Raw genomic sequence first — 65,367 nt, forward strand, 5'->3', positions numbered from 1 at the left:
CAGAATCATAAACTTCTTCATATGAATTACACCTCAACATTTCACAGGGATGCGCTTTTTTTTTATTAGGAAAAAAAAAAAAAAAAAATTGCTTATGAGTAAGCTTTTGGTGTACATATCAGAAATTTCCATTTCAGCCACATCATTTGAAGTGTTTATTCAGTACTGTTGAAGTCATGCCTAAAAATAAGACAGAAGACATTGCTTACCACTTTTCCAAGGCACCAGAGCATGTAAGAGAGTCCTATGTAAGACATCTGAAAAGTCTTCCGTTTTTTAGGGTCAGGGAGCACTGATACAGAGGGATCTTGCTCACTCTGAAATTCACTATATTGAAATCCTCGTGACCATGGTTCATTTTGGAAAACCCTGCTTTTCTGATTTTTTAACATTATTTTGCCAATCTGCAGCACAGACATTCCATTAAAATGAGTTCCTTCCTACTGTCGCTGTTCTGTGCAAATTTGCAGCTGTTTGTGATTAAGAAGGACTTGTCTAAGAAAGATGGACTTATGTGTCCTTTTTTCCTTAAAAAAAAATGACTATTTTGTCATTAAAAAAAAAAAAAAAAGTTTCCTCAATAACTTGCAGAACTTGAGCTTCTTCATTTCACCATAAAAGCACATCTGAAGGACTAGTATGCCACAAGCACAGACAAAAGTTATCACTTCCTACCAGCTCTATCAAAGCTTTTCACTCTGGAATATCACCACCCCTGCAAGTCCACTCCCACACTTCTCCTGAGCAGAGACAACTATTTGATGCATCAGTAATTCCTAAATCTTTTTTCCCCGTGTTGTTCTGACTTCCATGATCAATGTACTCCCTGGTGCATGATGCTTCTCTGCCAAGTTCTTTCTAGTTGTGGCAGATTGCCTTTAGGATGGCAGAACTGCAACGGAGAGATTGAATATGCAGCAAAAGAAATATGCTTCTCCCCACGGGATCTCCAAAGGTGAAAGCCTGACATTTTCACAGATCTTTCAAGGATTGTCTTGCTGCTCTTTGTGGAATGGCTTTAGGCCAGCTTGTGCTACCAACTCACTTAGTTTGTAAGCTGCCAGCTGCTTACATAGCAGCTTGTTGCCTGCTCCCAGCCTTCCTACCAGTTTTGCACTCTTCTCCCTACACATAGAACAGCACCCCCAAATGGTTCTAAAACCTTTTTTTTTTCCTCCCATTTTTTCTCTCTCTGAATGATCATCTCTAATACTGAGACCACAAGGAGATTTACACAGAGATCAGTCCAATGCAGATAAAATGCAGCTATGTATTTAGAATTCAGCATTGAGAAAAAAGCTACAATTAACATTTTGCCCTGAAATTGTTAATCCCATCAGCATGGCCAAAACTAAGTGGATATGAACTCAGGGCTACTTTTGTGGTCTACCAAGGTCGGATCCATGGGCAGATACCATCATGATGAAGCCCGTAATACTACTGCAAGTCTATGGCAAATCTCCTGTGGAATAAATGGGAATTTTCTGTCTCTAAGGTTGTCTTTCCAGAGGCTCTTATTGCCATGACGATTCTTTAAAACTATCGAAATTTAGAGGAAAGGTGTGGGAGGGGAGGGGGGGAGGAAAGTTGGGTCTAAGTCATTTAACCACAGCTCCAAGAATAGGCAATTTTGTTGTGCAGACGTGACAGATGAATGTTTAGTTTCTAGAAAAAAAAAAAAAAAAAAAAAAAAAGAATGCTTGAAACAGGGCAACACAATCCAGACCTTCAAAAAGTTTTAGAAATAGAGCTTTGAATTATCGTTTAAATACTGAAGAACAAAAATATGTAAAGTCATATTTACGCAGGGAAATTAATTTTTCTTTCCAACACAGTGTAAAAGGATGATTATTTTACTTGCATTTTGTACACAATGAACTCATGGATTTCAATAAAAGCTGTTTCAACATAATGCAAAATGTAGAGCATTAACTCATCATCATGTTAAATAAAGTTAAATCTGTTTAAGCATCTGTATACTAGGAGTTTGCACCAGCATGCTTGATTGATTTTGTTTCCACTGGGATAAATTTTTTAGCTTGGCAGTAAGGCTGTGGCACAGTTATTTGACCACAGTGCTAGCTTCAGCACTTCTTTCGTTTTCCCTTTCAACTTTCTTTGGGCTGCTTACTCCCCACCAGAGCTATTTGTGGGCATAGTGGGGAACTGGAGCAGGATCCAGACTAGAAATAAACATTTTTTGCCCCAGAAGAATCAGTTCCCCATCCACATCACCGTGTGTTGTAAATGCTGTCAGTGTAACAGAGCAGGCAGCCTTTGGAAGAGGAGCCAGGGCCAGTTCTGGGAGAGAGCAGGCGCCACTGAAACAAACCTGAAACCATATCTTGCGGCTACCTAGGAAACATTAGGTGATGTTTTCAGACACACACCTTGTCATTTGAGTGCTGTATTTAAAACCTGTCTTAAGGCAGGGAAAAAAAAAAAAAAAAAAAAAAAAAGTTTTTACATGCAGAAATAGGAGATAAACTCATGCACATGATCTGTGTGAATGATCAAAATAGACTACTTAGCTTTTAAAATGGCAATCTACTATGGAGAACTATAGGTTGAAGCAGATGCATCATGTACATTTATTGCCTTTGTCTTTGGTACACTGCAAGGTTAAGTCAGTGACATTTGACTTAACTTTACATGTTAAAAAGTTTCCTTCCATATGCTTGTTAAGAAAAGTCAAGGCTACAGTTCAGTGGTAGGGCTGTTAGTTTTTATATGATAATATAATGAGAAGGTTTTTATTCTGCCGGATAATCTACAAAAGTCTTTATCAGTTACAACACAATTCATAAAACTTACATGATATTAGACACTTACAAAAATACAAAGAGCTTGAAAAAGTTATATATGTGTGTATGTGTTTGGTTTTTTTTATAGTGCAAATAGAAATTTTGGAGGAAGGAAGTTTTCTATTTCAGAGGGAAAAAAAAAAATCAAATTAAAAAAAAAAAAAAACAAGCTGAAAAGAAAATGTTTGGGTTTTGTTTGTTTGTTTATTTTTGTTACCAAAAATACTGGAATATAACTGTAAATCAAAACTTTATAACACCAGATTTTCTTTCCAAGAATAAGAAAAAAGTACATATTTATCAGCTATGATGAGTTTATTTCATATTTTGAGATGGGAACACCATTCTCCTCTGTAAAATCTTTGAATGATTACTTGTTTGACTTCTCCATTGATTAACTATTGTCTAAAGTCCACCACTGACTGTCTATTGTGCCACAAAAAAAAATAACAAAAGTATTATTTTAAATTTTAACAAAAGTATTTATTAATCAAATAATCAATAAAATTGTCTCTAAAACATTACTCTATTTCTTATGAGTTCTACAGAAGATTTCAAAATTTCAAGTATAGAGCATCAGAATTTTTGTGTCCTTATTTTTTTACTAGTTTCTCCTGTTCTCTTTTATTTTATTTTTATTCTATTCATCAATAGATGAATGTAATAAACACTCATTTCCAAATCTAGTTGTTATCTGGAATCAATAATAGAATCTTTGAAATTTTTCAGTTGAGGATATTCAATTTAATTTTTAAAAGAAAAGTTGTCTCAGATGAACAGAATGTTCATTATGTTCATTTTTAACAAAAAAAAAAAAAAATCCAGACAGAGAGAAACATTAGTATTATATTGTCCAAAATTACTCTCTCTTTTGGTTCTCATTTAATCAATTGTTCATGGAGAACCTGCAAGATCTAAAAATGGTCCTTGCTTGATTCATCGCCCATTATTATTACAGAGAAAGAAAGTAATCCGTTTTCTAAATGAGTATTTTGGGGGTGTAATTTAACAGAAAACTGCAAAATGCAATACTGGGCTGTAGAAAATCAGGTACACAAACACAACGGATGAAGTTGTTTAAAGAGCAGCTCTACAGGAAAGCATCTGAGGGTCAAGGTGGATAAAAGGGTAAGTAAATGATGTCATTGATGCTATGGGACAGAAAGGCAAAATTATTGGGTGTATAAATAAGGGTATCAATTACTACATGTATAAAACAATGCTTCATACTGGTGGGCAGTCAAATGGCTAGAACAAGAGGACTGGTCAATGTTTAGGGCTGTTTCTGAAGTGCCATTCAAGAAAGACTTTGATGTGCTGGAAAGAATCTAGAGCAAAGCAAAGTGTTCAAGGAGAGGCCAGGAAACAGCAGCATAACTGCAATATGGTTTTGCCAAAAGAAGAGAAGATGAAGGGGACACATGAAAAGTTTTGCATTATAAAAAGACCTTTTGAAATGCAACAGGAATAATTTTGCCCATGTCAAACAGGACAAAAAGAAAACGGCTAAAGCTACCATAGGAAAGCTGTGGATGGGATGTCTGCAAAAAATATTTCTTACAGTAAAATCAGTAAAGCCTTTGATAAACCACAGGAAGCAAATGTAGACTCTCCATCTTTTAAGGTCTTTAGAAAAGTGTCCAAAAAACACCCATGGGAGTGATGACTGAGACTGCCTTGGAGCTGGAAAGTGGATTGGTTAATGTCTTGAAATCTCTTCAAGCCATGTTGCCCTATGCTTTGAAGGACTTCCAGCAGTCAAAGGCGATTGATCCTCAAAGTGCAGTACCAACAAAGATCTCTTCAGGGGTGGGCAGAGTAAATAGCCTTTGAAACAAATAAGAATTACAGGGGATTTGAGGTATATACATTTATAAGTTTATACATGTGCAATATTTCCTGTTCCCTAACAGTAATACTTTTCCTGTTCAAAATGGCCAAGAAAATTGATTTAATTTTTCCTCCTTCTTTTTTAAGAAAGATTTTGTTTTGTTTTGTTTTAGAAGTTAATGGGAGAAAGTATCATTTTTTTCCCCTTTAGAAAACAAATAAAAATCTGGCACCACTTACCAAGCCATTGAGATGAATTTCAGTATGAACTCTATTGTGCAAATGTTGCAAATCTTATAAAATCACAAAATGTCTTCACTGAAGTGACAAGATTAAGGTATAAAACTTAACATTACTCTATGGATTTAATGGAACAGTTCCTACCAAATAAATACTAGCTGGGGTGAACAGGAGTGTCAGTCACACTTAGTAAGGAGCAAACCTCTGTGTGCTTGATACACAATACTCTGAAGAGCAGTATCCTGTCCTTAGCTGATCCCTCTCCCAGAGTTGCTCTCCTCTCATAAGAAGTCATCTAATCTCACTGGTGTAGAGAATGTGTGTAAGGGAACCATGGCTAGAAATGTTTGGTGGACCATGTTGCTGATGGAGACAGAAGATGGTGCTGTACTTGGGAGAATTTTGCTTATTGCCATGATAGCATGAGTTTTCTGCATTTTAAGAAATCTTGTGGAAGCTAAAGTCTATGTATTTGTTAGCTGAACACCATGGACATTGTTTGCTACCTGTGCCTCTGTTTCCTCTTTTCATAGTGAGAACAGTGATCATGAAAATTGTAGAGTAGATACAGTGTCACATTATCACAAATAAATTTCTGTGTTAATGTAATTGATTATTTATGTACATTATCAATAGAAAATGTGGAAAACAACATAATAAAACAATTTCCCATAGAAAGACAGATTTAGGGAAAATGTTATGACAGTAGGCATTTTGGACTAGTGTTAATACCAAAGAATGGCAGAAGAGCATGTAGTAAAGGATGTGTTAGTTTCTGAATGCTGAAGTCTAATTAAGAATAGGACAGTTATTAGTACAGCCACATACAGTACAGGGAATCATTTATAGCAGCAGGATGTTAATAATAAACTAAAAAGCTCCACAGAAACAGATATTTGTTGGTTTTATATTTTCATTGAACAGACCAGTAGTGAAGTATGATTTTTCTTACTATATTCTAATAAACACCTGTTTTCCTGACCAGACACTGAGTAAAAATCACAGATGAAAGAGCATTTACTTTTAATTAAGAGCAGGTGCATAGTTACTTCATTACCAGCTGCTAATCACCAATAAAGATTGCTATTCTTCTTGCCAAGGAAGAAATTTTGGCAATTAAATCTACACTGAAAAGTATAAACTAAAGGCTTTTTTGTTTGTTTGTTTGTTTTTGTTTTACAAAATAATATTTATTTCTTTTGAGCCACTACAGAGTCTATATTTACCTTGAGAATTAAGAGTACAAAAAAGGATTTAAGAACTCATGGTCCTGCTGTATTGCTCTCTGTGCTGCCCATTGCCAAACCTTATTCTCTTTGCTGCAAACACATAAATTTCTCCTATCTCGTGATCTTGATTTACCAGTTGTGTGATTTGGCTCCTGCCTATTAGAGATGGATGAACCTCTTTCTTTTGGCAGTGACTCTTTTTTTTTTTTTTTTTTTCTTTCTTTCTTCCTAATGGAAAATTGCCTCCTTACATATTGAAAAGATCTCCATGGACTTTAATGTGAGTTCTGACATCTGGGACAGGATTCAGTTACCTGAACATATGTGGCTATTGATATCTTCAATGTTCTGGTTCATCCTATTTAGCTTCCATCTGGTCAGGAGCAGTACAGATGCTCCCTCGATCCACCAGTGTGGGTGTCTTCAGTAACCTGAAGTTTCTCAAATATCAATAGATGCCATATTAGGACAAGTAAACTGAGCACCTGGGCCAGAATTTTCATCTCCTGCGTACCTATATTTAGATGCAGAAAATAAGGTGTCCAAATAACAGTGTGGCTCTTGTCCCTAACCTAAAAGCCTAATTATGACGTTCTTTTTCTAGATTAAAGTGAATCATCTCCAGAAGGAACATCAAACAAAGCTTGGGTGAGTTTCTTTATATTTTCCTCTTGTTCTTCCATCTTAAATCTTGGGACTTAGAAATTAGTAATCAGATGTATACAGTCCCTAGCAGAATGGGAGCTCAAACTGGAAGAGAAGTACATAAGTTACAGCAATACCCAAGAGGTGGTCATGATGTTGACTATGCACTGTTAACACCAGCGCAAGATGAGTTAAGTCAAGTGTTCGCCCATGGTGGTCCTGGGACCACAGATAAGCCTGAGTTTGTGGTTATTCTGCAGATGGCTTAAAACTGTAAAGAGTAGGGGTTCTGTTTGCATTGGTTACAGTAGTAATGAGAAGAGCAAGAAACATATTATTATTTTGATTACACAGTAGTAACTGAGGAATTACACAATGTGGTAATTCAGGAATGCTTAAAGAGAAAAGGGAACCATAATTAACTAGTCTATCTTGCAACACAGTCCCTTATTTGAGGAAATGACATAATAACATGGGAATAATCTCTCCTTACAAACCTAAGTAACATAGAAATAGTTCTCAGCTCAGACAATTTTGTTCACCTTAGGAAAATACTGGCACAATGCTTTTTGAAGGAAAAAATAAATGAATAATAAATAAAAGTATTAATGAGTGTGGAGATGGGTTAAACTATGATGGTTATTATATATTTTCAAGTTTTGGGGGAGAATACATTCTAACTATGACTGTTTTCCAACTGGGCATCAGATTCAATGTCTTTTCATGTACAGGTTGAAAACTCCTTTCAGTGTTTTACTTTAATTTTGAAGACTATATAATTAGAATCATGAATCTACCTTCAGGATTCAGGAGAAAGACCAAAGATGAAATTAGCCCAATAAACAAAAACTCTGTTTTTGCCATCCCAGCCTCTATTTATTTATGTTATTTATTTATTTATTTTAATGTCTTAGTTTCAGCTGGGATAGAGTTAATTTTCTTCACAGTGGCTGGTATGGTGCCATATGCTGGATTTAGGAGGAGAATAATGTTCATATACCAATGTTTTAGTTTGTAAGGGGTGGATTAGACACCAAGTCTGTTATTTTGTAATCCAGAAGTTGGATTAGCTGCATATCTGTTATTTTGTAATGAGATCCAGAGACCTTCTCTGATAGTGCTGCAAAGTGTTGAACAGGGCTCGGTAAGCATGTGCCAGGCCCCAGCATGCTGCAGTGATTTGTATCGCCCTGGAACTGCCAGGATGACAGCATACTTTTTTTCCAAACATTTTACTAGTTTTTCAGGATTCTGCACTTGTTCACTCTATCCCAGACAAAACCTGGACAACTTATTAATTTATATTTTAAGACTGCATCATAATGTCACAGAGTACAGGATATCTATGATCTAATTGTTATGCCATCTGACCCATGCAGAGACTTAACTCCATCATTTAATGAGGACTCTACATATTTTCAGGGGTTTTCTCCATAAGAACTTTATTTTTATTTTTATTTTTATTTTTTTTCCTACAAATTCTCTATTTTCCCACTCTTCAGGACTATATATAAAAATTAGACTTTGTCAACATTGTTCTCTGCTTACTCCACAAAGCTTCTAGTACCTCCCAGAAGTATACATGTTCCTTGACTAAAGCCCTAAGAAAAATAACATTAAAAAAATAACTTGCTGTGGAAAAAAGGTAAGAGACATCTATCAAAATAATGATACTCAAGTTCATCCATGGACAAGTTCTGAGCCTTGAGTCTATCCCATAAAATTGAAATGTCACATCTAATTGAAGATCCTCCAAAAGAAGTTGTTCCACAACTGATGAAGCTCTTTGAAATATATCAACACATTTCTATATTGTCCTTGCAGATCCTCATCCACCTACACATTATATTTGCCATATTTTGATGTCTTTCAGTGACAGATAAATAGCAGAAAAAAAAACAGTAAGTACCAGTTGTTTTATTATTACAGTCCCCCATAGACACAGGGAATAACAAACCAACCAAACAAACAAAACAGGTTTCTCTTGGATTACTCATAAATACAAATACTAGTTTTGCAAGCCTCCATCTATCTACAATAATTAAAGCAACTATTTTAACCCCTCTTCTAACACTATGACAATGCTGATTTAATTCTTGTATGACAGATGTCTGCCTTATTTCATAGATCTGCACTGATAGTGATTCACATCCTCCCTTGGCAGCTAATTGTACAGCCTAATCCTTCTAGTTATGAAGTTTTTCCTAATATTTTATCTAATGCCTCCCTGCTGTCTTGTAAACCCTTAATGATGAGAGGGAATAACTGATACTTGTCTCTTTTGTAACATCTCTTTTAACCATTCCCAGTTAATCACCTCTCCTTTTCTCTCTGGAATCACATGCCCAATTCTTTAAAGCTTCTCTCTGAGGTCTTATTTGCCCAGCTTCTTCATTCTAACTCCTTTCTTTGAGCTCCCTCTGGTCCCTCTGTCTTATTTAATAGCAGTTGCAGTGTTTACAAGCATATGGTAACAGAAGGAAAATATAAGAGAACCTTAAAAAAGTAATAAAAGTAATCCTGGGATATTTCCCCCTCCTCCCCCCCGCCTTTTTTTTTTTTTTTTTTTTTTTTTTTTTTCCCTAGATCAGGGCCAGGAAAAAGCAGCTCTGCAGAGACACTTAATTTTGGAGATTTCTTTTGAATGCCATGTTAAAGGCTGCTCTTCTATTAACACCTAAATGTGATCAAAAGGGCCACGACACTTCACCTGATGATGGCATAAAGGGAGCAACAAACAACTTGGAACATTTTACATATTATTGCAGCTACAGCTCTGCCCAACAGACCTAGAGGAGTTCATGCAAGGACTCAAGCTGTGCTGCACATCAGTGCCTTCATTCTTGCAGACTAATTGAACTTGAATCTGCAGTTGCTGAGGTGTTTCAAAAACTGACAGAGAAACATATGCTCAAAAAGAGGAAGTAAAGTGAAATATATTTTTTATTTTATTTTAGTGTCGTGTGCACCATAGCAGCTGTGCCAGCAGGGACTCAGGAAGAAGTTTAACTCCTCCAGGCAAGGCCATGATGAAGAGACCATGTTTGGGAAGAGCTGATACCTTCCATCTTCCACCTACAAGACTTTCTCTCACTCTTTCCCTAACATGTTTGAAGTGTTACCTGGCCATACCTGTAGCATCCTGACCTCCAGCTGACTTGTGCCTGCTGCTTCTCTGCAGCTCCCTGTCCCCTCCTACTCACTGAAATCACCAGTTTTGTAGCTTTTGGTTTTCCAGATCAGTGAACTGTATAGAAATACTTAACTTTTTTGTCCAAAAGAAAATGACTCTACCATTATTATCTCCTATCTGATCAAAAGCCTGCAGGAAGTTGGGCTGAGGGCATTCTCTCAATGTTGTGGTTTTCCGATCTTTGTTCCTCATGAAGACAAAGGGAGAGGGTAGAAAATGACTGAACCATACTATCGGGAATGGATAGTATGACCAGCTGACGTCTGAAATAGCAAAAGTCATAAAACTTCTTATTTGTTCTCTGATCAGAAAGGGGGAAATGTAGTAATTTCCCTCTCCAATTCCCCTCTCCCTGTGTCAGGACACCCACGTATTAGCAAAACACCAGATCCATACCAGGGTGGGGGCAGAGACTTGTGCAGGAAGAAATAAACTGCAAACAAAGCAGACTGGTAACCTTATCAAGAAAGCCGTGTCAGAGGCAGGAAGCTATTTACAAATCTAGTCCACTGCTGGGAAGTTGATGTTGTCAGATATAAGTGTGTCAGAACTTGTGGCAGCGATGATTCTCTTCTGGTACGTTTTTGGTGGATGAGCAAGGAGGTTCAAAAACTGCATTATTTGTCACGCACAAATGTATGACACGTTGCAATGATGTGCAATAATCAGCATCAACAGGCGGTAATTGAAGATTCAGCATTCATTGTGTAACAGCAATAAACAGCATTTCACATGGCTGGTAGTTGCAGTGAGCTGTGTTGCTTTGCACTGAGGAGTGCAAAAAAATACACATTTCCCCCTTATGTGAACGGCAAGGAAGATGCAAAAATCTGCCTTCCAGTCTGATTCACCATTTCTGTTAGTAAAACGGTGAGTATCTCATTTCCTGGGAATTTGCAAATAGTGAAATGATTCTTGATGCGTAGATTCTACACACGAACCAGTAATGACTAATCTGGAGTTTGGATGGGGGTAAGAGGGCAAAGTTTCAGGAATGGCTTGATTTGTGGGACACAAGACGTTTGCACTCTCAACTGCAAAGGGCGTCTCTAGACCTCCAGGCTTTGGTATTGACATCATGCATCTCACCATGGTTATTAGATCAATGTTTGCTTCTGATCACACATTGACACAGTGTTACTGAAACTCTTGAATATCAGTACAGAAAGAGATTGGTTCCAGGTGTTATAATGTGCAAAGTAAATTTTGAAAACATTCCAGAAGAAGGTTCTGGCTTTTGGTTTTTGTGTTTGGTTTGTAGCTTTTTTGTTGTTGTTGTTTTGTTTTATTTTTGTTTTCAACACACGTATAACCAGTTTTGTCTTTGTCATTTATATTTTATTTTTATTTTTTGTTAGGAAATATTTTTTACCTAGATGTTACCGTAGTATGCACATTCTTTTAGAAGCCTTTTTCCACAGACCATGTGAACAATATCTTCATTTTTTTAAGTCTGTTTTCCACTTACTATAGAATAAACAGCATTTATGATGGTCTGTTTGGAATTTCATTTGCCTAAAAAATAAGAAAATATTTGACCTTTCATCTGCTGCATAAACTACACAAGTTACAGGAACCTGGTTTCCTTTTGTTTTCACATTACCTTATTGATAGAAATAGGTGAAAAATGAGTCTTGGGCCATATCACTGACCTACCATTCTATTACAAGACATTTCCTGCTCTTTAAGTGAATAGTTTCAAGTAGAAGCAGTGGGCAACCCTAGTACCTCGTTGTGCCTCATAAGCTCGGCTCCTTAGGTTCAAATAATTAATTCAAGGTATACTAATTAATTTTGCAAAGTAGATTTACTCTACAAGCTATACTGAAAAACTCTGTCTTCCCAGAATATGCCAGCTTTTTGTGAACTCTCACCGATGATTTACAAGCTGAAATGGTCCTCAAACTTCACTTCATCATACCAAGCTCTGGCCCACTGGGTAAAAGGTGCCTGTTCTCATAGACTTGTGTGCAAGCTGTGTTTTCACCAGCTCTGAGTGTGAATTAACTCATCCCTTGATAGGTTCATCTGAGTCACACTGACAGGACATATATGGGCAATTACCAGATGTCAGGTGATAAATTTGCAACCCTGACAGTTTCCCAAGAATGTGTCAGTTTGTGCGTTAGGTCCTCCACTACTAGATCTGTCTCCCACGTTTGAAAAGGTCAGAAGTTCATTCCACTTGACTCAGGCAAAAAGAAAATCTTGCAACCAAAGATGAGAGATTGAGCAATAATTTTCAAAAGGGTGAAGAGCAACAGCTGTGAAAGAAGGGAGAGCACTGTTTATACAAAGTGGTTTATTGTAAACCTTCAGTGAGATCAGAGCAGTGCCAGCCCAGTGGTTAAAGGACACGAGTGGATTGGAAACTGTATTTAAAAAGAACAAAACAATATAAGCAGTATCTTCATCTGCTCAGAGCACTTATAACATTATGAAAGAGAGTAAAAATAAAATTCAAAAGGCACAAAGTACTTGATCATAGTGCTATGAAGAGAAAGTCAGGCATCTTACATACTCAAATATTTGATGCTTAATGGGTTTTATGTCCTTGTGATTGTTCTAGCCTAGACAAGGAAAATAGAGTAGCTTAGCTACATACTTCTTCAAAGCAACATTTTTTTGTTTCTACCTTTTGCTTCCTTGATACTGGTTTTCAAGAGAAGAGTGGATACAGAGTTTAACAGGTAATCTGTTGGGGCCTTTCAAACTCAGCCATTTCAGAGAAAAATAAATAAATAAATAAATAAAAGCTAGGAGATTGCAAATACTACAACAACAACAAAAGTTGTCTGCACAAAAATTGTGGTGAGGGAAGAAGAAACTTCGTATCAAGTCTGATACCAGAGTATCCTTTTAAAGAGGTATGTATTATGTTGTGTCATGTACAATGCAGAGAGACATTCCCCTGCTCGCTACCATCTTTTTATAAGAAGTATAGGTCAATGAGGATCATGTTTAAACCCTCAACACCAGAGTGTTGTGGTTTAGCCCTGCCAGGTAGATAAGTACCATACAGCTCATTCTCCCCCCACATGAGATGGGAGACAGAATCAAAAGTGCAAGAACTCTTGGGTTGAGATAAAGACAGTTTACTAGGTAAAGCAAAAGCTGCACACACAAGCAAAGCCAAACCGGGAATTCATTCACTACTTCCCATCAGCAGGCAGATGTTCAGCCACTCCCAGGGGAGCAGGGCTCATCATGTATAACAGTTTATTGGGAAGACAAACACCATTGTTCCAAATGATCTCCTCCTGTACCTCCGCTTTTGTTGCTGAGAATTACCCCATATGGTATGGAATGTCCCTTGGTCAGACCGGGTCACCTCTCCTGGTCATTTCCCCTCCCAGCCCCTTGTGCACCCCCAGCTATCTCATGGGCAGGGCTGCATAAGAAGCTGAAAAGCCCTTGGCTCTGTAAGAACTGCTCTGCAGCAACTAACAGCATTGATGTGTTATCACCACTGTTTTAATCAAAAATCCAAACACAGCATCATATGAGCCTCTACAAAGAAAATTAACTCTATCTCAGCCAAAACCATGACACAGACTGATAAAAATCCATAAATACTGTCTCTGACTTCATCCTGTCAATCAAATAATAACAATAAGCATGATCTGAAAACTATAGCTCAGAGTATTTACGAGTCAGGAAGTAATTAAACTTCACAGAACCTTTCAGAGATAATATAAAGTTATTTTTGCAGTTTTAATAATAAAATTATCAGGCAGAGCTTGTTGGTAGTGTTCTAATTACTGCATAAATAATGGTAATTAATGTCCATAAACATTTTGCTCCTTTGGCATAGGCATTCTCTCCAAGTCAAAGAGAGGGAAACAGAGGCAGTAACTTATTACAGGCAAGGTTTTCAGAATTATCTGAGTGAATCAGGAGCAGAAGTCACTGGAAAATAATATCCAGATTTGGGTTCCTAATCCAGTCCAGTGTCTTTGAAAATCCCACCATAGGGGAAATAAATGAAATTTGGGTGCTAATCTTGTAAATTCATATTTAGGTGCATATTGTGGTTTGACATTAGAGTGCTCTGAAGTTCTGCAAACGTTCTCGGATTTTATTTACCCGCTCTTACTTGGACATCACATTTTTCTTCCCTAGGATAGCAAATATTGCCTAATGTGGTCTGCCTAAGACCAGAAATGGAATTGGTGACTGGGCCAGAAGCAAAATCCAGGGCCCTTCCTCTGCTCCCATTTTCTAGACATTAGCTCATGTTCTTTGTAAACTGCATGCTTCAAGTTCACTGCTATCACAGCCTGCATTAAAGTTTAATATGGGATGACTTGGCTTCTGTTGTGATTGAATTGAACTCTTATCATAACCCAAATACAAGTTCTCGCCATGTGTTTTCCCAGAACACAACAATATTGGCTTGATACCAAGCTGGCACTTGGCAGTCTTGACCTTGGCTAGGAAATGATATTTACAGATATGTACACATGCGAACACTCCTATATACACATGCACACACACCCTCACACAGGCACATCCGCACACTATTTCAAGCACTGAGATAAGACAGTGACACTGGGGACCAGGAAATCTCCAGAAGATGCATGGAAGCTGCACGTTTATTTGAGATGTCAAAAAATGCCTTGATCCAGTTTGAAACACCCAAACACTTGTCCCCACTCATGGTGGTTGAGAGGCAGCCAAAGCCGTTCAGAGACTGGCATTGAGTCCATATAAGAGACCTGCTACAAATATTTAAATACATTTTTAAAAATATTAATTTTACCTTTTCTTTGTCTACAACCCTGGTGGTATCCAAGACTGTCCTCCTGCCCCTACTCCCTTCTTTGCTGTGTATGTTCATTAAAAGCAGGCAGCCCTGCCTTCCAACATTTTGGGAGGAAAGGTGGAGAATCCGCACTGAACATCCCATCTATTTGAACACACTGGAAAGTCACTTGGGGCTCACTCTCTCCTTATTATTCTCATTTGCAGTACCTAGGTTTTTAAAGAATGGAGCCCTTCAGACTGATTAGTAATGGGCTGTGTGTCCAGATGCCAAAGGGACAACACAGAGACACTTTGTACAGACACGGGTTGGCTGCCTTTTCTACACAGAGGGAGAAGGGCCTAACCCAGAAAGGCACTTGGATGGCACTGAAAGCAGTCTGTCAAGCTGTTTAGGGGTCTCTGCACCTTGTTGGAGCCAGTTTTGGGAGAGGGAGGAAGGAAATCTCCATCCCAAGACTGTCTCTGTCACACTGGGAGATACACAAATTAACCTTTGATTTTGGTAAAAGTTGGGAAGGGGAAGGGCAATTGCTGGGAGAAACCTCACAGTGTTCAATGCACTTAGGCCATCATCCTGGCAATTTACCCTTAGCTTGGCAAACCCTACTTATTCTCCCTGAGATCTTCAGGCTGCTTTTTGATGGCCTTCAAAGGGCACTTCTCCTCAGCTGAGTCACAGTGTGCTTTGTTCAGCCATTTCCCAGACAGTAAAAAGGATGCTTTGCAAGAAGCACCCAAAGGAGCTAAATGTAATAAACAACCTCAGTGCAGGAGAGCAATTGTCTCATAGGACTCTGACACACAACAGCTGTGAAGGCTGAATACAAAATGCACTTTCCACTACAGTGAGCCTTCGCTTGGCAAAGCTTTTACATGAAATGACTTATCTGTGTGGGCAGCAATGCTTCCCTCTCGGTCTCATTCTTCCAGCCTCCCTCTCCCAGATCAACCATTGTCAACATTTCAGTCACAACTGCAACATAGTCTACTAGTCGTCATTTCTTGGCCTCATTTCAGACCGTGTTTTTAAGTTATCTGACAAATCTCTGTCAGGTTCACAAGACCCTGAAATGACTTAATCTAAGGAGAAAATGGTTACAGGTTGATAGTGGAGTAAACACTGGTTTTAGATTTCCTGTCCGTCTCATAGCTCAGATGAGGAAGTGTGTTCCCCTGTGCCATAATGCCAGCCAGCAACAGACTGAATAATGTATCCACCCTATGGTGTGATTTTCTGCTGCACACAAATTTGCACTGGTAATGATCTGCAAGAGGCTCACAAGCTTTGGGTTCTGCCCTGACAGGCTGGGGCTGTGGTTTTCTCTTCGTTTTTGCACAACAAAAATGTTCCTTAGATGTCTAGCAGCAAGGGATCGCTTATACAGGCTTAATCACTCCAACTTCATTGAATGTTTGTCATTAGCTGGATGTGGGCTTCACCATCAGGTAGTTATGTTTGTGCTATGTTCCCTTTTATTTATCAGACCAAGTTCTGTAGGCACTTTGTTTTCTAATGAGGTGGTTGGGTAAAAGAATAAAATGAAGCAGAATATCCAGGTATTTTCAGCCAGCAGTTAGGCAGTTATTAACTGCTTAGTGTGCTATAGAAATGCCCCATATGAAAAATAAGGAAAACCAAGTATATAAAATACATCAGGACACATTTTTCAACATGATATATTTGGGGAAGTTTGCTTTCTTCTGTGACGAAAGAAAATATAAAGAAATTCAAGCATAACAGAAACAAACAAAAGGCTCTGTCATGTATGGTCCTGGTCAAAGCTGTACTTCTGGGAGCTCTAGCAAAATAATGAGGAGGGAAAACACAAGGAGAGGTTGATCAAGTGTAAGTAAATGCATAGTACCATCAAAAAATGGCTACAGCACTCAGACAGCAGGTACACATATCTGCGTGTGTCGTGTGTTTCTGGAACACATTAAGAACCAACAGATGAACTTCATAAATTAAAATGTTGGGTTTCTTGTCTCCTGTCTCCAAAGAGAGTTGTATATCCACCCTCCTCCCATTCAATCATCTCTTAACCACCCTTTCCCTTACATTTTGTACCTGAAGTAATTAGACAAAACTTGTAGGCCTATATATACATGTATACACATATGTTTCAGGAGGAAAGCAGTAGGGGGAAATTTCTTACTGAGATATCCATGTTATAGCACATGGGACCTCAGGCACCAGGGTCCCAAGACATCAGCAAGGGAAAGGACAAGGTGAATGCATGTTCCATTTTAATGGTAAGAGCTAGTGTTCCTCAAAGGACTTAAAGGAAAGCATACATTATTTGTATCAGCTCAGTGGGGCCAGACTGGATTCAAGACAGCTATTTGCACTGCCTTCCACACTGATCAGTCCCAGATTCTGCAATTCCACACATCAACAGAATCCAAACTTAGCCTTTGCCTTTTCCATCTGCTCATTGTCCAACATTTCACTCCCCAGTGACTCCTCAGGCCATGGTATTATTTCCTGCAACACTTGTGGAGGTGATTAGTGAAAATTTGGAGTCAGGAACTTGGAGGTACATTGTATCTGGCAAATGAAGAAACATTAGAAGTAAGAGTTTTGAAAAAAAAAAATGGGAAAAAGGTATATATAAGTGAAAGTCAGGTAGTCTACAAAGTGCCTAGAAATTGCCTTAACCAGGCTGTTCCATGGAGGCTGTCTGTATTTCAGCCCAAGTCTCTTCAAGTGCTAATCATCTTTATCCTTCCTTTCAGCTTCTATCCCAATGTTTGACTAGTAAATTTTCCCTACTCCCAAATGTCTCCTCTCAGCAGTCTGGGCTTTAATCCAGCTCTGTGCTCAAGTCCTTTGCCAAGTAGGGGTATGCTGGAATTATTGGACTCAGTGATGATCTGAGAAAAAACGGGGATTAAAAAAGAAAAAAAAAAGAAAAAAAAAAAAAAAGTAGAAAGAGAGACTAGAGTTCAGGTTCAGAAATGTGTTTGATGCAGGACAGAGTAAATCCAGAGCATAGTGGATGTTCCAGGAATATAGTATGTCCTGAAATACAGAAGGTGCCAGAAGCCCTTTTGAAAGGATGGGATCTAAGCAGCGCAGTTCCTGTTTGTGAGGTGTGCTGATGGATGAGGAACATCTGCTCTGAAAGGCAAAGAGGAAAGATGTTGCAGACCAAATGTCAGCTGAGAGAACAAATTCATGTTAAGGTAGTGACAAAGATGTGAAATCCACTACTATTGGGGCCAGGTACTTAGCAAAACGTACTGATCCAATTATATGTTCAGGAATAAAGCAGAAGAAAGGAAAATTATATTGGGATAAATAAACAAACAAACAAAAAAAGACCTGCAATCAAAGAGGATGGAAAAGTTACAGGGTGCAGAGGAAAGCAGAGATGCAAAAGGGATAGTGTTTTGACCCAGGATGTTCCTCTTGTTCTTCTGCAGCAAACTCAGTCACATCTCCAGTCTGCTGAGCCAAAGGGAACAAAGCAGAGCAACCTTTCTTACAGTGTCTGAAAAAAAAATAATCAAAGAACAGTTCCCGCTGTGGCTCATTTTTCAGCCTCCAGTTCAAACACACCACGGCATATTTGTTCCCACAGTGCAAGGCTGACCTTAAAATCTTCCACGAGCTTTTGCTAACTGCAGCCCAGCTGGCTGCAACGTTCCAGCCATCTGCTTCTATTTTTAACACCCCAGGTTGCAGACAGTTTTCTTTAGCCACTACTCTTCTGGGGATTGCCTTAAACAGAGCTGTACAAAGCAGCAAGGCCCCCTGTTAACATCCCTGGAATCCTGAGGGATTGAAGTAGAGCAAAGAAGGCAGGACTGATCTTGTGCAAATGAGGATGTTTAATGGAAGATCCATTCTCAGAAAATCTCAGCTCTGGAGGGACAGGGAGGATTCATGCTTCAACATACTCCCACCAGGCAGCAGTTAAGCCAACCCAGTGAAGTACCAGCTGAATTTGGGAAAAGAAAATGTGTAGCCTAGCAGCTCATAGGCTGCCCTTCCTACTTACATATCTGTTAGGATCCAAGCACTCCAAGTTTAGATCGGATATCTTGTCCCCTGTCTCATGAAAGACCAAGATCTTGAAAATATTAACAGAACAGTCAAACTATTTCCACCAGCCAAAGGGACAAATTAATCAGATGACAGTGTAGTGACATGTTAGTGTGCTCCTGGTTTTCTGTTGTAGTGTAGTCATAAAATCATAGAATCATCTAGATTGGAAATGACCTTCAAGATTATCAGCTTCATCTACCATCAAGCTGACTTACTGAGTCTCATCATTAAACCATGTTCCTTGGTGCCACACGATTTCTGTCTAAAATTAGATATAATTAGAAGGCTGTTGACACATTTGAATAGAAAGTCCTTTCTCAGACTGGCTTTCTTGACAAGACTACACTGAATATCTTGTCTGGTATTTTAAATTCATCATGGCAAGGAAGAACATTTTATCTTTGGTAATTTATGTTTTGCCTTTAAGATGTTAAACTGAAATACAAGTCTTCAAAACTAGAGTGTAACAATCAAGGTTAAGTATTGTAAATGCTCTTATTTTTGTTATTTTTAATGATTTTTAACACTACAGGTCCTGTATTGGTATTCTTTTTCCATGTATACATATAAGAATATGCAAGTGAGACAGGTAACTGAGAACCTTTTAGTTAATCGAGGCCTCATCAATACTGTCAGTGAAATCTTCGGTTAATTCAGCTAACCTTAATTTTTGTCATTGGAATAGTTCTTCATGCTTTGCTAAATGAAATCAGTAAGCCTCCGTTGACTTTAGTGGGAGCTTAGAAAATCACATGTGGACTCCTGTTTTGGAAATGCCTAGATTTAGTTGACCTGGCTTGTGAGTCAAAACACATCTCTGGAATAATGGAATTCCATTCCATTTCAAACATTAAAAATGAAAAATTTACAGAATATAGTATGAAAAGATCATGTTTCTCTCTTCCATAAAACCACAAGAAATCAATCAAACAATCAATCGATCAAAAAACAACAACAACAACAAATTAAAACAGATCTGTCTGAATCATTCCTGTGAATATAGAATCAACTGCAATCTGAGTCTCTATCAAAACTCACTTTAAAAACTGTGTTAAATTTTGCTGGGGTAACAGGACATAGAAAAGTGTGTTCAACACAGATTCATTAGTAATTTTAAATAACTCTGGCCCACATACATGGTTTTCCATATGTATGTCCACATGCATTAAAGTTTATACACCTACACATACACACTTTTTACTGAGTCACATGAAAGTCACACACTAGCCTGAGAATCTAGTTTGGCACAGCGTGCCTACCACAACAGTGTATGATCCCACTGTGTTTTCCATATCTCAGCTATCACTCATCTTTGGCAATTAATTAAATTTGTGGACTTTGCAGCTCTTTCATTACCATTCCATTTTCTTGATGCATACAAAACATTCAACTGAATTTACTAAGCTATGCCCATAGGATTGGGCACCATTTAAATCAATTGCCCTGATTTATATTTGGAAAAGTGCACTGGTGAAACTCCTTAGTTTTTCTAAGGCCATTATTAAAAATTAACAATGATTTCAATGTTTGAATGGGCTCAGGAAACAGCTATTATTTATTGAGAAGCTAAAGTCAAGGCTTCTTAACAATATTGGACAAAACTGACTAACTGGACAAACAATCCCTTAAGGAAAGAAAGAAGTTATTGTTCATACAGTGAAAACCCTAACATAATAATTAACCACTCTGAATGTTTTGACAGATAGTCAGTAGCAATAGAATTCCAAAATGCTTGAAAAGTCATGTGGAAAGTTCTCATGTGACAAGGCAATGTACTTGAAAGTGGACATAACAGAAATCCAACACGTAAGTCTGAAGTGCCTAAATCACTTAAAAGTTTACGCAAAGTACAGATTGCCTTTCAGGTCCCTCAAAGCCAGAAGTTCAAGTTCCGACAGATCTGCAGCTTCACTCCTGCCAAGTCTCAGTCAGGAGCAAGAGATCAGTTATAAATCCTTTGAAAACAGATATTCCCAGATTGCATTTGATCCATATCAAGAGGATCAAGACTTACCAAGCTGTCATTTACTTTGCTTGATTTTAGTTTTCTGAAAGCTTATTTCCATATACACACTGGACAGAAAGAAGTGACAACTGAGAGCAAGTCACTCTTTACTAAAATGTCACAGAGACATTCTCAGTTAATTCAGGATATGCTTGTAATAGTAAATAACATTGGCCAGTGCCTGTCTGATGGGCAAAGTGGAAGTAGTGCAATATGATTTGCAGCTATACAGCTAAACTCTCCTCCTCCCAGTCCAAGGAGGCTTCTTTCAAACTGCACATTTAGAGCAACTTAGGCACATGCACTGTATGAAATGTACGTGTAAGTGTATGACCTGCACTGTATGAAACAGAGCCAACTTACACCTGATAGTAATTAAAAGTGTCTGGACAGAACCAGAACAATGATAGAAGCTCTGGTCTTAGTTTTATATTGTAAATGCAATCTAAAAAACATCTGTAGACCTCTAGGAGAAAGAGAGGGTTTGGGGCAGTCCTGAAGGAGCTGGGTTTGGTTAGGCTGGACCCAAATTAGGCTAAAGTAGCACCTCATCACAGTCTTCCACAACTTATGGGGGGGGGAGAGAGGGGGGAAGGAGAAAAATGTTCCTCAAAGGTGCATTGCAAGATAATAATAATAATACAAAGACAAGAGACAGCAGACATAGCAAAGACATTCTTATGAGACATAAGTAAAAAAAAAAAATGGTCTGAGGCAGAATGGAGAAGGAATAGGAGTGGTTTCCCTTTTCCAACAGGAACAGTAAGCATGTTTTGAAATCTTTACCACTGGAGATTGTCAACATTTAATTTGAAAAGACCCTCAGACATCTATTCTAATAGTGAAGCTAGATCTGCTTAGAGCATGAGATTTAACTAGATACTTCCAGATATCCCTTACTACCTAAATTATTCTATAATTGTATGAGTTGTACCCTTATCTGCATTTGTTATATTCTAGCAACTTTTTAGTAACTAAAAAGCAAAAGCAACTAAAAAGTTGCTAGAATATAACAACTTTTATATATAAAACTAGTACTAGTTCAGATGTAATGATACTCACAGCAGATGTCTTCATCTGGTTAGATGGAACTTCTAGGTATGTAGAAATCTTTATTGACTTTAATCTTGAGATTTCTACTCCTATGAAAAGGGGTTATATAGCTCCTAGATATGATTTGAGTAAACACATATGTTTATACATATATATTCTAAATATCTATTCTAATTTTCCTAATCTGGACTGTCTTTGTTTCAATCAATTATTCAAAATTTTTAACTTAACAGAAAATTTACACAATGTCAAGTTAGATTTTTAAACACTGAAGAAAACACTAAGTTGAGGGATTTGCAAGCTGAAACCAGCAGATATTAATTCCTTAAGAAAAGTGTTCTGTATCTGAAGAAAAATGTTGGGTCTTGGCTGATTGGACTTGAACTATTTTTTTAATAACTTTCTAGAGTGTCATTGCATCTGAATGTATTGCTTCTCAACCCTTCACAATCATTACTGCTGACATCAGACTCTTGTGAAGTAGGTTAATATATGACTTTATGAGGAGGGAGGCAAAGGCCAAGGAAGAGAAATTAATATACAATGTTTTCAGCAAAGCAGAAAATGTGACCAAGTTCTTCTAAGCAGACAGTCTCGACTTTTGCAGAAAACCATAGCTGATTCATGGGCACGACCACTGGGATTTATGCTATGCTGGGATTTTTTTTTTCTTTCTTTTTTAAAGGAACATCTTATATAAAAATATTTTCTTTCAAGTACAATACACTATATTCATCTTTGGCTAACATCCTAAATAGCATATGGCAATAATTTTATTGACAATCACAAGAGAGGTGAGCTTTCTTGATTATTTATTCATTTATTTATTTATTTTGAAGTGGTGAATTGCAAGTTTCACATTCCTTCCAGTCTTTTACTTATGAGCCATGTAAATGGAAAAGTGAACCCAGATTCATAAACCATTCCCCCTAGATTAGACAAAGGCCAATGCAAAAAGAGGTAAATCTTCCAGCCTCAGCAATGACAAGAATGAAAGAAAAATTTACTCTAGAGCCAAAATACCGACCTGTAGAAAATAAATCTCAGTCTGTCAGTTCATGTGTCCTTCATCAATAACCTATACAAAGACATTGAAGCTCACTTTGAAGATTAACAGAAATGAACTAAAGTGGATTTGCAAGGAACAAGACCTCCAAAACCGGAGTTCCACTGGGTAAAGAAAGCTTCTTGTAAGATTTTTCTTACACCAGCAGCAGATGTGGTAGTGCTCTTTGGGAACAAGGTAGCATATAAAACTGAAATATCATAGATCTTTCAGGATTTCATAGATTAAAGAAAGTGCCTAAAATTCATTCCCATGCCTGGCTAACAAATAGCCAGAGCTGAGATCAGATCTCTTACAGCAGACATGAAAGTACTGATCCCCTGTATCACAAAAGGCTACACTACCATGACAATCCAAAACAGTGTAAAGCCAGATAAGACCATAATTTAGCTCTTCTTTAACTCCTCAAACAATGCAAAAAGTTTTTGGAGCAAAATGGATCTGGCTCCAATATGAAATAGGCACAGGACATGCAACCTTTCTTCCCATACAGGGACCAATATAGGTAAATCTATCACTTCCTCTTCTCTCCTTTAATTCTTCTTAAGTAATAATATGAAATGGTGAAAAAAGAAAAAAGTTAGAGAAAGCAAGTGTGTACTACACCTTGTCATTTTTATAGCCACATCTGCCTTTTGCCCAGATTGCTACCTGCAAGTGCTCCATTTACTCTTCAGGAAAAAAAAAAAAAAAATGTAAAAAAAAAAAAAAAAGGATGCTTGCTGTTTCCAGCAATTGCACTTAGCATCCAGTTTTTGCCAAAAGCTGTTGTTTGGCTCCCATGCTTTCAGAGAACATTGTTCTGTTTGTATTCAATGGCAGAATAAATAAATAAATAAATAAAGATGGGGGAGGGAGGTAATTAATAGCTTGTCCCTTGAGATTTTTGTCTAGGGCTAAGGATACACCCTCTAAAAAAGAGAATTTACCAGGCTAAATGGAGAATTGGTCAAATGAAGGGACAACCATTAACTGTTCATAGTCCTTCTCATGACATTGAAAATTAAAAGTGTATTAAAAAAAAAAAAAAAAAAAAAAAAAAAAAAAGATAAAGGGGATAAAAGCTTTTAGAAATGGGCAAATGGTATCATTACATTGATCATTTTTCACAAGCTGCTTAATTCCTGCCCTAAGACAAAAATAGAAACAGAAAGGAGGAAATGGCACAATGAGGGCAATTCATGGTAAATTATAGAGCACAACAAATCAGGAAGTTCAGGAGATCATAAAAAGGGGAGTGTGTTGTGTTTCTGGGTTCTTTTATTTTTATTTTTTTTTTAATCAAAATCTATAAATCTCATAACACAAAGAGTGAAAATGTTGAAGACTTTTTATTGAAATAGGCATGATTTAAGGGCAATAGGGTGTATAGTTCAAGCAGGGTGAAAGTAGAATATTCCCTTTGAATACTAACAAAATCCACAGATCCTTTCCTGCAGTCTGTCACTTCCCTCCATGCATTCTTCATTTCTGTGTTCATTTTGTGCTCTGCCTCTTTTCTGAATTCCGAGGTATACAGTATTTATTAAAGTATTACAGGCAATAGCGCTGACGTCCTTTGTTAACAAGTTTGGAGTGTTTTGATAAACAGAGTTATATAAGGGTTACATCATTGTTATATTCTACCATATTCTATTTTATTCTCTTCTATTTACACATTGCTTTTCTTTATTGCCATAGAACCCACAAGGTTTCCAGCAGTACTTTATGGCTGGGGACAGCTGTATTTCATGTCACATACATGACACTATTTTCCTTTCCCTTAGTGTGGACGAGAAGTATGTTCAACAAAGAATCTTGTTTGGTAAGCTAAGTGCTGCGTTTGGCAAATATATGTCTTTTTGGAAGCTGTATATTTGCAAGGTATTTCTGTCAGAGGAGAAAATGTGAAGTGGGAGGTAGGGTCATCTGTTTGGACTTCATTCTTAAATTCTTTAGGTTCTATCTGAAATTTAGGATCCATCTGTACTACAAAAAATGGTTCTTGATACAGAGATAACTAGCCAAGGTGGTGTCAGAGCTGAATTCAGTGTGATTATATTAGTTTGGTGTACTGGCTAATATTTGCAAAGAATTGGCATGGTATGATCTCCTTCTTCAGCTGTGCTATGAAACTCTGATTCTATGACATATCTAATACAGTTATAATATAGACATCTATAATATCACACATGCTTATCTTCCATCTTCTCCATATTTCATCTTCCTCTATTCTGTGTGACTATCCAAAGAACTGCTTGTGGTTCTCAACACAGTGTTTGAGAAAGTTCACAGCTTAGGCAAATGAACATTTTGAAGATCAGGATCAAGATCGTGAAAGCGATTTGATATTTTAGACAAAGCAAACATCAGGGCAGATTTAATGTGTTTATGGTATCCCTGATTGCTGAAATACTCTTCTGACTTCTCATTAGTTGGAATCTCCCCAGCACTGAATTTATCATGCCCAGGTATGTAATTTTTATGTCAGTCAGGTTAGAGGTGACTACAGCGTGAAAGACAGGTTATTAGTCATGCTTCAGGAAGGAACATTTCCTAGGCAATCAGTAATGATAGGAAGCATAATTTAGAAGTCCTATAATAACCTAGAAATTCTGTGATTCTGTGATTCTGTGTGAAGACTTCAGTGCTAGTAAGGATTCAGAAATATGCTCCAGATATAGATTGACCGTGTCAATTGTAGGATTGCTCTGTCTGCCAAAGGAAAGCCTGCACCATTCCATATCCTTTCCTCTGCCCACAATTCTTCCACTTTTTTCTTCCTCCAACATGTTCTCAGAGAAACCTTTCTACGTTACTCAGCTATATTTGTCAGATCAACCAGCCTTAAAATTATGATACATTCTTACTTGGTGAAAGACAAGTCAAGTTTGCAGATTATCTGCTCCTGACACAGCACTCTGCACTGAATCACTGGCCAAGTAAAAAGATAAAAAGAGAATAATTGCCCAGAATTCCTCAGGACAGATGTATCAACAGAAACAATGGGAATCTGAAGACCCCAAAAGCCCAGGTAGCTAACTAGCTCTGTGAATCACAGTTACCTATAAATCTCTCCCTGCAGATGGCTATACAGGGTGTAGAAGAACAGGAATGCACAAGGCAGGCATCCGTGGTTATATGGAGTTGTCCTATTTAAACAGAGGTTTGAATTGCAGTTAAGGTTTGGAAAGCCTGTACAACAGTGCACTTGTCCCCAGAAATAGTTCTGTGCTAAAACATTTTTGTACTGTCTTGACAATTTATAAACAAAAAACATGGTCTTTTCAAGGATGTCAGGTTTAAGTAAAATGAAACCCAGAAGTGTTCTTGACACAGATGTTTACTAGAGCCCAGACTTCAATTGAATCATAACAGATATATTCTTAATGTGACTTTATTGTGTGACTTTTGGCACATCCCAGCTTCAGCTGGGTAAAAGGAGGGAAAACACTGAAATACTATGAGAAATTCTTTATTAGTATTATTGTGTTATTTTATATTTTAAAAACATTAAGCTGTGAATTGTGACTGGTGCAGCTGGTGGATATGGAAAGACAATGGAAGCTTCCTGGCTTATTGGCTGTCATTATGTTACATTTCAATCGCCTTTCTTTCCTTGCATGTGTTAAATGTCGATGCAGAGTCAAGCAGTATGAAATCTAAAATTAAATTGCCACAGTTACAATGGGGAGGTGGAGCACGTATTTACTTCTAAAGATAGATGACTAAAGTTAGGATCAATATCTCGTTAGATTGTGTATAAAATCAATGGAGTGGCAAGGGTTCCTCCAGAGATGAATACAAAGCACCCTGCTTAAGCTTCTTCTAAATTGTCTTGTGCTGGAACATGTAAGAAACAGATGATACTTGGTTCCTGAAGGTCAGGAACTATTAGTGCATACATAATGGGAACTCTTTTAAACAACTCTGTTCCAGGCTTCCCCTTGACTCTAGGGAAATTTTGCTGAGTTTCTGGGTGACCTCATGTAAATACATTTCTCCACTTGACATTTGATAGTGGGTTTCGATACTTACTGCTTCATTTTTTTAATTCCTTTTCTGGGTATCCTCCAAATATTTTAATGGATACTGATAACTTTTAAGTGTGCTTGTGCAATACAAATCAAAACCATTTGTTCCAGGAGTGGGGAGACCATTAGTAGCTATGGCTTTGTATTGTTTAGAAACTACTGGTCTCAAATCAGGATCTTAGTACTACAAAAGCACTTTATGTGAGCAATTAAGGTTTTCCTTCTTTAAAAAGAAGGGGGGTGAGGGTGGGGATTTAAGACTGGAATTTTGCTGTAAAGTGTTTTCATTTAATCTCCAGGATCTTTGGAAACATTTTCACTGTGAATAAACATACCAACAAATCACACATCATTTATGTTGACCTATTTTTTTAGTCTCTTCACTAGCAAAATAGCTATTGTATATTTTGCTTCTAATTCCTTTATTAGCAGGATGATCATAAACAGCAGCTAGAGCAGTGAAAGTGACATAGGTTTATTACAGACCTAATACAATTGCAATATTGCTTGTCTTCAGTGTTTTGTATCTTGAGAGGTAGAAAATAGTCCAAGAACATTTCTTTGTACATGAAGTAGACGAAAGACCAAATTGTGAATTTCACACTTTTACCATTAATATAGGTGTTGAGTTAGAATCATATCATAGAATATCTCAAGTTGGACAGTACCCACCAGGATCGTTGAGTCCAACTCCTGGCTACACATGGAACCACCCCAAAATCAGACCACACATCTGAGAGAGCTGTCCAAATTCTTCTCAAACTCTGGCAGGCTTGGTTCTGTGATCACTGCCCTGGGCAGCCTGTCCCAGTGCCCAACCACCTCTGGATGCAGAACCTTTCCCTAACACCCAGCCTGACCTTCCCCTGTCCCAGCTCCATGCCATTCCCTTGGCTCCTGTCACTGTCCCCAGAGAGCAGAGCTCAGCGCATGCCCCTCTGCTCCCCTCATGAGGAAGCTGTATGCTTAGAGGTGGGCACTTGAAAAATGTTATAGCAAAGGAAATTGTGTTGCAGAGCAACATAAAAGGCAGAAATCATGAACATTCCATACGTTAGCACAACTGATTTTGTTTATTTTTAAACCACCCCAAAATCCAATCATGCTGTGTGTACATAAACAATACATGGGATAAGACACCAAAAGTAAACATGAAAGATAAAACACATTCTGTTTCAGTTTGCTGGTGTTTCTTCATTATTATTATTATTTTTATTTATTTTTTTTTATTTTTCATTGTACATCTGCTCAACTCAGTGAAATTATGCAACCTATATGGATTCCCATGTCAACCCTTTCTCAATTTCTATTTCCATGCTGTCTCTATCAGGAGACACCCATCATATTGCGTCTGGGGTGCTTGTCTGAACGGTTAAGTGTGCAGTTTTTATATAGGCTTCTCTGGGTCTCATTTCTTATGCAAAACAGTTTAGTGCAGAACAAGTATATCAGCACCTATCTGCTTGACCTATCTTCTATAGTTAGTATGTAAGACCAGCTACTGCTATGGGTTACTCAGGAAATCAAAAGTAGCACACACACAAAAACAGAAAACAGTCTTCCACATTGTTTAGAGTGTTAGTTTTCTTTACATTTCCAGTGTCATTTATTTTGCTAAGCACTTCTGCATTTCTTTCCACTTATCTTCTGCTCTTATTTTCTTACAAAACAGTATACTAAACTTTCTGTATAAAACATTTATATAAACATATATATATATATATAAAAAACAAAGAAATGACCCCCAAAATGGACTTACACACAGCTATGTATTTGTCACTTTTTAGAAAATATACTGTGTGTATATCTATTAATTGTCCCTGAATGTCATAACACTGGTTATTAAAATGGGGTCAGACAGATAGGGGCTTTTTTTTTTTTTTTTTTTTAATGTAGAGTTAAATTACAAAAGACAAGGAAAAGCAAGACAGTCACAGGAGCAATCATGTCCTGTTTATGTATCAGGACCATGCTGTTTCTGTTGTCATTGTTACTATTACTTTCCAATTTCATTTCTAGTTATTACTTCCCAGGAATTCATATAGCTATACATTTTTGGTCATATATTCTCTCTCTTCACAGTGGGCTGGATGCAGGTTCAGAGAGGATCAAACACTGGAAAATGTAAATAGATCTGGGGACTATGAAGGTTCTTGTTATGCTCAACAACATTTCTGGTCCTCTTTCTTGAAGATTATCAATCATTTAGAAAATTATGGTTCGTTCTACATAAGGAATAGTTATTAGTGGCTTTTTCTTCAAAAAGATGCTTCTGGAAAATGATAAAAGATTTTTTTATTTTTTTTTAATAAGCACTGCTGACATTAGATAACAGCCTTGCATGTCTGTATAAATACATTTTATTTTTTTTTTCTGGTACAAAACCTCTATTATTGGTACAGATGGCTCTTTGTCCTATGTATTTATTCTTTCAGCAAACAGACTTTTTATCAATACTGCATGATGTGCTGGGAGAACTAGCCACGCAAAATACACCAGCAAATTTGGTGGTGGTGAGGGAAGGGTTAAAATTAAACCCAATTTATTTAACTCATGCACAAGTGTCTAATGAATTCTTGACCTGTAGACTTTGCAATTGGAAAACCCCAGGTATGAAAGTGTTATTAAGACTGGGGGCAAAAAATGGACAACCATATTGAATTAAAAACAAACAAACAAACAAACAAACAAACAAAAAAAACAACAAAGTACTTCTTGCTGGTTTACAAAAAGTCTATAACACTGATAAAATCTTCAGAAACCCATATGTTCCCCCCTCCCCCCCTCCCCTTTCCCCCGTCCTTCTTTATTTTGGCTTCATTTCCACCCTGGAGTTCATATCATCTCCTTCCAGATCGTACTCTTCTACTTGGCCACTGGTCCACACCTTCACACGGTCAGTCAGGTCACTGCTTCTGGGTGCCAGGATGAAGTCATAAATGAGGGCAGCACTTGCTCCTCCAATGATTGGGCCAACCCAGAAGATCTGGAACACAAGTCCAAGCCCAGTTAGTACCTCAGGTATTAATGCATTTGAAGCTGTTCTGAAAATCTCCTCTGAAGTTTCTATGCATGATATTTCCAATGAACACATTAAAAGTGTAGGCTATCACTTGAATATTTCCTTAATTACGTAGGCAAGAAACTGGGAATTTCTCACCCTGAATTGGACAACAGACACAGAGATGGACACCTGTGACTATGCTATCAACATCTGGTATTTAAAATTATGTACCTATTGGTAAAACATCACTGTTGCTCAAGCTATATTTGGCAGGGAGAGGGGGAACAATTTCTAAAAGTAGCAGACGTATTGGATTCCTTTCTCAGCGTAACCTTCAGTGATACTTAGGTGGATTAGAAAGTAATACTTATTGAGGATGTAATTATGGTCTTAATTTGCTACTAGCTACTATTTAGCTAGTGATATTCCACATAAGGCAAACAAAGTTTGGAAGGAGAGGTAATAAAAATGTTTTAGTGGATAGGCTGAATTTATTGACAATAATGGAGGGTTTGGGGATATATACAACCAAAGAGATACTAGGTCTGAAAAAAAGTTTTCATTATTCAGCAATATCAGAGGTTTAATATGAATTAGTACCTCTCCTTTTTTTACTCTCTCTCTCTACAAAGGCAAATAATTTTTCTACACATTTCTGAAAATATTAGCTATTTCTTTAGAAACATTATCTTAGCTTCCCAATAGAAGTGTTTAAGAGGGAGATAATGACAAAATTTCAAGTGTCCTCGTTTTATGTGTTTTAATCTTTAGATTAAAATGGCTTCCATATCCACAATTTCTGAACTATGCTGTACTGCCACCGGAATTCCATGAATTCTTATGCAAATAGCTGCCAAAATGAGTAGGAGAGTTGAAACAAACTAAATTTTAAATAGCTAAGAACACATGTTCATTTAGGGCTTTTATATTAGTTTGCTTTATTCAGTCTTACTGAAATGAATTTTAATGAAATACCTCATTTTAATCACAAGAAATAATTGTAAAATCTATAGTGTTTCCAGTGCACATATCCATGCATAAGCAAACACTTAACAATAGGCAGATAAGCATTTTATTAGCTTTCAAATATTGGATGATCCATTTCAGTTCATAAACGTGTTTAGGAGCCTTCCTAAATTAGGTTTGACTGGATTAAGCAGCAACAATTTGCAAACTCAGTTTAAGCAATATATGCCCAATAGAGGATTCAATACAATGAGGCTTTAAAGTTTAAAATAAGTTAAATAAGTAAATAAATAAATAAATAGATAATGGGAAATAACCAAATAATATCAGCTGTGTTACTTTGAACATACAAATTCAGTTTGAGGAATTATCAGTCTCCTTAGTGAGCAGCAAAGGAGATTATTTTTTTAAATGAAATAGAAACAGCAGTTCACCAACTCAATGTTAATGATATGGATTTAAATGTTTCTGATCTTGAAGATCGTGTATATGCAGAATCTTTTGTGAGCTAAACTAATTTCTTCAACTTACCCAATGATTTTCAAAGTTGTTAGCAATCAGTGCTGAACCAAAAGATCTGGCTGGGTTAATTCCACATCCGGTGTAATCAATCTAGGAGTTGAAAAGAGAACCAGTGGTGAGGTACTGAGGCACACGTGGCATCTTCATTACACAGGAGACTACGTAGCTGCCTACGGAATGGATCAGATGCACATAAGAGCATCATTCATCCCACCCACTTTTACTCAGAAAAGGGGGGAAAGACTGCCACATTGCTGTCCCGTCCCAACAGGGAATCAGGTACTACTGCACTGATTTCTTCTCACAAGTGTTCAATCTCAGCACTTAGAGCCACAGCTCCATGGCTCAAGGGAGCAGGGCCATGTGTGTTGCAGAAACAGCCTCTGAAGAGGAAGGAGAAGGATGAAAGTACCATGTTGCCCATCATCTACCTGCGTTCACTGGCCCATCTTGTTGTGGAACATAGCAGGTATCAACTGTGAGATCTAAAACTTACAGCAAGAAGGTGTCCCAGGGCAACAGAGAGACCAATGGCCAGAGGTGCTGATCCTGAGACATCAGTCCTTCTCCGGTCTGTGGTGGCAAGGACACACAAAACCAGCTGGAGGGTAGCGATGATTTCAATTCCTAGTCCTTGGCCTGCATTGACTCCATCTGAAAGCTATATGGAGACAAGAAGGAAAACGTCAGCTGATATTCCTATCTGTCTTCAACCAGACATCAAAGTTTCAGGGGATCTGATGTCTCAATAGGAAACGCATTCTACTGTACATAAGGGTAAATGTAGCCAGCTTTTGCTATTGATATAACAAAGTTGTTGCATCCAGCCAAAGTGAACACTCAGCCACTAGACACAATGAGAATGTAGCTGGTGTACGTGTGAAAGACAAATGAGTCAAAGATTTGCCTTCAATAGAGTTTACCCATAAAAATGAACTCTAGTGTCATGACATTTATTCATTGCTTGTAAGAATGAGGATGTTGTGGTCAGGTTAAACATTGCTCAACTTGACATTGGCAAAGATTGCCAAACAAGCAGGGGCAGGAGGTGGAAGATACAAATAGAGTAAGAAAGGTTCATAGCTCTGGGTCGCTTGAAGAAGGTATCTATCTCTGTTATTGACAAGTGACATTCATTGTATTTTCTCCCATCACTAACTATTTTCTGCTGTTCAGTATGAAAACTTCAGAACAAGGACTTCATGTGGGCAATTCCCTGCGGAGTGCAAGCACCATGGGTAGATTTTCTCCTGAATATTAATTCACCTATACTGTGATTCAGTTGCCTGAAAATATATATCTAATATGCATTTGAAACACCCAGGGATATTTGTGGTGTTCATGTGGGACTAGCAGATGTGACACAGGAGACCAAAGGTATCTAAAATGGCTCTAGAGGCCAGTGTTCAGGCAGTGTATCTCTAAACTTGGTTTGGTGGCAATGAGCACAGTCAATGGGGATGAGCTGTTCAGCAGATGAACTACATCTGACTACAACTAGAGCTTTAAAACAATTTATACAAAGACTAATTTTGTGTGTATCTTAGACCTAAACTGAATCCCACCCAATTTCTTTGGGAGTCAGAAAAAAACATCCACAATATAGAAATCGTACAGGGCTGATGGAGGAAGCAATTCAGTTTCTTAGTGAAGTAAAGTGGGTTCTCCAGCAAAACTTACACTGTCAGATGTAGATATTCCATCTGTATTGGTAATCATGGAATCAGTAGAGTTTGTTAATAATGTAAATTTTGTAGAATGTATGGAATCCACAGTAATTTACATAAATGAACATTAAACAGTAGACATTTCATATATCAGTAGTACTATTAGAAACTTGTGCTTAACAAGAAACCATAGATGTAATGCTATAACAGATGTGATCTGCTTCTAATCTCTGTATTCACTGGCATGCTACTTAAGACAAAACAAGCCTGTATTTGAGCTGAATAAATTGTTGTTAAGCAGAAGTAATTGCATTTCATGGGTTGGATAAAACATGAACTTGGACAGAGGCCAGAGAAACTGAGAATGTGAGTGACTCAGTGTAGGAAGCAAGCTCTGCAAAATTTACACTCAAGAGTAATGCTATCAGTAGGTTATCCCATCTGTCATAGCCTCTGCACAAAAAATTGCAAGGTCATACATAACAAAAACATAATTACATGTTATTTTGATCTCCACAGAGTAATGAAAGAATGGGAAATCACATTTTATTTATTTTTTTTTTTTCACGGTTTTACAATGTTATTTCTCTAAAACTAATCTTTGAATAACCTTAAAATATAAGGATGTTTAGCTAAACTCCTTCACTTTCCACCTTTGCTATTCACTTTTCTTGTTTCTTCTATGTAACATAGGATAATATCACATGCCTAACACTGGAAAATACTGCCTGGGTCTTCAGCTAATATAAATTTGATCAGGTACATTACTAAGAGTGAAAAGATACTGATTTCTAAACTTTGGCAATCCAAAGCATAAATATTTTTATATCTCATTAATATGTAGAACTAAATTAGAAGCAGTTTATCCACATAAAAGGGAATTTTGGTTGAAATGATAGTCATTTTGGTTCCTTCAGCCTCCATGCAGTAGAAACTAAAATCAATTGATGAAACCTTCAACGCAAATAGGACTTATGTGTGAGAAATAAAAAAATAGACATAAATATACATACATATAAGCTGGCAATGAAAATTACATGTTCCAGAAATTCATACTGAACACCTGATATAACACTAAATTAGTATTGTATTACTTCTGCCATCATCCTTTTAAAATAATCACTTTATTTGCTGCAAAGACAGTGGGATTTGTGAATCAACAATCTTGTCTTCAAATACGTCCTACTGATATAAAAGAACTTGTACTATAGACTCTGGAAAATTGTATCTCACATTTGGAGGGCCAAATGGTCAATATTAAAGGTGAGTGTATTTGCAAATGAGTGAGTGATATACAGATTCCCCAAAGTGGATATGAAACTAGGATTTCCTCTATTATAACGCAACCGTTAAACCCCAGAGAGTCTAGGTCTGAGATGTGACATGTTCATGTTAGTATTAGAAAAGACCTTGGCATTTGAGATGATTAAACACTGACCTATCATAAGTCTTTCTCTTTGCTTTGAAGGGCTTCAAGAAAAGAAGAAAGACAATAAGAGCAAAATTACACTTTCAAAACCTGTGATAATCCTTATCTTTGAGAGGCGGAAATCATAGTCTTCCTTTCCCTGCAGGAAAACACATCCTAAGGTTGACGTGATTTGAGGTCATTCTCCTTGCTAATCAACAGTTATTGATGGGCTGTGTGGAATCAAATAAAACCTGGAAATGTCATAGGAAACCTTTTGCTTTCCTGTAGCATGTAATTTTACGCAGCCTGCCAGGGACATAAGATTACCTTGTGAGAGCAAGAACTCTGGGCTGTGTTCCAAAATACTGCAAATTGAGGCAAGCCTTGGATGTCCTCGTTTGCTGTGGTTTGTGGATATGCAGTATATATTATCACAGATGTTGGTTATTTGCCTACTTGTCAGAGCCATAGTGTCACTACAGCAGCACCCTGGACCTATCAGGATACAGTAACACATGGAACATCATGCACCTTTACCATACTAACTACATCCCATCACAACATGAGTAGTAGCAAGGTGCATGTCCTGATATTCCCATAACCAAGGAGAGGTGTCAAGTTAAAATGAACATATATATACATATGCATATATTTATATTTGTATAGTCCTTGGTCACAGTAGATTTGTAAGGGTTACCCAGATAACAGATAGAGGTTGGACTAGGTGATCTTAGACATCTCTTCCAACCTAGATGAATCTGTGATTCTGTGATTGCAGAGACCTGACTACATGAGTCTATAAAGATACACAAAAGTAAATATCAACTACTTGTCTTAACATTTAGTATTCTTCTATTGATTATATCCTGAATTTAAGGTGACCATGTCTCTGGTTCTTAAATAGATATAATAATGTCTTGAAACATAAGGTGTAGTCACCTCTACTATAGTGTTGAACTGAAGGAGTCCTTTCCAGTGACCTGTACCCATACTGCAATGACTTGCTCTGCTGTATTAGTAGGCAGTTTACTGGTGGTCACAACAAGGTAGGTGGGCAGGGTCATGGGCTGATGCTGCTTTTGCCCTTGATATATCTGTGGGGAAATCTCTGGCCTCTTCTCACCTTAGGCCAATAACCCTCACATGCTCTGTATTTTGGGTGATGCCCATTAGGTTGCAGAAAAAAATGTCACAGGACAGGGAACAGCAGATTAATTCCCCATCCCATTCATGCTTCAGATTTGTAAGGCTCAAAGGCAAATTCAATGTTTTAAGGAACTAAATCTGCTCTAAGTGAATAAAATGAAATGCAGAAAGTCACAGTGATTTCCAACAAAGTTTCCATACTGTAGGAGGCAATCCAGTCCTGTACACCTTTGTGTTCACATTAATTGTTCCACTGAAATTCATTTCTAAGTCACTCTATTATTTTGACACAAAAAGCACCAGAAACATGCCCAATAAATGGGTTACATTATTGGCAAGATCTGAGAGTTATATGTAGACATAAATATATCTGATCAGCTGAATCACTCTCTTGTCTGCAGTAACTTGCACTGAGTAATTTTCCTTTGACTGAAATAGCACCCAGACCACATGCAAAAGCATACATGTAGACAAACATAGTGAGGTGTATCTTTCTGCGAGCTGAATCCCATCATCACAATTTTTACCTGAGTTCAGCGTGGTATTAGACAGGTTAGTGGGGAAAAAAAAAAATCCAGTGGAATTTGATAAATTTATAGAAATCACACATCATTCAGAAAGCTTCTGTATCCCAAGCTCAATCTGGTTGGAAACTAAAGAAATACTTCAGGCATACTGAACCCTTCTTTGCTACATTACTAGAGATAGGGATGAGGCAGCATTTTCCCATTCAAAGATTGGTTTATCTGATAATGCAGCTGTTGCCCTAGAGCAATCTGATCTGAATGTAGTGCTGACTCTGCTTTGAGCAAGGGGCTGGACTGGAGACCTTCTGAGGTCTCTTCTGTCTTGAGCTATCACATGAGAGACCTCATTTTTTTGGCCCTGTGGGAAAAATTGGGAAAGAATTGTCTCACTCCTGCTGTGGCTCAGCTAAGTTAATGCACAGAAACAGTTGGTGACATACATAGGTAGTGAAGGCACAGCTGGTGCATCAATGACTGTGAAGGCTCTACACAGATACAGTCTGTAACAGTGAGGAAGCCAAGAAAGAGGTAATATTGTGAGGACTATTAGACCCGAATGCAAAATTTAATGAAAAATCGCTATCCAGTCGTGACCATGAGAATAACAACTTGAGATGAGCACCTGCTTTTTTGGTCAGAGGAAATGTGGAGCAGTCGCATTACTTCCATTTCTCTACAACATCAAACAGTTTTGATTTATTTGTGACTGGAATTGCGGAAGCTTCTTTCTTATAAGTGCCCTTAGCTGCCATGTTTAACTGACTGACTTCCATAGCTTCAGGCAACAATGTGGGCAAAGTAATGGTATGTTTTCTCTCTGTTTCTTTGTTGTTGTTTTTTTCTTCTTTTATTTTTTTTCCTTTTTTTTTTTTTTCTTTTTCTTTTTCCAACATGATATTTATTAGTTGTCTGCCTTTAAGAGAAACAGGGACAGGAAATTAAACTGGCCCAAGGTAAACCCAACTGTGTATTTCTCCAGTGGTTTCATATTTTTCTCATTAGAAATAAAATTATATCAAATTCAAACCTGTTTCCCGTTATACGGATAAGAGAGTTTGTTATGCAAGGTGGTTTCATCATGTGATGCTATGCCTGCCCTATGTCATCCAACAAACTCGTAGCAATGGATTGTATCTTCTGGGATTGAGCTTACTTTCATATAACAGGGATTATTTTCTCATTATTCCTGAAAAATGGTAGGCCTCTGGAAATGTACAAATCTATTTTTCAGTAGGGGAATGTCACTTTTCTCCATCCTTATGAAACACTTCACTGTAAGTCATGATGGTTAAAGTTTTTTTTCAAGAGAGAAAAATGAAAACAAAGCCTCATAGCTATATCGACATATATAACAACACTGTTGGCTGGGTCTTCTCTCCTTTGAATATCCTAGCCATCCCCTATGTTAGGCTAGCTTTTGGAGAACCCCAGCAACAGTATGTCTGGGACATAATAAGAGTGTTGTGGACCACCTATGAATTTGCTACCTTCAATAAAAGTGTATTTAATGCTCATGCTAGGAGAACTATGTTCTTCTGTCCACACAAAATTTAACATTTTAAGTAGCATTGCTGCCATAAATAATGTCTTCATATCAGACAGACTTTGTGTACTGAACTCAAATAAAGAGCCAACAATTTGCACCAGGCCTGATGTTTTCAGCATTCCAAGTTATTGTTTATTTCTGACACGGCAGACTTTCCTCTTAAAGCAATATGTTTGGCATCTTCCTCAACCAAATTTGAATCTACTTCCTTGGATATATTTCTTGCTGGCTATTCAAAAGATAATAATAATAATAATAATAATAATAACAACAATAATAATGACAATAATAATAATATCTGTCTTCCTATGCTTTCTTCTTGTAGCTTAAATTTTCCTATCTTTCATTTTCCTTATTTTTCTTAATAAGAAAAACCCTTCACGTTAGTTTAAATGGTTCATGCTCTCTTCTTCATCCCTACACTGGAAATATCAATTATGCTTCTTTATACCAAACTAACATTTAAGTGTTTAACTGGGCAGTTATTTAATAGGATGTTCTTTAAATGTAATCTCAGAAATTAATCTTCCTACTTCCCTTAAAACTGCCAATAATTTTGTCTGACTCTTCTCATTCTTTCAGCTCCAGGCTCCATCATGAATATAAGTTGGTAACTCCTGTCTGGATGACACCCCTTTCTCCTGCTGGAAGGGTATTCCAGAGCTCCATATATATATATAAGCTTTGATTTAATTGACAGTCAACGTGTATTCTGAGACTTTATCTGTTTAACTACATTTATTATCTTCTTTCTTTGCAATTTAATAGCATTGCTCTGAAATGGATGTTTCTATACTCATTATTTGAGTGTTATGGATTCAGAGAGTAGAAAGGTCACATTTCTTTAATAAGCAGAGTCAGGTAAAGATCTAATGAGTTTCACTTAAAATTATGCAACAGAAGCACTCAGATGAAGCTGCTTATGAAGCAAAGGATTTGCTTTGGATCATATCCTAGATCAACAATAGAAACATTTATCAGAACCTAAGGACAAAACATATTGTCCCCTGCTAGATTATCCTTCCTATAAATACAGCCTTAAGAGCTCTAGAGGGGGCACATTCAATTCCCAAAGCACAAATCATATTTTCCATTCTTTGGACGGCAGACACCCTCCAGGAACAAGACTAACCTTCCTCCCACCCTATCTTCAGGCTGATGAGAAACTAGCCAAGTTGTCTTGCAGCAGGCTGGTATGCCATAAAGAGAAGAGTGATGGCTTCATTTATATTAAACGAGCACATAAAGCTTACATATGAAGCCAATGACAGACAGTAAAAGTCAATAGCTGTATAGGAGTTTCATTTAGCACAGACAGTTGGAGATGAACCACTTGTTTAACTGTCTCATTTGCACTTTTACTTTTTGATGTGACTGTGGGAAAATTTCTCTGGGAAATGTTGCTGAGAAGTATAGCACTTCATATAGCACTTCCATTCAGAGGATAAAGTGATTTTTTTTTTTCTTTACCCAGCCAAACACAAGTAAGTAGTTTATTTTCACTAATACATTTGAAGCATTTATTTATACCAGTAAGTTATTTACAATTGCCTGTATTGTCAGCCAAGAAGGAGATGGTGTTTCAATAGGGAGTTGGGGGCATATCTGAATTTTGAGTTTTATACAATCTACTTTTCAAAGTTGTTACTGGAACAACTATCCAGATTTGCACAAACATCACAGTGTGGTTGTTGGCAGTTGCACCAAAGCAATATTCATTTTATACCTCTAGACAAACACTACAGCCAACCTGTGAAATTTTCAAACTTTCCAAGTCTGAGGTAGTTCAAACAGTCAGTCTTGTGCAGAGCATTCAAGACTTGGTATTTCCATGGAGTTAAAATACAGCTCTGGATATATGCACTGGACTTCAGAAATTAGGGGAACAATTCCAGCTCCTTCTCCACCTTGTTCATCAAGTAAGAAGTCATATCAAAGGAAGCAATAGGGGCCAAGCTTGACTTTATTCATTCCTCAATTCAAATACAGTCATCATTAACTTCAAGGGAAGTTTTGTGAATATGTGAAAGGAAACGTGCCACAGTTCTGCTTTCAAAGCATTCATTGATTTCTCTTGGCACAGAATGTGTCAAGAGCCTGGAAAAATTTGTTTTTCTGTGGTACCTCTCAGTGGTTCCTGGAGAAAGGATGCACAGGACTACCAGGAAAGTACATATAGGATTTCTTGGCTCCTTTCTTATCCTCAAATGCCAAAAGAGAACCCCCTTGCAGACTTTTCAGCATACATTTTTGCCCTCTTGCTGTTTAAAGAGTTTTCTCCAGGATTCCTGCCAGGCTCTGTATATTTGATTTAACAGGTTAATACTGTGCTTTAACCTCACATCATTGACATCAGCAGAGTTGCAGCAGTTAAATACCAACACTAGCTTTGGCTCTGAATGCCAGAAAGAGTAGTACTTTCCCATCATGTTGTATATTAATAAACTCACAGAACCATGTACTGCTCCCAGTCAGGAGAGGAAAACCTCCAGGAGGCATTCACTTGCTCCATGGCATTATTATTACATTATTCCAGAGGCACTGAGAAGCACAGCCACAGCCTGATGTCTCGTTGTGACAGATACGATGTCAGCCCACAATGAAAAAGCTGCCTATACCTCTGCATGTTTCTAATCAAAAAGCAGCATTTTAAAGGCAGGAAAATATAGCAACACAGACGCATAATATACACATAGTTTGCTATTCATGAAGTTATGCATTGGTGTAATAGTTTGGCTTATTTTTTTTTAACTCTGGAACTCTGGAATTTTTCTAAGAATAAAGATTTCTTCAACAGTTTTAATTATGATATCAGGTAAAGACCTCTCTGTCATTGAATACTTCCTATTATGCTAGAGGATGACAGATACGCAAGAATGTACTACTGCTGTAAAGAAAACAGGCAATTTCCTCTTGAGAAAAACAGGAAATTTTTAAAGGCATATTTTTTCTTCCTTTAGTAGTTGTGATCTAGTTTGGTATCCTTGTTTTTAAAAATGTTTCTCATAAAGGTAGCTATAATACAAACCAGATAGTGACATTTTTTAGGACTAAAGAAATGCTATTCTCAGCCCACTCAAAGGTCCAAATTATCTGCTGAAGTATAAGAGCTCTGCTACAATGACTTATATGTTGTTTTTACCACCACAAATTTGAATTAATCTCATCTGAAAAATCTCTCTATCTATCCATCCAGCTGTCTCTGGTGTGTGAGAGCATGTGCGCAGATAGATGTGCATACTAATGCACAAAATATCCAAATATATATGGCATAATACATAGGGTGCCAGGTAAAGTAAAATAATTTTAACTATTTATTCACCAGTCAGGAAGGATGGTGGAAAAATGAATTTCCTTCTTTGTCATACTTAATCCTTCTTAGTTTGACAGATAGTCAAACACAGGAAAAAATGTGTTTTTAAAAAATAATAATAAAAAAAAAGACAAAACCAGCATGAATTAATTTGAATTATAACATTAACCATAATATTGATTTAGGTCTGATGCAATTCAGTATTTTAAAACATTCCGTGCACACTTTTCATCAATCTATTTCATTTCTATTCAAATAGGACCTTAATTAATGCCTGCAGAGTGCTTTTCAAACAATGCACCAGTCATCCTTAGATCCTCCGGACGTGGACCCTGTTCATGGTGTGAAACCCACTTTGAACCACTCTACTGTAGCTCTTTAATAAGATTTAGAGTGATAACCTCTGTTATTGTCAAAGATACTGGAGGATGAGTGATAACCATCAGTTTCAAATCTCAGCCCAGATGTTTCTGCTTTGTCTGGGTGAGCTTGATAGAAAGCAGCCATGACTATGGCCATTTCTGAGCAGGTGCCTTTCCTGTGTCCCACCTCCCTGGCATGGTGCGATTCCCTAAAATGCTGGCATGCCATAAAAGACTGCTGCTGCAAGATCGAAATCGAATAATGAGGTATTGTTGTGGTGCTCTTTGTTAAGAACTAAAAATCATGGACTAATCTCATGTACAGGAACCATTTAGAAAATGCAGCCACTTCTGGTCCCATGCCGCAGGTTGGATGCTTAAGTACGCAGATGTCCCAGCGCAGGCAAGTTTGGCAGGAGGACCCTAAATCTAATCAAAAACAGGGAGGTCGGAGGATAATGTCACGGAGAATGAGGCTGACTGTATGGAAACTTGAGGAAGGCCCAGGACATAATGTGCATTGTAAAAAGGCGTCAGAAGGTTTTAATAAGCACAAGAGGTCAGGAACTCAGCTACTGTCTCATCCATCCAGCGGCACCTCTGGAGCTACAATTCTCCATACTGACTCAGAGGAAAAGCAGCATCACTTACACAATTGTCCACTCACTCTGTCAAGCTCCCGGTTTATTTTGGAAGTTCTAACACCACAACCAGACTTTGCTTAATTTGAGGCTGGAGGAGAGCAGACTCAGAGGGTGTGGGCACAAAGGGAGGGAAATCACAAAGGGAAGCACTGAGTCATCAGCACCAAGCATGCAAGTCCTGCTCCCATGGTCAGAGGGCCATCGCTGGTTGCTTAGGACCAGATGTGGAAAGTCTGGTGATTCCTATCATCCATGATACCCCCTGAAGCAACTTTCCAAAGGATGGGAAAGATGTGAAAGAAAGAAGACAGAGACACAATCTCACTGAAAATCCAGTGTTCCAGGAACAAATGGATTTCCACACTGCTGGAGTGGTATCTATGGCTATTCATCTTTCTTAAAAAATTAATCCAGATCTCTTAATCTGCTGACCACAGATCTCTGGCTCTTCTAGAAAGTTCTTCAGTTGCACAAATAACATTTGTCAGTCTATGAAGCGGTTCTGAAAACAGATTTCTTCTATTTGTTATTCTTGGTTGTTTTTCTTTTCTCTTTATCTACCCTGAGCAAAACTACCTTCAGGTTTGTTTTTCTTGCCTACAGTTTTTGATCCACTTGGAACTTTAAAATAATATATTTTGTTTTATAAACTGCATGGCAGAGTTTTTCAAACTGTGACCAATGAAGCTTATGGGAGCACATTTCCTGGCATTTTAATTAGTATACAGAAATACAGAAAATATTTAAAATTATGAAATTGTAAAGCAATGTCTGTATTTTTCATGAAGTGATTATTTTCACACAAAATTAACAACAAAACCAACCCTGAGATAAATTTGCTCAACATGCTTTTAATAGCCTGATAAAAGTTCTCAAGATAAACATTACTGAACAGCAAATATTGTGTTACCTTACAGTACAGACATCTCCTCTCACCCGCCTTTCCTGCTTGAGCTCTTTGTTGGTCATTAATTGCCCATGATGAATAGTTTCTTCCATTACCCAAACTACAGATCTGTCCTCACTAGACAATAGCCAACTATGTTGGCAGATGAGTGCACTCTGGATCAGATTTTCTCTACTCTTACAGTTTTACCAATGGAAATTTGTAAAATGTAGTAATCCAGTTGAAAAATAAAAATAAAAATAAAAATAAAAATAAAAATAAAAATAAAAATAAAAAAAGATATAAGACACTGAAGGAAAAATATTCAAATATTTAGAAAAATAAAAAACATTGCATACTTTCAGCTTTTCCAATTCTCAAAGTTTTTACTTTGGCAGCCACACTACTATCAAAATATATGGGAAGTTGTGTCTTAACAGATTCAATAACCTAAGTACCTCTCTGAATATTGACCAGAATTTCTTATTTAGAACCAGACAAAGTAACTAAAAAACATTTCCATTGACTTCAGTGATGTTTAGATCAAACCCTTCGTATGTGACTATTTTGTTTGTCTCTCAGGGTAAAACAGACCTTAATATTGAACATGTTACAGGATAGTCCTGCTTTGTACTGATACCTTCTTTCTCTTCAGCATTGTACCTTCCATGTCTGCTTTTTGTGCTTCATTTGCTTTCATACCCCTTTTCACCTCTGCGCAGTAAGGCGTGGATTCATCACACTTTAATTCAGGTACTTAACAGAGACTCTCAGGGCTGGAACGTCATCATACCAAATTGTCTCTACAGCCAAGGAAGAGAGCAAGGTTTCTCTAGAGAGGAGAGTTGAATGGATCTAAAAGCTGAAGTAACTTTATTTTTCTCTCCTTCTTTGTGAACTGGAAGGGAACTTTAGAAATTGAGCTCATCACTTTGGCCCCTCAGTGCAGGACCTACAGCTGGGTAGGATGAATGTAAGTGCAGGCATGCAGTCCCACCCAGCATCAGTGAGGACACTGGATAGCCACTGACTGCACTAAATTGCTCCCACCATGATTTTCCTGTCAGAAACACCTTTCCAAGGCCATGGCACTGTCAGAACAGAGGCCCCAGCCATACATATCCAAGCCTTCTTCCCACCCTTGCCAAAGAAACAACACTCCCTTCCTTTCTATTTTTTTTCTAAGTAGTGAATCTATACCTTCTTTCCTAAGAAGGTATAGATTCTTCTATACCTTCTTTCCTTAGAAGGTATAGAAGAAGGACAAGAAGACAAAGCAGCTGGCAGGAATGCCAGCTCTGTCCCTCCCCTCCTTGTCCTCAGGTTAAAAAGCATGACAGGAAAGACAATCTCTGTGGTTTCCCCCTGTCCTGTTTGCTGAAGAAGGCAGTGTGCTGTGGGTGCTGGGCTGCGATTCCAGGATGCGCCCCGTTGTGATCGGCTCTGAACAAGCAGAAGTGTCCTGATGTTCTTCCCTGCACTGGGCTCAGACCTGCTGCCCCCTCAGATCCTCCCCTCCCCTCTCCAGGCAGTCCCAGCTCATCAGTGGGAAATGAATGGACGTGCTTTCCTCTCGTTCTCTACTACAAAGGAAAAAAAACAGCTGTTGCAGTCCCCATCTCCTGGGAAGTCCCCCCCACTGCTCTTTTATCCAGAGCATTTAGAACTGGATGAGAAATTAAAATAAAATAAAATAAAAATATAAAATCTCAGCATTTGACAATGACAAGCACTGAGACCAGAGCTTTTCACAATATTTGAGAACCATTTTATCCATTAATCCACAGAACACAGAAAGTGTTGCCAGATTTGTAAATAGGCATGGTGGAGACTTACCATATGTTTCCTCTTACAGTCAAGTTTATGGTATTGGAAAGGATGAATTTGACCATATTTCAGAGGTGTTCCTAGAGGGAGGAAAAGCCTTCCACCCTCAGATGTGATTTTTGAGATTCAAGGAATCTCAAAAGCTCTTAGGCCTACCAAAATCAGTGAGTCTACTGTTTTTCTTTTCTGAGGTGCCCTTGTGCAGGACTCTGAATTGTAGCTTTGTAATTTGGAGAATCACCGACTGAGGAGCACGAGGCTGGGGTGGTCACCTACACCCACTTTACAAACGGCCAGTTTCAAGGCTTTGGGATGGAGCAAGAAACCAGCCATTAGCACTTTGTGGCAAGCAAAAGGCAAAGCCCAAATGCAAACGGGACCTCCCGTGTTTAATGGCAGCTGGCAGTCAGATCTCTCGAGGAAACCACTTGGGCGGATACCCTGTCCCACGCGGCCGAGCAGTTCCCCTTGCCAGTGGTTGCAGAGGGAAAGATCACGTATCACACACACAGCCAGAGACTTCTGGACTTAATAAAAAAGATTCCCTCTTCTTCCCCAAAATGTTTTGGATTAACCCATCAACATTTCTGGATTGATGACATGATGGGATCCCTGCAGGCACCAGGCTTCAGCAAGGGAGGTAAGCGGACAACCCACAGAGTGGCAAAAGGGTGGATGATACTGGGCTACTCAGGAATGACTTCAATGTCAGCTTTTGTTTTCAAAAACTTCACTGCCTTATTTTTGGAAATAACTGTAATGTCACAGAATGCTAAAACATATTTTTTTTTCATCCTTTCTTTCCTTTTTTTTGCCAAAATGTTTTCTGAAGAGATATTGTATTTGGAGCTTTATGTCCCAAATATCACCGTGAAATCTAAGAGGCATAAAATTTCAAATAAGTTCAAGTTTCAGACTGCAGCCAGGAATGTCCTGCAAGAAAGGGGCCACAGAAAAGACATGAAATACTTATTCTTAACAGAATCAGGTGAGATAAGTGACAAGAATGGAATTTCCATTTATAGCACTCCTCTGTGTATGGCTGTGGCTGTAGGACCATCTCACTGACATCCACTGACAATGGGATGATTTAATGTTTAAAAAAGTAACTACCACTTTTGCTCCTGTTATGATACAATGACAACAGCAAAATGACAACATGTTGAGGAGGAGGAGCTGCAGTCAGGCAACTTTCTGTGCAGCATGACTGTCAATATCTGTGAGCAGCTGGATAGGAGAGGGCTGAAACCTGCACCCCTGTTAAGTGTGGCTTCCTCTTTTTTTTTTCCAACCTACACTTGAGAATTCGGTTTGTTGTTGTTCCTTTTTTTTGTTTTTCTTTTTTTTTTTTTTTTTCTTCCCCATTTTTGCACAGCTAAAGGAACAAAACAAGGAAAATGCAGCTGGGATTCTGTATCAGGCAGGATGTTAGCACTTTGCCTAATGCAACAGGTGATTCTCACACCTTTTGTGATAGAGTTTCTCCTGCTACCCATCTCTCTCACTGTTCCCATAGCTTCTTTCACTGCAGTCATCATCAGCTTACACAAACAATTAATTAGGTATTAGAAAAGAACCACATTCATGGAAGTGAATACAACATCGATATATACTCATTAATCAGCATCATGAGCCAAAGATGTGTTACCTGAGTCCTACAGAACCAGCAAAAGGACTCAGTCATGCAAGTGCCAGTGATTTCAAAGTGAAATTGGTGTCAAAAGGCACCTTTCAGCAACAAGGATGTACAAAATTGAACATTCGCAAAACTGATAATAACCATAGTATCCGATAGATCTGAAAAGGGGGTGTGGAGAAAGGATCATCCCTATGACATCTCTTACAAAATAAAAGGATTTAAACAGTGCTTAAATTGATGTCAGTTAATGCATCTACCCTAGATCTACCCTGGCATCAGCCAGGACTGCACCCCCTGCTAAATAAGCAATTGACTGCCTGAGCTCACCACCATACCACCACCACCACCCACATCCTCTGTAGCTTACAGGTGTTGCACTCACATTTCTACTTGAAAAAAAAAAAAATAAAGAGGGGTAATAAAAAGTTTCTGCTTACCGCATTGAGTCCCAGGAGGTTGTTTGGGAGAGAGGAGGTGACTCCTGACAGAATAGCTGTGGCCACCACTGCCCCCAGGCACTGGGCAATGATGTACATGAGTGCCTTGAAGATGCTGATCTGGCAGCTCAGCAGGAGGCCCAGGGTCACAGCTGGGTTCAGGTGGGCACCGCTGATGTGGCCCACACTTTGTGCCATGGTAGCGATGGATAACCCAAAAGCCAGCGAAACCTTCACGTTGTCCTGAGACCTCGTCGACGTTTTGTTGCCCACCACTGGGAAGCTAAAACCCAGAGCTGAGCCTATGCTGATAAAAATGAAGAGGCTCATGGCAAGAAACTCAGCCACCACTGCCCTCCAGAACATTTTCTTTTTGAATTCACTAGCCATCTTTCCTCTTCTCTCTACCCCCTCCTCACTCTTCCTTCTCCTCTCTCCCTTCTCCTGCCTGATATTTTCCCTCTGAGGTCTGAAGAGAAAGCTGGAGAAAAAATACAGTCCTTGGATTATTTATAGGGCTTTGGGTGGTCTGTAGGAGGGAAGGGGTGTTGCACAAAAGGAGGAAAGAACATCTACATAGATGCTGACTGCTAGATTGATGTAAGACACTGCACGCTTGCCAAAGTTTTTCTTCCTTTTTTTTTTTTTTTCCCCCACTCTCTTAACAGCCTTCGATCTCTGCTGCCGTTTTTAAGAGGCTTTTAAAAATCCTTGGAAAAGCCTTTAGGAGTGCCTCAGGAATTTTACCCTGACTTGTTTAACTTCTGTGTCGTCATTCAGCACACAGATTGGAGTGAGAGCTTTTGCGGGATTTCTGTTCGAAGCTGGACTGAAAGGAAAAGAAAAGTTATGTGTGCAGGCTGGTAAGTTATTCACGCTCAGCTTCACTGGCGGCTGGTGACATCCGAAAGTAGTAAATAAAGCTGACAACTAAATCTGCACTCTAGAGACAGAAATATCTCTGTTTCATTTGAAAACAGGTAGAAAAAGTCTCTTCTGCTTGCTCTGTGGAGACATGGATGCATTTCTTGTGCCAAGCCTGACGGCTGTGCGGACAAACACACTATTGACACAGGCTAACACAAGCTGATCTTAGCTGATTGATGGTAGGAATCACTTCTAATCCCTGTGACTGCTGTGTAAATCCTACATAACACCACTATAAATGGAAACTTTCTATCGATGTGATTTGGATGCTGAGGGACAGATATTTTTGTTTATTTTTTTAATTTACTTATTTCTTCACTTTTTTTCCTTGGGACACAGAGGTGTCTCAGGGTTTCTGCAGGCTTGCCCTCCTGTATCTCATCAGATCAGCAGGACAGAAGCCAGTCTGGGGGCTTTCTAGCCCATGCTCTGCAGTGAAAGTACATCTAACACTGCTCTGCTGAAGGTCAGCTGCGCTGGTGTCACTGGGCAGACTGAGCCACGGGGCTGGACGGACACAGGGACAGAAAGGGAGAGCGAGGGAGAAGAGAAATTACATGCTTGGTTTTGCAGACAAAATGAATCTCCCAGCAGTGCCAGAATGTCCTCCGGAGCAAAAGGTCTAATCGCTTCTGGTTTTATCACAGCGGGACTTGTGTACACGCCTCAGATTAACCCCTGAGTTATCAGACCTATGTGGGCTTTAGCAGCTGGTGTTACTCCGTAAGCCAGGGGGGTTGCTCTGGCTTCAAACTACACAAAATCTGATCCAGAGTCAGAAGCAAAGTCCCCAGGCACAGGTCCTCAAAGAAGAGCATTTCAAATCAGCCTACCTCTGCCTCCCCCCCCTTTTTTTTTTCACTTACATCAGTGCACTTATGTTAAATTCTAAATTGTACTTAAATTAACTCAAGGTTTTCTCACTTTGGCAATAAGTCACTATGAAGATAAAAACAAATACACACCTGCATAAGAGTGTTTTGTTTTGCTTTTTCCTTTTTTTTTTTTTTTCTAAGTATATTCAGCTTTCAAAAGATGATTCAGATACAAAGCTGAAAACAGCTTAAATAAAAATCTGGATGTCTGAGGCCTGTTGTTCTCAAGTTCTTATTCTTTCTAGTCATCAGATGTTTTTGATTTTCCAAATATCCAGTTTTATTTCATTCCATTTTATTGTGCACTTACACAACAGCACTGTACCGTTGGGGGGGAAAATGTGAAGGAATGGGGACAAATTAATTATTAGTTTCACACTTCTAATTACAGAGGAATCGCAATGAGGAACAATCTGACAGACGAATCAAAAATCAAATTTAGCCAGAGACAGCGTGTGGTGGAATTTTAATATAAAATAAACTCAATGCTAGCTGTATTCTGTTCGGCAAAACTTTTTTATTTACTGTAGACTGTTTCTGAGACTAGAAGATCATATGTGACCATGTTCTCTGGTCATAACAACCAGATGCCCAAGACACAGGGCATATGTCATCCTAGGGAACTAGGGAAAGAAGAGTCTAGAAATAGTTCCCAGGAGCAAGTACTTTCCATGTGTCCCAAACTGGCACCTGTGGGATGGAGCTGCCCATCCTATTCAGCTGTGTTCACAGGAAATTCCCTCTTTACTCACTTCTTCCTACAATTAGGGTCTGGATGACCAAACAACCTCTGTACCAGTACTGATAAGGTGAGAAGAAATCCCTCCAAGGAAAATTACTAGAAGCCAGGAAAATGGGCTGGGGAAGTGTTACAGCATGCTTGTTTGATTCCTACAGTTTCCCCTAGGTACTCCTGACTGGCCCATGCTACAGACAGGGTACTGAGCAAGCAAGACCTTTAGTATCACCACTGAGGTACCCTTGGCATCCAATGTTCCTCAAGAGCAGCAGATTGAGGAACAATCCCTCCCTTTGGGGTTAGCTAATATAATTAACTGTATGTTCACCCTGGGACTCTCCATTTGTCTCTTGATAGCCACCACCTTTCATATTTTGGAACTAGATGCCACCAGAAAAATAAAACTATCATGCAGACTAAAACAAACAAACAAACAAACAAAAACAAAAAAAAATAAAAAAAAATAAAAAAGACAGAAACTTTTATAATATATACATACACAATGCACATCTGAAAGAAATACGGGGAGCTGTTGACCGATCTTACCTTTCTAAGCTCTGATGTGAACAAACTCATAATCATCACTGATGTGTTGTTATTAATTGCTTCCACGGTGATTATACCAGCACCCCCACACCTTCAATACTGCATGAAGAGAAGCAGCAAAGACAGCCTTGTCCTGTGTGTGTAGATGAACCACCAAGTCGGGAAACATAAAGAGATATTGGCAAAAGAACAAATATTCTGCACATGAAACAGAGGGAACTGACAGATATCAACAACATAGTAGGGAAGGAGAAAAGATAAGATGTGAGTAGAACAGCAACACATCACTGGAAGATTCAACCCAAAGTGATAACTACAGTCCAAGGGCACCATAGTTCCAGGGCAACATCTGTTCAGAAATGTCCTCCACAACACAAATCTAATTGGTGCCCAAGTCGTTATGTCCCTTTTATCCACCAAATGATCTCCTTTCCTTCTTATTCAGGCTAAAGGCAAATGCCTCAGCACTTGGCCAAGGGCTATGAGGCCTACATGCCCCACCTCCATAAACTACCCTGAAACAAAGAAGGGCAAATTCCAGTCTTCCCAATATCAGATGAGCTGGGGTTTGTGCTGAAAGTTTGTCTAGGCATGACTTAAAGCTTATGTGCCAAATCATGTTTGAAGGTGGAGTTGGGGTTTTTCTGGAATTATGTATCTAGAAATAGAGGGAGATGACTGCCAACCTTATGTAAGTATTTAGGACAGGCAATGAAGAACATATCTGATGGGAACAAGAGGGAGAAAGTAGCTTTTGAGCTGAGGGCTGATTCTTCACAGATGATTTAAATCAGTGTACTCTCAACATTATTTAGTTACACTAGAGACAGTTGAGTGAAAACTCAAGCTCACAGGACTGGATATTTAATTGCCAAGATCCCAGGGCCAACTTTTTTTTTTTTTTTTTTTTTGTCTGAAACAAATCAGGTTGTGAAGGTCTGTAGCACAATCCTCATTTAACATTTCAATCAGAAAACAAATGTACTTGTTGGTTAAGTGGCAGGCTTTGTTCTGTGCTCCCACATGTCAAATTGGTCAGGATCTCTCTACTATTTGAACAAGAAACAAATGTTATTGACGGCAAATTCGGTCTTGGCTAGCAGGACTTGTCTGGGAATTTTCCACTTAGGTGAAGGAACAGTCAAAGTTGAAGGGCAGACATGCCATATGTCGGTCCAGAGGCCAAATGAACAGAGGAACCAGGGAAACTTTAGCAAACTATAGTTACTCTTCTCTCAAGAAGGATTTGGTATCCTGTAACTCTGCCAACCAAGTGCATCAGCAGGCAACCAGCAATTGCTAGGACAACTATGTTACAGTTTCAGATACAACAGCAATTTCTACCTTCTGCCCATAGATTTTCACTCACAGATTTTCTGGCACTTCTTTTCAGGCACTTCTGGCTGGAAGGAAAATGTTTTCCCATATATTCTGTTCAGTGCTGTCCATACAAAAAGTTGGAATACAGAGGTTGTGTTTCCTATAAGAATGGCACTGACTTAAACAGATTTACACCAACATTCAGGACGTGCTTCTTGAAATCCACTGTCTGGTTAGGAGGAGAATCTGTCTTGTTTGCCAACATAAGTGTGAGGTGAGTGCAAAACCACTTGGGAACCTCTCTGCAAGAAAGGTGCCCGAGCACAAATGGCATCTTACACCATGACTGAAGTAGCCAAGAGTGGTTTTAAGTGGGAGTGGTTTTAGTGTGAATCCTTGCCTTACACTCCTAAATCCAAGAAAGAAGGAATATTTCAGACACATCCCCCTCTTTAGCATTTGCTATCAGCCAGTCTCAGCACCCACTTGCTCCATATGCCGACTGCCGGGAATTCCCCTCCTAGCTTCTCATCCGACTGTTCATTGTACGGTAAACTCTGGGTCTGTAATATCCTCTTACAAAGCTGGACACCTAAATCCCTTTGGGAGGCTGGATCTCAGCTCTCGGAAACCTGTCCGGTAGTTATTTGTGAATTGCCTCATGTACCAGGAACCAACACGGTGTCATTCCCTATAATGAGCAAGATTTAAAGGCATAAAGTCCGTGCAATTTATTTTCATTTGGGTATTTAATTATCTATTGAAAACAAAACAGGTCCTAAAGACCAACCAAGTTTTTCCTTTTCTTAGGAAAAAAAAACCTGTACATTTCACCATGTTAACCTCATTAGCATAACCCTTTTGACAGATTTTCTTAAAAATAATAAAGAAATTCAATATATGTGAGTATCCTTATTACAAAACTTCTCAATTTCTGCTCTTTTTTCCTTTTCTTTCATTTTTTCCCCTCCAAGTCATAAGAGTAAAGAAGAAAACTTCATCAGTGAATATATGAAGTGACAAAATCTGTATGAATAAATTAATGAAATTCAGAGCAGATGTATAAGCAGACATAAACCTATTTACATCAATGACAAATTTAGTTCAGATAGATAGAGAGAGATGATGGTTGGACAACTGTTTCCTCTTGAAGGAGGTATCTAAGGCATCTGAAGAGAAGATCACTCAGGAATGTCCTTAGAGTGTTTGCTTCAATTTTCATTTAAAGGTGTTCCCTTCTCTGAGAGGAAAAGACCCTCAGTGTCAAATGCAGAGGTGAATGTGTTAGCACAGCAGGCTTTTTCATCACAAGTACAAGGAAACCCCAGGGGTGGCATTTGCCTTCCCAGGCTGTAGGTATCTACCATGAAAACGGCTCCAGCTGAGCTGGTGTCCTTCAGCTGCCTCTTAGTGAATACAGCATGGGCCTTATCAGGGTGTGATCACTGATCAATCTTAAACATCTACGCTCCATAGGCTCCATTCACACAGCTATTCAGGGTTCCCAGGCTGCCCAGCACCAGAACAAACATTTACTTTTCTCTGGAAACTTCAGTTCTATGTCCATGAAAACTGTACAGCTGTACAGGATATCATGTTGGTGAAAAGTGATACCCTTTTTTGACACTTCTGTGACGTGAAATAATAAAGATGACTGTCTTCCAACTGGAACACAGAAGGGAATTTCCCAAACAAGTGCTAAATAAACCTGCGTGAGGAATCAGCTTTTATTTCACCGTGATTCTCTTGTACCTCATAGCCTCTCCAAAAGAGGAAGCGTTCTGCGTCATGAATCTTTCAAACTGCCTGCAGAGTGCGTAGTGTTAGAGAAAGGGTGCGGCTAAGCTGGCTCTCATCAAGATCATCTTTTGTTTGAAGGCATCTTCCAAAATAGGCATTTGTTCTCCCTGAGCTTATGCTGGGGAGAGAGAGCCACACACTCTGCTGCTTAGCAGCAAGCAACATGCAGCAGCATTAATATTGTCCCTTTTAGACTAGCAATGTTATTTGTCAACCAAATAAATGTTATTGAACTTTAGGAGCAAGACATTTTTGCAAAAAAAAAAAAAAAAGGGGGGGGGGGGGCATGAGTCTCTTACCTTAATATAGGATAATATATTATGTCTTTCTCCAAACAGATCTTGTCATATATGGGTTATTTGAACACGGGTGTCTTGTGAAACATTTGGTTTCTCTGTCAGTCCTAGAAAATGCCACCACACTGAGGGTTAAATTCCAATTATTATGTTTTCTAAGCAAACATATTTAGCAACAATTGTCCTTTTGAGTTTCCTGTGCCCAGTGCATCACTGGGAGGTTGACCAGTTTTTTTTTTTTTTTTTTTTTTTTTTTTTTTTATTTTGCCCTGCACATTGTGTTACATAAAACGACAAGTCTGCCAGGAATACCGGGCATGACACATCAGTGACTGTACTAATGAAAGCCTTGGTAATTCATTACAAGCACAGGAGGTGAATAAACCATTGTTACTGCTATAGGAAAGTTTTCAGTATGGATCAAAATTCACTTGTTGTTTTTTTAATGTGTAGGGAAAACCAGGTCAAATCTTCTACTCCCATAAGCTGCAAAGCTCCACTGGAGCAATGCCGATTATTTTGTTGTTTTGCTGCTATTTTTGAGGCAAGGATTTTTTCATGATTCTTTTTTACCCAGATTTCAACATTGCTCTGTCTTCTATGATCTGTTTCACCATGGCTCAGCTGTTCAGGCTCACAGCTTGTCTTTGGCACAGTCCAAGGTGCTGATTCAACATCAGAGACTTCTTTATAATAGTGAATTTCTTTTAACTGCCAAGTGTTATAGGGCACTGGATGTTGAAATGATATGAAAATAAAAGGGAGACCTTGAGATGAAACTTGCGACCTAATTCCCAAGCAAGAAAAAGCCTTGAGGTGAACTTTGGTAGGGTTATCTCAAAGCAACAGTCTGCAAAGTGTCAGCCAGATGTGTCAAATCTATAAGAACACATTGCAGCAGCAAAGTAGCTTACTGTCTTCACACAGGCTGCAGAAATAAAGTGGTAAAATAAAGTATCCATAGGCAGAGCACTGGTATGCCTTACAGAGTGCTGTGTCAGAACAACTTAGTAAACAGAGAATCTTAGGAGTTTACTTAGTGTTTCTCCATCTCTAATTACAATCCTCCTGACAGCAATTTGTCCAGGCTGTCTTAAAGACCTTCCTTAAGGATGGTGATTCTTGTCCCCATCTAGATGATCTAGTACAGTGCTCACCAGTAGGAAGGTCTCCTAACATCCAAACTTCCCAAGTCTCCCTTGTTGCAATAAAAGCCCTATATGCACATTGGAAAACAATTTATTCTCTTCCACTCAAAAATGTTTGAGATCTTTGAAGACTCATAGTTTTTTGTTTGTTTGTTTGTTTTGTTTTTCCCTAGACTGAAGAACTCATTTGCTTACAATATTTTCTCTTTGGTCATATTTTCTTTTCTTGACCTGCAAATATAATTCTTTCCTATTGGGCTACTGGGTGTTCATATGATTATAATGCTTGCATTTTCTCTATAGGAAAACATCCTTTGTACATCAAACCAGTTTTACAATTTAGAAGGTTCATCCTAAACTCTCATTGTGCATCTTCAGTCTACTGCCACACCTTCTAATTTAATAACATCTGAAAATTTAACACCTGTTCACTACTCCATCATTCAGGATGCAATACAACTGAACAATACCACACCAGAACAAGATCCTAGCATAGTCACTACCTCAATAACATCCTCAGTTTTGACAATGAACCATTGATAACTGTATCTCAAGCATAGTATTCTGACATTTAGGCATTTGTTATTATTAGACAGGATTGCCCTCATTTGCTTAAGGGGACAGAATAGTCAAAGTTTGTCTAACATCAAAAGATGACGCATTTATGACAACTCACCTATGCACAAGCCTTAAAACAATAAAAAACCTTCACAATTGTGGGACTCATATCATTTAACTTCAAAGAGTTAGCCTTATGTTAGTTGTACTTGCTTCCCTTACAGTCAGCGGAAAGAAATAGACATTTTTTTTTATGTTTGACTCACTGAACCTCTTTATACAACTACTTTGGGTGCGTGACACCAGAGACAATACTGATCACAGCTAGATTTTTACTTCAAAGGGAATTTCAGTACTATGTATGTTGTGACACAAATTATTAGCAAGATGTACTGTAATTCTCCTGGAAGAAGAAAAGAGCAGAGTGGCACTGGGAAAGCAGTAAGAAGATCTGCCAACATTGACTATTCTGGATGTAACAACAACGTATGTCACAACTGGGAATTGATTATGGTCTTGTGGACTTGAACTATTCCAGACTGAGTATGTTTTCTAGTGCTTGTATGTCAGCAGGAAGCACTATATTTAGCCTTATGATTAACCAGAACACATACGAGTAAGTCCAATGAGCCTCAGGAAATTTAGTTCCTTAATAGAGCGTGAATCTATGAAGCCCAAGTATATGAGCACATGTAGGCAAAGTATCTGATAGTCCTTGTGCTACAATTTGTCCTTTTTTACACTGCATCTCATACTGTTTGCATTCAGTGCCATTTGCTCTTGCACAATTATGTCATGTCCTGTCTTGCCTACTCATTACATATTTGGCACCCTGAAAATCCCCTAGTGATCTGGGTCTGAAATGACTGAAGATGGGTCTATAAGGTGGATTTGAAGGCAATGCAATGACCTCCACCATGAGGAGGTTCTACCTTTCTTCTGCTACATACCAGAGTGGCACAAATCACTTCTGGAAAGTGTCTGTCTTCTACTGGCAATAGAGGGACCTCAGGCAAAGTCAGTGCTTTACTTCTGGATAGTTTAAATTAGGTGAAACTACAACACAGTCCATCTCAGTGAGTATCTCAGACTGAGAAACTGCCTAAATTTAAGCATTTTTTTATTCTGAAGTGAGTGGAGAGGGGTTGTCTCTGGCACAGCCAATACACAGAGCAGCTCACACTAATACTCTGAGTTCACTGCACAGTCTCCTGATGCACTTTTGGTGATAAAACTCTCCTATACACTGTCTTCTCACTCTTTTTTGAAGGTCCCATCTGTCTTTCCATTTCTGGATAGGCAGGAAGAATAACATTGGGCATTTGTGCACCTTTGAAGGCACATTGTATAGTTTCATCCCTATGCCTATATGGATACCATAACTGGCTTTAAACACGGTCCAGTCTTTTGCTGAGTAGTCTTTACTATGTCTTCTTTGGGATCACCAACATTTTGTAATGTACATTTGTATGTAGCCATTTGCTTGAGCACCCTTCCCTTTCTCCTTTTGTCTATTCTTTTCTCTTCCTCATTTTTATCAAACAGATACTCTCTGTCTTTCTTTCCAGGTTTGAAATCCTGTTCATCTGAAGGTAGACTCATATGCCAAGAGTGAGAGTTACCTTTTGGTATGGCTTGTTTTTATCTCTAAATGATAACACGATGACACCTGCGAAGCCATCAGCATTGAAGCCAACTAATTAGAAGTGAAATAAATATTGTGAGTAACCTTCAGCTCTATCACTACATGATAATGATCACTGCAAATATCTAACCATCATTATGACTTCAGATCCCACCTAAATGTAAAAAAATAAAAACAGACTGAAATAAATTAATTATTCCATGCAGTGGTAATTGTAAGTAAATGTAGCAATGTCTCATTCTTGATTCTGTAAATTCACACTTGTAATATGGAGATATATATATATATATATATATATATATATATATATATATATATATATATAGGGACCACTATTTTACTTCCTAGCAGAAAAACATAATTGTGCAGAATCATGGAGTCTCTTTTGAAAGTTTTCCAAATAAAAATGAGCTAAGTTGCTACAGAAGTAGTCCGAGATGCAAAACTAAAGAAAAACAAACAAACAAAAATGCTTTAAATTATGTTAGGTCTCAGTTTTCCTTCAGAGAAGCAAAGCTGAGATCTACATGTAGGAAGCATTAAAAGAGTTGGCTTTTCCTCAAAGTCATCTATCTGTTTTGTGGTTATATAATTCTTTTCTCATCTCACCAGGGTGTTAAGTGCATGTGGATTTGCACTCCGTAAGGGCATGCTAGCACCTCAGTGACACTGAGAGCATTCACACTGCTTCATTGATGCTGCCTCAGGACAGGAAAAAGCAGTGCTGGCATAAAATGAGCTTTTACAGAGCTTACTCTATCAGTTTAAGACATGCCTGCTTCTAGAGTCATCCATGCAGTGGACATTCCCCATCTCACAGGTAAATTAGGGTCAGGATCTGTGTTCAGAGGAGGCTCAAACATGCTTACCCAGCAGTGATTACAATAAACCCACTGGCTTGGACAGGAATAGATTATGAATGTGCACATCATGTGGTGCTGTGTCTCAGCTACCAGGGGAGAAACTTTCCTTTAAAGGATGGTAAAAGACATCCAGAGAAGAACCCACTTCAGCTGTGTGGCATAAAGAGAGCTGAGCCACACCCTTAATTTCAGTAGCGTCACATTCATTCCTTTCATTCAGTGGAGGCTGGGATATTTATATTCCCAGCCAGAGTTTGCAGAGCTCTCAACAATTCCAGACTAAGTATTTATACTCTGCCATGAAAGTGTCCGTGTGGTTTTACCTTATGCAGTTTTCCAAGCTTCTTTTTCTTCCACTGGGGCTATCCGAATTCCTGAGAATGGTGCAAGCAATATTTTTGTATGTAGCTCCCTTCTTAGAGAACTACAGTATATAGACATATAAGCATTGTGTCAATCTGTTAAATACCAGAAAGTGAGTTAAGAAGCAGAATAAAAACCACTGGCATGTATCATGAAGGACAGAACAGATTCAGATAAAAAGTCTTGTAAAACAAAACCTACGTAAAATCATGTCACCACTAGGCATATTCATTTAAAATCTGAATATCAGTTAATACTGGCAGTGACTTAAATAAGCCTCTGAATGTAAATTAATAGGGGCAGCCTTAAATAATCCTGCAAGAAATTGTAGTTTCAAGATCCAGCCTTGCTCTGCATTGCTACATTGTCATATGGATTACATGGTAGGAAGCTTTATGTATCTTCAGTGAGGGTGTACATATGGAACGAGGGTCACATTCAACAGGGGAGACTTTCTGAACAAGGAAGAGTGGTTTCACCCTGCTGGACAGCTGAACTCCAGCACAGCACTCTCTCATTCCCCTCTTCAAAAGAAGAGAAAATATAGTAGCTGAGCACTCAAGGGCTGAGATAGGGACAGGGAGAACACCCACCAACTACCATCACAGGCAAAATAGACTCAGCATAGGGAGATTAATGTAATTTATTGCCTATTGCTAACAGACTAGAGCAGTGAAAAACTAAAAGCAAATTAAAAACACCTTCCCCCCATCCACTCTCCCCTCCCTCCTCTCCCAAGTGGCACAGGGGAACAGGGACTGGAGGCTGCAGTCAGTCCCTGAGGCTTCATCCCCACCGCTCCCTCATGGTCCCTCTCTGCCCCTGCTCCATGCAGGGTCCCTCCCACAGTATGCCGTCCTTCCAAAACTGAGCCTGCGGCAGCTGCCCACAGGCAGCAGCTCTTTAAGAACTGCTCCCACGTGGCTCCCTAGCACGGGGTCCATGCCCCAGGAGCAAACTGCTCCAGCACGGGTCTCCCATGGGCAGCAGCTCTCCCCAGCCCCCCTGCTCCTGCGGGGGCTCCTCTCCACGGGCTGCAGCTCTGGCCCGGGGCGTGCTCCTGCGGGGGCTCTCCATGGGCCGCAGCCTCCTCCAGGCCACATCCACCTGCTCCACCGGGGGCTCCTCCACGGGCTGCAGCGTGGAGATCTGCTCCATGTGGGATCCATGGGCTGCAGGGGGACAGCCTGCTCCATCAGGGGCCTCTCCCTTCACAGGCTGCAGGGGAACTGCTGCTGCGTGCCTGGAGCACCTCCTGCTGCACTCACCTTGGGGACTGCAGGGCTGCATTTCCCTCATTTCTTGTTTATCTCTCCTAGCTGCTGTAGCACAGCAGATTTTTTCCCCTTAAATCTGCTCTTGCAGAGGCCCAACCAGTATCACTCATAGCTGAGCTCTGGCCAGTGGCAGGTCTCTTTTGGAGCCAGCTGGAGCTCATTCTGGTTTGACATGGAACAGCTGCTGGGCTCTGCTCACAGTGGCCACCCCTGCAGCCCCTCTGCTACCAAAACCTTGCCAACACAGAAAATAAATAAATAAATAAAATTGGACATTTTTCTCCTCTAAACTGAAGATCCATTTCAAATAACAGTACTTTTCCTCATAGAGAAGACTCACCTCCCCAAGATTTCTGCAATACTTTGGGATTGGGTATCTACTTGCCTCAGCTCACAGGGAAAAGGGGATGTAAATGAAACACAGTTGACTTGCATAAGAGTTGGATCAGATCAACATAAAATAGGATGGGGACTGACTTTCTTAGTAGGCAGGGGCTGCACATCCCTGTTTTGCCATGGCTGTGCAGGAGGAAAAGTGAGAATCACCTACTGAATGCTCTCTGATGTCTTGAAAGAAAACGAAAAAGTGGAAGCTCCCTAGTAAAATGACATCCAGAACTACTCAGGGTGTGACTCATTTTCTGAGGAATTTCTGAGGCAAAGATTTAGCCCCTGCTTCTCCCCCCCTGATCTGATTCAACCTTGGAAAGGAGGATGAAAATACATGTAATGACCACACACTTCAAAATTTGCTGCAAGAAAGATGTGTGTCCTAGAAGGATGTGTCTTGTTTGCAATGCAGACATGTAACAGGGTCTAAAAGGTATTCTATAAATCACTTTCTCATAATGGGTGGATCAATGGTGAGAGAAAAACAATGGTGAGATTCGATGATTTTCTGGGGTCTGAAAACCTTTAGAATTTGGCAGGTTAGAATAACCTTGTACCTTGGACTTGTAGGTCAAGTGTATGAATGCAAACACTAGCTATGAAGACTTCTTATATTGACTGGTCTGGAAACAGAAGCCTCCAATGCTTCTTAAGACACAGATGAACTTCTTAAAAGTCTGTGACAGTTTCTGCAACTACGGAGCAGTGGTAGTTCTATTAGCAGAACATCTACAGATCTGGATTAGGATGTGATCCTGTTGTCTTCAGTTATACACCACTAGAGATTTGAGTTGCATAAAATAATTATAACAGGATAGAGTATGGTGAAGGGAAAAATGGCAGACATTCTTACAAAGGGAACCTCAATGGAAGTAAACAGAAAAGAAACAGCTGATCATTACTGCTTGCACATACAGGCAGAGTTTTGGCTGGTGTCAGTGTTGCACAAGTTGTCTGAGACCCAAATGTTAGCTGAAGTTCAGCAGGTCTTGCTAAATAGCTTCTCTTAAAATAATACATCCATTAGCATCTTTTCTATCCACATGCAAAAGTTTCTTCATTGCTTGGAACATGAGCCCAAAGCTTGAGTTCTAGCCTTTGAGAATATCAAGCTTGCCTTCCAGACTACAGCCCCCTTAGTGCCATGCAACTATGAAGACCAACCACAGCTTGGGTTTCCATCCATCTTTGTCTTTGTCAAGGTCATCAAGACATTACCACTATTTTTGCTATTCTTGACAATTAGGACACAGTCTGCTAGAAGAACTCTCCAGCCTCCTCAGATAGATTGGCAAGGTAGTTCAAGGTGAAGATATTGGGACTGCTTCAACTGGTGAACTAGGAGCTTTTTCATTAGATGGTGTTATGCCTTCCTTGAAACAAACTGAAAAGTTATGCTTCTTAGACCCCATATTGAAAGATTTATTTTCCTGTCATGGATTGTATTTGCAGCTCTCCTTTGAACTATCTCCACTGTTTAGACGTTTTTCCAGAAATGTGTACTCCAGAGCTGGATACATCATTTTACAAATGTTTCAACTGGTGTAGTTTAAAGAGGCAAGGTCATTTCCCATTTTCTATGGAATGTTCTCTGTACACATCTAAAAGTTGCACTGGCTTCTTTTTTGGAAGTTTATGTTGAGCTAGTTACTGATGCTTCACTTGCAATTTGCCAGACAAATTTCTCTCCTCCCACACATAAAACTTTCAGTCTTCTCTCCCAGACATATTGCCCTCAATATGACTTCATTAAAACAAATTACACTGGAGTATGAATATTTAGACATTCACTATTCTGTGCTATTGATTGTTTGCTAAGCTACCTTTGTTATGGCAACTGCAAACTGATTTCACAGACAGTGTATTCTCATGGAGCAGTTCCTAAAAGTTAGAGAGCACTCGACCAAATTAGCTTTGTCTTTTTCTCTCATAGGTGCTTTTCTGAAGCCTTGAGGACTTGAAGGGTTTCTGGAAAACTGGGTTATGTAGAGTCATTGTTGACATGATAAATCACTTCTAAAAGTGTGTCTTCTTCTGGCCATTCAATCTTGTCTGTTCTTGATGTAGGTCCTTCATTTTCCTATTAGGGCAACAGAGAACTGTCCTTATTTTGATTTTATTATGCATTTTATCATAAGGAAAACTTGTCTTTCTTACCAAGTTCTGTAGGCATTTTAAAATCTGTCTGATGTCTACTGAGTTTAGGCTGAAGAATTTATCAGTTCTTTCTGATTCTCCAAACTCATTTGCACTGACTTTTACAGTATAGATGCTCAAAGTGTCTTGTTCCAGCCATAAAATCTATGAAAGAAGGGGAGAAACACATAATGAAGTCCTAAACGAGAAATATCTTTTATGCTTACAGGAACTTTTGTCATCAGTGGTGGGTACACTTTGGTTTGAATTGCCCAGAGAATGCATACCCAGCCAAGTACCTAAAGTCTTGCTATCTTTGGCAGGATCACATAAATAATGTTTGTGCTTGAATAACATGTTCTTGAACAGTTTCTCCAGTGTATTTTCTGCACATATGTTTCCCATCAACAGCAGACAGAGCAGTCTTACCCAAAAACACTTGTATGTCCAATATACAGCGGTGAAAAGAAGAAAACCAAAAGATTTCTAACATTGTCTTCAATTCTTCATTGGACATGGGTGTAGAAAAATGCTAGTGGATCAGCAGGTTTATATCAGCAACAAACTGCATTTTACCCATATTGCCCAATGAATTTAGTCAGCATAGTCAGTGGACACCAGGAGTTGGTCAGTGGACCTGTACATGCCGTAATTCATCTGCATAAACACAAGTTCCAAGCACCATTTTATGCATTGCAGTGTCTCTTGCCTGGCCTCTGGCAGCTATGCCACAAATGTTTGGGTCTCCTGAATCTCTTATACTGTCTCCCTTCACATCTGACAGTCTTCTGTGGATATGTCAGGTATCCAATGATATTGTCAAATTTCCTAGATATTTAGGCTAGATGTGTGGGAAGCAGAATCAATGTCCAAGTAAAAGACAGTTGCCTGGTTCTCTTTTTTTTTGACAACAAGCACCGATATGGTCAGAGCTAGGTGAACCCTGTTCCGATATATTGTCCAAAAAAGGGGGCACTAGCCATTCTCTGGTAGTACCAACCTCTCATAGAATCACAGAATCATAGAATCATAAAATGGTTTGGGTTGGAAGGGACCTCAAAAATCATCTAATTCCAATCCCCCTGCTATGGGCAGGGACATCTTCCACTAGAAATCCCTTCCCTACAGAGGAAGCTGCTCCTTTATTTTCAGATTACTAAAGCTGATGTGGGTGCCAAACTTTATATCACACTCGGTGAGCTTTCATCCCATAGTGTTTCTCTTACCAGGAGAGTATGAAATGTAGCTAGGCCATAAGGAATCACTTCAGTCTCACCTAATTCTCTTAGGAAGGCTCTCTGACACACATGCAGGCTTATGCTGGTGCTTTCCACCTTAACAAACATACAAGACTGACAGAGTCTCATTCCAGGGTTGGAAACATAGTTAATGGTGTGTCAGAATGACTCACATCACCACTTACCTAATGTTTCCCTTTCTACATCTTAACTTCACATATGCTTATTTTCCAGCTGCCACTCCTGTGCAGGTGGCACGCAGACATGGCAACTTGAAATCTCAGTGTGCTCAGTTCAGTTTCTTCTTTTCACCTCCCTTTGCGGATCTAAAGATAAGTTGCAAAGTTTCATAGGCAGCACATACATGTCCACATTACTGGGAAAGAGTGTCATGTCATTAGCCAACTCCCCTTAAGTCCATAAATATATTACTGGAAGTGACTTCTTCTGTCGAACCACAGAAAGGCAGGTCTCATTTGGGCTCTCATCATCTTGTATCTTCTGTCTCAAATCTTGACCTATGCAACCTTACCTCGCACATCCTGTACAGCACACATCCTGAACTTTCCTTCACCTTTCCTTAACTGGGAGCTATTGTAAGTCATTTTTCTTCCCAGCTCCCTCACCTCACTTCTTTTCTATTGTATGAAACAAACTGCTAATTTTCAGTTTCAGAGCCTTTCATGGAAGATATTTCTTCTGTTAATTCAGTATTAGCAAATTTGCCAAAAGAAGAATGCTGAAGAATATATCATATATAACAAAATCTTGGCAGTTGTTAGGAACCTCATGATTTTTATTTTTATTTTTATTTTTATTTTTATTTTTATTTTTATTTTTATTTTTATTTTTTATTCTTATTTTTATTCTTATTTTTTATTTTTATTCTTTAATGGCTATTTCTGATGGTATTCAGCTATAAAAACAAAAACAATAACAACAAGAAAAACACAGAAATCTCAATATTGATACCTACATGTAAACTAGCTGCCCAAAAACTTCTTATATTCAGTTGACATTTGGGTTTTTTACTCAGCTACCTTAATACATGCATCAAGTTGGCATATTTTTGTTTCAAGGACATTTGATATTCCTTCTCCCACCTGATCACCAATTGCCTGTCCACACATTTGCAGATCTCCTGTATGCCAGTATTTCTGTTTAGATTCTTTTCAAATGGCATTAAACTCTTTATTTAGGCAAATGAATCACTTAGTAAAAACAGTGGAGCCTATGGATTTATTAAGCTTATGCTGTAGAAAATGCATGCATTTGATAAAATAAATTGTTCTTTAGACTCCTCTGGTTGTACTGGCCAGCTATCCATGAATTGTAATTGCAGATGGTGCGTTTCCATATAGACATTTAGATGTTGGCACCTACATTTAGGTGTCTTAATACATGAGGTGAAACCCAGTTCAGATTTCTAGACAACCTGCTGCATAGTATGCTGCCTGAGTCCCACTATATTTTGCTGCTAAGGCATAGTTGTAAATAAGAGCTGGAAAAAAACTTTGCAACAAAAAAAAATACCATATATTTGTCATATATTCTTTCACAGAACTATATATTAATTCATTTTGGAAGCAGAAGGTTTGGAGAACTTCCAAGGAAAGTGTAATCAGTAATATTAGATTTTGTTCAACAGCCAATTATTATGGACAATTCCAATTATATATGAAACTGAAAAAAAAATAAAAAAATAAAAAGCATATTGAAAGGGTCAGTTTATTTCTTTTTCCAAAAAAAAAAAAATAATCTCAGAAATAATATCTAGACTCAGACATTGAGAAAGTAAATACTTTCAGATTGTTATGACTTTATTCTAACTGCAATATTTATATATTGACTCTGTCCTTGCTTACTACCTACAGTATTTTTATAATCGTCTGTCCAACCTGGACTTGGACCTCTGAAGTTTGAAGTTATTTTAATACCCTTGGAAAACTGAGAACATGCCAAATGTCACCATTAGAAAGCTGTTCATTGTACATTTAAATTATTAGTTTCTTATTCCATTCTGTTCCATCTTCCTGATTAAGTTCTGCTGCATTAATAGTGCAGAATCCCTTTTCCCCTGCTGCACTTACCCTGCTCATTACTTTAAGATTGCTCCTAGGCCCTTCAACCATTGTTGGATTAGGTTATTTAAAATACTTATTTTTTATCATAAATCTTAGCCCTTTCATAGCTTTTGCTGTTTCTCTGAATTCTTTCCAGTCTGTCTCCATCTAGATTTAGACTACATTTAGAATAATGTAGTTCATAACAGTTGTTCCAGCCACAATATGTCATATGTAAGTATTAAGAAAAATAAATGTCTTTATGTGGGTTTTCTCTGACTGTATTTCTGTATTATGACGTTGCTATTTCCTGCACACTTAGCATCTTTTATTATTTGTCAAACATGATAAGTCTAAGTGTCTTAGTTTTGAGTTGCATCAGTTTTAAAT

The 65,367-nt window shown here is 38.6% G+C and overlaps 1 protein-coding gene across 1 annotated transcript; it reads right to left on the reverse strand.

The window, feature by feature from the left end:
• Positions 1 to 27,946: 27,946 nt before the first annotated feature.
• Positions 27,947 to 47,267, reverse strand: AQP1 (aquaporin 1 (Colton blood group)). The gene is made up of 4 exons (XM_084306827.1): positions 46,794 to 47,267; positions 31,885 to 32,049; positions 31,398 to 31,478; positions 27,947 to 29,882 (listed from the first exon to the last, which is right to left on the reverse strand). Exons 1-4 carry the CDS (start codon positions 47,181 to 47,183, stop codon positions 29,703 to 29,705), a joined length of 816 nt encoding a protein of 271 aa, XP_084162953.1. The 5' UTR covers positions 47,184 to 47,267; the 3' UTR covers positions 27,947 to 29,702.
• Between the last annotated feature and the right edge of the window lie 18,100 nt (positions 47,268 to 65,367).

This window comes from Netta rufina, assembly GCF_964035555.1.
Source record: "Netta rufina genome assembly, chromosome: 2".
Lineage (NCBI taxonomy): Eukaryota > Metazoa > Chordata > Aves > Anseriformes > Anatidae > Netta > Netta rufina.

Bases quoted from the DNA above. Each gene is read 5' to 3' on its own strand.
- AQP1 (XM_084306827.1), bottom strand. From the start codon at position 47,183: ATGGCTAGTGAATTCAAAAAGAAAATGTTCTGGAGGGCAGTGGTGGCT. The intron at 31,479-31,884 runs GTAAGTTTTAGA...TTCAACTCCTAG, and splicing joins CCCTGGGACACCTTCTTGCT to ATTGATTACACCGGATGTGG. The intron at 29,883-31,397 runs GTAAGTTGAAGA...CTTGTGTTCCAG, and splicing joins ACAACTTTGAAAATCATTGG to ATCTTCTGGGTTGGCCCAAT.